At 37.0% G+C, this 72,089-nt stretch overlaps 1 protein-coding gene across 1 annotated transcript; it reads right to left on the reverse strand.

Annotated features, from left to right (window-relative positions):
* Window positions 1–27,509: 27,509 nt before the first annotated feature.
* Window positions 27,510–33,251, reverse strand: LOC145957974 (uncharacterized). The gene is made up of 7 exons (XM_083074418.1): window positions 33,146–33,251; window positions 30,385–31,844; window positions 29,890–30,102; window positions 28,904–29,481; window positions 28,180–28,291; window positions 27,577–27,855; window positions 27,510–27,530 (listed from the first exon to the last, which is right to left on the reverse strand). The coding sequence occupies exons 1-7, from the start codon at window positions 33,249–33,251 to the stop codon at window positions 27,510–27,512; spliced, it is 2,769 nt and encodes a 922-aa protein (XP_082930544.1).
* Between the last annotated feature and the right edge of the window lie 38,838 nt (window positions 33,252–72,089).

Genomic DNA, 72,089 nt, shown 5'->3' on the forward strand with positions numbered 1-72,089 from the left:
ATGAACCAAATGAAAAGCCTAAAGAGAGTGAATCACATGAGAAATCAAGGGAAACAAGTGAACAATTTCCCAAGGAATGGAAGACTTCTAGAGACCTATCAATGGATAACATAATTGGAAATATTGGTAAGGGAGTTTCAACTAGGAGTGCTATTAAAAATATTTGCAACACTATGGCATTTGTGTCACAAGTTGAACCTAAGAGCATTGATCAAGCACTAAAAGATGAACGTTGGTTAATGGCCATGTAAGAGGAACTAAATCAGTTTGAAAGAAATGAAGTATGGGATTTAGTGCCATTACCAAAAGATCATCCAATTATAGGAACCAAGTGGGTTTTTAGAAATAAGCTTGATGAATCTGGGATAATTCTAAGAAATAAGGCAAGACTAGTGGCTAAGGGGTATAATCAAGAAGAGACTTTTGTCCTTGTAGCAAGGATAGAGGCCATTAGATTACTTCTTGCTTATTCCTCTATAATGAATTTCAAGCTTTATCAAATGGATGTGAAAAGTGCTTTCCCCAATGAGTTGATACAAGAGGAAGTGTATGTGGAACAACCACCAGGCTTTGTGGACTTTAAGAATCCTAATCATGTGTACAAACTCAAAAAGGCACTCTATGGCTTGAAGCAAGCTCCTAGATCATGGTAATGACAGGTTAAGCAAATTTTTTTATTGAAAATGACTATGAAAGAGGGAAGGTGGATAATACATTGTTTGTCAAGAAGTTTAAAAATGACACAATGTATGTACAAATCTATGTGGATGATATTGTATTTGGATCTACAAATACCTCTCTATGCAAAGAATTTGCTAAAACTATGCAAGGAGAATTTGAAATGTCAATGATGGGAGAGCTTACATTCTTTTTGGGGTTGCAAATCAAACAAATGCATGATGGAATATTCATAAGTCAAAGCAAGTATTGCAATGAACTTCTGAAAAAGTTTGGTATGGAAGGGTGTAAGGAGGCTGCCACACCTATATCAAACAATTGCAATCTTGACTTAGATGAGAAATGAATAGTTGTTGATAGTTCAATGTATAGAGGTATAATTGGAGCACTCTTATACTTGACAGCTAGTAGGCCTGATATAATGCTTGTTGTGTGCCTATGTGCAAGATTTCAGGCTAATCCTAAAGAATCTCATATGAAGAGTGTAAAGAGAATTCTGAAGTACTTAAAAGGTACAACCAATATGGGGTTGTGGTATCCAAAGGGAGTCTCACTAAGTCTGATAGGCTACTCAGATTCAGACTATGCTAGGTGTAGACTAGATAGAAAGAGTACAAGTGGAACTTGTCACCTACTAGGTAGTGCGCTTGTTTCATGGCATAGCAAAAAGCAAGCTTGTGTTGCCTTAAGTACAGCTGAGGTTGAGTATATAGCTGTTGGAAGTTGTTGTGCTCAAATTCTTTGGATGAAACAACAATTAAGAGATTATGGAGTTGAGCTGAATAAAATTCCTTTGAGGTGTGACAACACTAGTGCAATAAATTTGACCAAAAACCCAATTTTGCACTCTAGGACAAAGCATATTGAGATAAGACACCACTTTTTGAGAGATCATGTTCAAAGGAATGATTGTGTTGTAGAGTTTGTAGAGACTAGCAAACAATTAGCTGATATTTTTGCAAAACCTCTACCAAGGGAAAGATTCAACCAATTGAGAATTGAATTAGGAATAATCAATGAATCATGTTTGAATTGATTATGCTTTGAGAGTGACAGTTAGAGATGTTTAGAGGAGAGTATTCAAGTGGCAAATTAGACTAGTGATGGAGTCTCTCCTTCTATGGTTGATGATGGTGTGTTGAAGGGAGACACCTTGCCCATGATCTAGGCTCACCAAAGGTTAGACAAAAGGGAGGTTTATGGTGAAAAAGGAAGATAGGCGTGAACAAAGAGTATGGTGGCGGAAGTGTTTTAGGGTGTGGTTGCTCAAGGTTGGCTCACTCCAAGTGTAGGTGGAGGCCACTCTAGGGTTTCACTCTCCAAGAGTGGAGAGTGAAGGGGGTTAGCCGAAGTTAACCTAGTGACTAAGGAAGAGATGTTGAGGCATAAAATGCTCACTCAAAATCTATATAATCCAAAGTATTTACAAGGTGTGGTGCATTGGGTATTTATAGGAGGGGAGGCATCTAGGGTTGCATTTGGAGTAGGCAAATGCACTTCAAATGAAAATGCAAATGAACCCTAGATGCAACTTGGTGGCCAAGGATGAAATCTTTGGGTTTAGATTGGCTATAACTAGGTGTATGGTAAGACCATGCAACCTTTGCCCTCCACTTAGGCCTAAGCCTTTCTAACACCAAAAATAGACCCAATGACACCAAAAACATGCGTCACCCTCTAATTAACACCCTAGCCCAAAATTAAAAAACCTAATCATCTAGAGCACCCCATAATACAAGGGTAAAATGGGAAATACAAAAGAAAATAAATCATGTGACTAAGATACCCCAAAATACAAGGGTAAAATGGGAAATACAAGTAAAATAAATTCTAAGACTAAAATGCCCCAAGATACAAGGGTAAAATTGGAATAAGTCAATAAAATTCTATACTACTCAAAATGGGCCTAGGAGGTGGATCCATACATGGTATCTCTCCATTCTCCTAGTCATGAACCATGTGATGGGTCTCACATTAAGTACCAAGGATGGTCCTCCATCATTCCCTCCCTCTTGAGAAGGATTTGACTTCGAATCTTTAAGCTCTTCCATTCCATTGATCCTTCAAAAGATGTGAAACCACAATTAGGGAAGTAAAAATACTAAAACTTAGCTATGCAATTCGTACACAATTTGTTGAATGAAAGTGCTAGGGAAAGGAGAGAGCCAAAGAGGCATCACAATTAGAGTACGACCCTGAGTCATCACTTCACTTTCCAAAAAGGCTAAAACACAATGATAGCTTTCTTGTAGCAAATACGTTTTGTTTGATAACCCTAAACACCAAAGCCTACCTTGGCCAGCCATTCTTCTAAAAAACTCTTTTTGAAAAAGACCCTTCTAACAACCCCTTTTGAAAAAAAAAACAAAATAATAATAATAACATTCCTTCCTTATTTTCTCTTGATCCTTATGGCATTAAAATGGTACCGAAAAGATACACGGAAAATGCACGGTGAATACTCACAGAGGAAAGATCAAGATGTCCCCAAACAGAGCTGGGAGACGCTTGACTACATATCAACTGGATATTCAATGATCCAGAGGGATGGATTCGTTTTTCGGATCTATCTAGGTTTGAAACCTCATAATTAATAAATTAAAATAAAAAAATATGGATTGAAATTAGATGCTAGAAATGGAGGGAAGGAAACGGTAAAGGAATGGAGGAAGAATCACTCTTCCAAGGAAGGCTTCACACAAAGAATTGTGGATAATCCTTTGATATGCCCAAATTCTTGAATCACTCAAGAACAATTGGAGAATCACTCTCAGTTAATAAAACTCAAATTCTTGTCTATTTTTTATTCATCCCAATGGGCAACTTATATAGCTTACAACCAACACCTTTCACTTACATTAGTGGGCAATTAATGGACTCCACTAAGCCTATCAATTATGACCACTAATGACAAAACATTAAAAAAAATCACTTTAGTGGGCAATTGTTGAACTCCACTAAGCCTAACAATTATGACCACTAATGACAAAACATTAAAAACACATGCTAAATTCGTGCACCCTTTGGTATGCCTCATGGCTGATTCATCCCAAAGGTTTTGGACCTTATTTAACTAAAAACAACTTGCCTAATAACTAGCCCAATAAGTGGTGCAGCCCAAACAAGAGTTGGCAGCCACTTTAACAAGAGTTTTAGGCCTTTATTTACTAATTACAAGTACTAAAAACACCCACTAAGAAAACCCTAGTCATTGGTCCTCCAAGTCCTTTGAGTGCTCCCATCAGATTCACATCAGAATCCCTGCCAGCCATCCACTTCTCTGCCCACCAACACAGGGGTATAACAAACATTCCTACCCATCCACCTAGGGGCAATCTTTCATTCCACAGCCATCCACCAATAATCAAACAATCAATCATCAAAAGGACTCAACATTACTCCTGGAGAGGCATCACAATACTCACATAGCACGGGCAACACTAAATCTTTGTCAACCATCTACTCCTTTGCCCACCAGCACAAGGGCACCACTTACCAACAATCCTCGTCAAGGGGCAATCACATCATCAGCACCAACAGACGACCTGGAGAGGCTATGAAAATACTACGGCCTGGAAAGGCTACGAAAATACTACGGCCTGGAGAGGCTACGAAAATACTACGGCCTGCAAAGGCTACGAAAATACTAGGGCTTGTAGAGGCTACGAAAATACTACGACCTGCAGAGGTTACGAAAATACTACGCTTGGAAAGGCTACGAAAATACTACGGCCTGGAGAGGCTACAAAAATAATACGGCCTGTAGAGGCTATGAAAATACTACAGCCTGTAGAGGCTATGAAAATACTACGGCCTGTAGAGCTTATGAAAATACTATGGCCTGGAGAGGCTATGAAAATACTACGGCCTAGAGAGGCTATGAAAATACTATGGCCTGGAGAGGCTATGAAAATACTACGGCCTGGAGAGGCTATGAAAATACTCCCTCTTAAAGAAGCTACAAATAAAGGAACACATTATCACAAGAGAAACAACGCAGAAGCACCAAAGAGACGAAGAGAAGGCACGGACGAAATGTCTACGTCTTTTCTTGCCTTTGGAAAAGCAACACATTACTATTCCAAAGGACAAGTAAAGAGGGGCAACTGTAGACACCTAATTTCGTCTGGGGGCATACAAACAAGGGAATGGACCTCTGTTACGAAGGGAAGGAGCTCCCGAAGCATGCAAACAACAAGATAGGACTTTAGAAGGCCCAAAAACCCAAATAAGCTAATTTTAGAAGACTGGAACGGGCTGTTCCAAAATCAGAACGTGCCGTTCCCAATTTGGAACGGGCTGTTCCAAGCTCCTAAAAGAGCCAATAACCCAAATTTGAAACGGGTCATTCCAAATTGGAACGGGCCGTTCCAAGATTGGAACGGGCCGTTCCAAGATTGGAACGGGCCGTTCCAACCTCCTCAAAAAAGGGTTAAAATCTTAATTGGAACGGGCCGTTCCAAAACTGGAACGGGCCATTCCAAGTTAATAAAATGGCCTAAAAATCCTCGATTGGAACGCCTGTTCCAGTCCAACAATTTGTGTTAATCTTATCTCTAGAATGGGCCATTCTAGTTTCAGAACGGGTCGTTCCAGTTATGAAATTTCCACATAAAGGCCAGATCCAGAACGGGCCGTTTTGATTTTGGAATAGGCCGTTCTGGACCCTTTCTAGTTATCTAGATCATGAAGTGAGGCTGCTCAAGACTCATCTTGGCATACCGGAAGATGAAGATTGATTTCTATTCTGATGTTTCTATGTTTAGTTTTCAATTAGGAGTTTAAATTCTGTTTTGGAGCAATTATTTTCAATTTGGTTGTAATAGGTTAAGTTTGGAACAATTTTATTTGCTTTATGGTGTTGAACAATTAAATTCTGGTGAAATTTGAGGTTTGTTTTGCTGATATGATGGTCTGATTGTGATTTCAGATTGTGATTTGGATAGATGGTATTTGATACTCTGTTTTTGAGCATATGTGTGAATGTTCTGTTTTGATGCTCATAATACTCTGTTTTGGGTATAGGTATTAATTGTGTTTTTTGTTGATTGGTTTGAATTAAGCTATTCTAAGGTGTGATATATAGCTTGTACTCAGTATGGATTGCTGCACAACCAATTTTGACTTGAATTTTGCTGACATTGAATCTATGCATATGGCTTATATTGGCTTGATTTGTTTTTGATAATGCCAAAGGGGGAGAAAAGGTTGTTGTGTGTACAATCGTTGTTTTGCAGATATTGTGCTTGTGTGTGTGTGCATTGTGCAGGTTTTGTATGTTGAAATTCAAGAATTCAAGGCACAATGGTTGGAAAGGATGGAGCACAATAGCTTGGATTGACATGATTTAAGTCATGGGGTTGTCATCATCAAAAAGGGGGAGATTGTTGAGCTTAGGAGAGCTTGAAGCTTAAAATAGTTTTGATGATCCCAACATGTGTGTACAACAACAACTTGGAAGCACAAAAACAAAGTCAGAGAAAGTCAAGAAAAGACTATGTAATAGAGCTATGCAATAGGGCTTAGAAAATAAATTGTTTTGATTGAGTTTTTATGTTGTGTGTGCTTGGTATGCTTTGTGCATAAGAAAATTCTTTATCTAAGCTATGTAGAGAGTGTATGATGATGAACTAAGAAGGTTAGAAACTTATTTTGAGGTATACAACGAAGTTTTAAAAACTAACTCAAAATAATCGATTATCGTTAAATATAATCGATTATTCCAGCAATAGGCAGAATAGGATGCCTTGCTGTAATAATCGATTATTTGCCAAAATAATCGATTATCCTAGGAGTAACTCTCTGGAATAATCGATTATCTAGGAAAATAATCGATTATATTGTTCTTGGTTGGTTTCCAGAAAACCTGAAGAACAAAATAATCGATTATTCTTTAAAATAATAGATTATCTGGGTATGAGACTTTTATAAATAGTTTAACTTTGAGAAACTTAAAAAAGAGTTAGAACTGATAATCAAATTGAGAAAAATGTTTTTGTAGAGTCTTTGTCACATCTTGGAGAGTTTTCTTTGTGAATCCAAGAAGAGAAACGTTTATGAAAAACTTTGGAAGAAGATCATCATCATCATATCATTCTTAAAAGGGGAAGATTAAGATTTGTGTCAAGAATTCCAGGTGAATTCGTTCCTTTATTCTGTGTGAATACTTGTAAAATCTTGAGAAGGGTTTCTCAAGTGGTAAGGTTTATTGTAGTGGGTTTCTACAAGGGGTGCTTTCTTGGGGTTAAGAAAGTGATTATCTTTAGTGTTGAAGTATATGCATGTGTGTTTGCTTGTAAACCTTCTTACTTAAAGATAGTGGAACAAATCTTAATCAGGTGTTGATTAAGGACTGGATGTAGGTCACATGTGGAGTGGCTGAACCAGTATAAAAGACTTGTGCAATCTTCTTCTAACTTATCTTTTACTTTGAGTAGTTTCTTGGTTGAATATTAAAGAAGATAATTCTTGATTAACAAGTGCGTATGAATATTATTCGTTTAAATCTGACTTAGAGCATTACATTTGAACCTCATTATTTTGTAATCAAGAGAAGCATATTGCATTCATACTTTCATAACAAATCTTTAGAAGAGTTTCATTTGAAAATTTAGTCTTAGAAAAGTTTAAGTGAAATAAAGATCCTAAATACTCTGATAAATTTTTAAAGGGTCATTGAATCCAATTCACCCCCCTCTTGGATTGTGCCATTCTTTTCTAACAATTTTACCCTTGTACTTTGGGGTATTTTAGTCATAGAATTTATTTTACTTGTATTTCCAATTTTACCCTTGTATTTTGGGGTGTTTAGGACTTAGAATATATTTTCTTTTGTATTTCTCATTTTACTCTTGTATTATCGGGTGCTCTAGATGATTATGGTTTTAATTTTGGGCTAGGGTGTTAAATTAGAAGGGTGACGCATTTTTGGTGCTCTTGGATCTATTTTTAGTGTTAGAAAGGCTTAGGCCCAAGTGGAGGGTAAAGGTTGCATGGTCTTATCATGCACCTAGGTATAGCCAATACTAGTGCAATAAATTTGACCAAGAATCCAATTTTGCACTCTAGGACAAAACATATTGAGATAAGACACCACTTTTTGAGAGATCATGTTCAAAGGAATGATTGTGTTGTAGAGTTTGTAGAGACTAGCAAACAATTAGTTGATATTTTTACAAAACCTCTACCAAGGGAAAGATTTAACCATTTAAGAATTGAATTGGGAATAACCAATGAATCATGTTTGAATTGATTATGCTTTGAGAGTGAAAGTTAGAGATGTTTACAAGAGAGTATTCAAAGTGCCAAATTAGACTAAGTGTAATTTGAAGTGCTAAAATTTCTCAGAAGCAAAACTTTACTGAAATAATCGATTATCTTAAAATTCAATCGATTATATTAAGTAAACCCATGAAAATAATCGATTATTTGGGTAATAATCGATTATCTGGAACATGAGGAATTCGAAGAGCCACTGGAATAATCGATTATCTGGTAAGAAGAATTCAAAGAGTCACTGTAATAATCGATTATCGTGGGAAATAATCAATTATCTGAGTAGTGGAATCTGAAAGGCCACTGGAATAATCGATTATTCTGTAAATAATCGATTATCTAGGCTATAATGGGATAAATTGCCTTCTGTAATAATCGATTATTCTGAAAATAATCGATTATCCATATCAGATTGCGTTTTTAAGGGGATTTTGCTGATGCAAATAATCGATTATTTGCATAAATAATCGATTATCTGGGCGGCTTTTGAAATCCTGAAACATTTAAACGGTTAAATACGGGCCAAACCCTTGGAACTTCCTATAACTCCCACTTAGAAGCAGTTAGGGCATAAACTTTCTTCTCTCTCATTTTCTCTCATTCTCTCTCAAACCCACAAACCCTAACTCTCTCAAATCCTCTCAAATCTCTCATTTTCTTCATCTTCTTCGATACCCATCCATGGCATCTTCATCAAAGAGACCAAAGAAGCTTGAAGTGAGGGGGAGAAAACGTCCTCTACCCTCTGGGCAACTGATTACGAAATGGTTTGCTGACGAGAAAGCTCAAGAGTACTATTTTGAGTGCTACGCCGGGCGGAGAATCATTCCTCCGAAGACTCTTAAGCTTGAATGGTTTAAGAATGAGGGCTTTAGTTTTCCAACCCTACTAGAGCACCAAGAACTGGGCAAGTTTTTGGAAATAGAGGGTCCCTACTATCCTGAGTTGATCAGGTTATTTCTCTGTTTCGCCTCGAGCAATGAAGGTATCATGCAATCGGTGGTGAAAGGAAAGCTGATTAGGTTGGACGGGCCAACTTTGAAGGCTGCTGCGGGACTGAGCGACACTGGACGGGAGAAACCCCAACCTTTCAACTTTGGGGATTTTGAAGAAATGATTACCTTTCGGGATTGTCAAAGGAACCCGGTGAACACCAACTATGACAAATTCCTAGCGGGAGGTATGAAAAAGAATTCCCGTTTAATTTCCTTTATTATTTCCTGGATGTTGAAACCTAGGTTGCATAATCATGCTTAAATGTCAAGGGATGACATTCTGTTGATGCATGTTATTAAAAAGAAAATCAAGATTGATTGGGTATCGGTTGTAAATGACTGTATATGGAAAGCAAGGCGGAAGGAAGATGGTCCGATTCCGTATGCTTTGTTATTGTCCAAGATTTTTGAGAATGCTGGGGTTGATTTATCTGGGGAAAGAAAAATAATTTTGCATGCTTCGAACAAAATAGAGAAGTCTTCTTTGCATCACGTGGGGATGCTTAAACAAGAAGACAAATGGGTGTTCAAAGGAGATGTACCTCCTACCCCAGAGCCGGCAACTGATGAAGATGGTGTTCCATCCCATGATGAGGATCAGCCACCACAGGTGGAAGCTGAACCTGGAAGGGAGCTTGAAGTGGAGCCAAAACCGTTTTCACCTTTTGAGCAAATTATGATAAACAAGCTGGATGCGGTAATGGAAATGTCAAGGAGACATGAATCTTTGTTTTCTGGTATTCTTGACAGGTTTGATGATCTGGATCATGAAGTGAGGCTGCTCAAGACTCATCTTGGCATACCGGAGGATGAAGATTGATTTCTATTATGATGTTTCTATGTTTAGTTTTCAATTAGGAGTTTAAATTCTGTTTTGGAACAATTATTTTCAATTTGGTTGTAATAGGTTAAGTTTGGAACAATTTTATTTGCTTTATGGTGTTGAACAATTAAATTCTGGTGAAATTTGAGGTTTGTTTTGCTGATATGATGGTCTGATTTTGATTTCAGATTGTGATTTGGATAGATGGTGCATTGATACTCTATTTTTGAGCATATGTGTGAATGTTCTATTTTGATGCTCATAATACTCTGTTTTGGGTATAGGTATTAATTGTGTTTTTTGTTGATTGGTTTGAATTAAGCTATTCTAAGGTGTGATATATAGCTTGTACTCAGTATGGATTGCTGCACAACCAATTTTGACTTGAATTTTGCTGACATTGAATCTATGCATATGGCTTATATTGTCTTGATTTGTTTTTGATAATGCCAAAGGGGGAGAAAAGGTTGTTGTGTGTACAATCATTGTTTTGCAGATATTGTGCTTGTGTGTGTGTGCATTGTGCAGGTTTTGTATGTTGAAATTCAAGAATTAAAGGCACAATGGTTGGAAAGGATGGAGCACAATAGCTTGGATTGACATGATTTAAGTCATGGGGTTGTCATCATAAAAAATGGGGAGATTGTTAAGCTTAGGAGAGCTTGAAGCTTAAAAGAGTTTTGATGATCCCAACAAGTGTGTACAACAACAACTTGGAAGCACAAAAACAAAGTCAGAGAAAAGTCAAGAAAAGACTATGTAATAGAGCTATGCAATAGGGCTTAGAAAATAAATTGTTTTGATTGAGTTTTTATGTTGTGTGTGCTTGGTATGCTTTGTGCATAAGAAAATTCTTTATCTAAGCTAAGTAGAGAGTGTATGATGATGAACTAAGAAGATTAAAAACTTATTTTGAGGTATAAAACGAAGTTTTAAAAACTAACTCAAAATAATCGATTATCGTTAAATATAATCAATTATTCCAGCAATAGGCAGAATAGGATGCCTTGCTGTAATAATCGATTATTTGCCAAAATAATCGATTATCCCAGGAGTAACTCTCTGGAATAATCGATTATCCAGGAAAATAATCGATTATATTGTTGTTGGTTGGTTTCCAGAAAACCTGAAGAACAAAATAATCGATTATTCTTTAAAATAATCGATTATCTGGGTATGAGACATTTATAAATAGTTTGAACTTTGAGAAACTTAAAAAAGAGTGAGAACTGATAATCAAATTGAGAAAAACGTTTTTGTAGAGTCTTTGTGACATCTTCGAGAGTTTTCTTTGTGAATCCAAGAAGAGAAATGTTTATGAAAAACTTTGGAAGAAGATCATCATCATCATATCATTCTTGAAAGGGGGAGATTAAGATTTGTGTCAAGAATTCCAGGTGAATTCGTTCCTTTATTCTGTGTGAGTACTTGTAAAATCTTGAGAAGGGTTTCTCAAGTGGTAAGGTTTCTTGTAGTGGGTTACTACAAGGGGTGCTTTCTTGGGGTCAAGAAAGTGATTATCTTTAGTGTTGAAGTATATGCATGTGTGTTTGCTTGCAAACCTTCTTACTTAAAGATAGTGGAACAAATCTTAATCAGGTGTTGATTAAGGACTGGATGTAGGTCACATGTGGAGTGACTGAACCAGTATAAAAGACTTGTGCAATCTTCTTTAACAAGTGCGTATGAATATTGTTGGTTTAAATCTGACTTAGAGCATTACATTTGAACCTCATTATTTTGTAATCAAGAGAGCATATTGCATTCATGCTTTCATAACAAGTCTTTAGAAGAGTTTCATTTGAAAATTCAGTCTTAGAAAAGTTTAAGTGAAATAAAGATCCTAAATACTCTGATAAATTTTTAAAGGGTCATTGAATCCAATTCACCCCCCCTCTTGGATTGTGCCATTCTTTTCTAACAATTTTACCCTTGTACTTTGTGGTATTTTAGTCATAGAATTTATTTTAATTGTATTTCCAATTTTACCCTTGTATTTTGGGGTGTTTAGGACTTAGAATATATTTTCTTTTGTATTTCCCATTTTACCCTTGTATTATGGGGTGCTCTAGATGATTAGGGTTTTAATTTTGGGCTAGGGTGTTAAATTAGAAGGGTGACACATTTTTTGTGCTCTTGGATCTATTTTTGGTGTTAGAAAGGCTTAGGCCCAAGTGGAGGGCAAAGGTTGCATGGTCTTATCATGCACCTAGATATAGCCAATCTAAACCCAAAGATTCCATCCTTGGCCACCAAGTTGCATCTAGGGTTCATTTGCATTTCATTTGGATTGCATTTGCCTTATGAAATGCAACCCTAGATGCCTCCCCTCCTATAAATACCCAATGCACCACACCTTGTAAATACTTTGGATTATATGAATTTGAGAGAGCATTTCTTTGCCTCAAATCCCATCCTTAGTCCCTAGGTTAGTTCGGCTAGCCCCCTTCATTCTCCACCCTTGGAGAGTGAAACCCTAGAGTGGCCTCCACCTTCACTTGGAGTGAGCCAACCATGAGCATTCATACACCATCCTCCACCCTTCATGATCTTGATGTCCCAAAACCATCTTCCCCTAAACCTCCACATCATCTCTTTCCTTTGGTGAGCCTAAGATCTTTGGGCAAGGATTCCCTCTTCATGAGTCAAAATCATCCATGGAAGGGAGGATCCTATCAAGTGGTATCTAGAGCCAAGGTTCATCAAGGGTAACTTTTTTTCATTTTCTTTCCATTCGGTCATTGTCTCCTTTAGTGTCTTTCTTTGTATGGCCGAATGTTTTGAGTTCATATTCTTGTTCCTTGTGAAGCTTCCTTGAACATTTTAGGTTTCCTTTGCTAGGTGATATCAATGCTTTTCCATTTTTAGGTTGAGTCTCATATGAACGTGAAAAACATGCTATGGACATGCTTTTTGATTTTTGAATCTTTTGAAGTTTTGTCAATTCTTGTTTCCTATAATTTGTCTACAAAAAGAATTCCATGTATGTGCCAAACACCTTTGCATGAACACATGAACAAAAATACCATGATGCATCATTCTAAGTGGGCGTTACATATAGGAGCCATCTAGGAGTCATTCATGCATGCTACTTAGTCCTAGCATGTTCTATGTGATTTTTGATATCCATGTGTAAATGCTTCCTTGCACATGCATTGCCGCCCCACTTCCTTGCATTTTCACTTGATTTAGTCTAATTTTGGTTGTATGAAAAACCCTAAAAGAATCTAAGAGGTGTGCTGAAAATTTGTGCAAAACAACTTGTACTAGATAGTACAAATCCATCTCCACTAAAAAGATACCCTAAAGCACCTCTAAGGAACCGCCACTTGTCCTCATCTCTTTCTCCGAAACTTGACCTAATTTTCACCACCCACAAGTGCAAAACCTAAGCAACAATGGGCTGAACATTAAAGAAAATAAATTGGACCAAGGAACATCAAAAAAAAAATTAATTGACGTGAAAATAGAAAAAAAAAATATCAAAAAAATTTTTGGACCAAAAAGGACTTGTTGCTAGACTTGTGGACTTGGACCTTTACCTATGCATTTGGGAGTTGGACTTGTGACATTTTGAACCTATTTATGAGACCTTAAAAGTTGCTGGACCAAATTCATAAAAGACTTAATCAAGTGGGCTTAAACACTAATCCATTCTATTGCCTTTCTAGGAATACTCTTTTGTGTGCTTCCTTTTTAATTGTCTTAATTTTAGTTTGTCTTTTCTTTGGCCTCTTTTGTTTTGTCTCAATCAATTCTCTCTGAGTTTAGCCTTTCCTAATTGTGCCTTTTTAGTTTTTATTTCTTGGACTCTTGCTCTTTGGGTTGGTTTCATTTTGAATGTAGGTGAAGAACCTATCTAGCAAACTAGCAAACTTTTGGTGGATTTGAGTGGAGGAGTGAACTGAATCCAAACCTAGCCTTTGGAGGGATTTACACCACACGAAAGGAGTGTTTAAACACTTGGAGAGGACTAACAAGTTTGCTCTTTGTGAAGGAACCCAAGTGGAGGAGTTGAAGACCTGAAATTTTGTCTTTTCATATTTTTGCATGATTTCTTTTGGGCCACTTGTGTTTAGGCCTTCTTTCCTTATTTTGTTTTGTAATTGGCCATTCTTAAACCTCTTCATTTTGGTTTAGTTTCGTGTAGTTGAAGGTCATTTGAAAACCTTCACCTAGGACTTCGACTAGACTATGCTTTAAGTGCTTTCCTTTTGCATGTTTTAAAGTTTTTGGTAGTATAATTGTTTAGGATTTTATCTTTGTCTCCAAATCCGTTTAGAAGGCTTGCTTTTGCCTACTAGGGGGAACGTGCACACACACACTTTATTGTTGTGCCAAATTATTTTGTGAGAAAAGTGGAAAAGGCTTAGTGATTATTACTTGATAAGGCTTGGTTATTAAGTGATTCCTAGTAGTCCACCTCCCTTTGATAGTTCACTTTGTACACTTAGGCCTTTTTCTACCTATCTTGCACCTTGAAAACCTTTTTGTGAAAACCTTTTTATCACTCACTCTTTGTGAAAACCTTTTTCAAACCTTTTTGAAAACAACTTTGTGAAAACCTTTTGGATCAAAGATGAGTGATCATTCTAGTGTACATGGTCATAACTCTTGTAGTACTAGGTCTAGTGTTAGGGATGAACTTAGGCAACTAAAAGAATACCTAAGAAAAAAAGAAGAGGATGTTGGTCCCTACGGTTAGAATCTAGAAGGGGGGGTTGAATAGATTCTATGTTATTTTTCCTTTTCTTCTTCGCTTTCTAAATCTTTACCAAACAAATCTTGATTTAAAACAAACCTTTAAACAAAAAAAGGTAATTCAGAGTTATAAATGCACAGCTTATCCAACAAGATTTGAATAACAAGATATGTAAAGATTGAATTTATCAATTACCAAGAATCTTTAAAGTTCAGTTTCTGCAGATAATGTTTTTCTTCATACAACATTAATCATGAAACTTATACAGAATGTAAAGAGTGTAAGAGTTAAGAAAATCATGCACCAAGATATATACTGGTTCAGCCATCCAAAGGCCTACATCCAGTTTCAGATTTAGATACACCTCTAAATCCAGTCAAATCCACTATTGATATTCTTTACATGCACCCTGCACAAGCAATATCCAATCAATGAATTTAACAAGCAAATCTTGACACCTACAAGATTAACAAACCATTTCTTGACTCCACAAGAAACATATAACCCAAGAATATTGATCCCACAATATCCTACTTGAGAAAAACCTATCTCAAGATTTCTCTTTACACAACTCTTCCAGAGATTCTCTAATCTCAAGAGTTAAAACCATTCAAACAATAACAAAAGATCAGAAACGAGTACACCTGTTCGTGTAGATATGATCTTCAACAATGTAAACCAGTTTAGAATGAATTTTCTATATGAACTTCATCTTCTTGAATTGATCTTGCACACTTCTTTTTCCAAAAGTTGATTTTCAGCAGATATGTTCTTTCTTTCTTTTTCAGAAAATCTTTTTCTCTTTTGCAGTAATGTGTATTCTAAAAAAAAGTCTCTCATGTTCGTGTAAGTATTTCTCTTCTTTCCGTGTGTGAAAATTCTCTTTTTTCTCTTCTTTTTTCTTGTTAAAAAAACTTCAGTTTTAATCTTATTTAAAGACAATTTTTATGTGCAAGGAAACAGTTATTTCAGTTATATTCATAACGGAGATAATCTATTACCTGTGATGGTAATCTATTACCACGAGTTAGAATAACTGAACTAATTGTTTCAGCTCCTGTTTTAATCTATTACCTAACATGGTAATCGATTAACACGATGCCAAAATAACACAAAACTCACATTTGGAACAGAGGTAATCGATTACTTTAAAGAGATAATCGATTAACACGATCCTTTTTCCTCTTGAAATCATCAGAATCAGTTTGGTAATCTATTACCACACATGGTAATCGATTAATCCAGTATCAATCAGTTTTTCAACATGAGTCAGGTAATCTATTACCAGTTCAGGTAATCTATTCCTTAACTCAGAAAATTTCTGATGTTTTCAAGTTTTCATTTAAAGTCTCAAACACTCAGTAAATTAATACTTCATGTTCTCAACAATGAATGAAATAAGAAAAATGAGTATTATGATATTTTCACCTTCATGTTAATTACTAATTTTTAACACATAACAAACAAACACATACAAGCCTAATCTTTTAAACAATCAATACATTATCCTTTTGACATAGGCTTAAAATAAAAAGCAACATGAGCAAAACATCAAAACTAAAACTTCTAGGGAACATCTTCCAGATGTAGATTCTTCAATCTTCAACAATCTCCCCCTTTTTGGTTTTGATGAGCCAAACTCTTCATGTTGACTTTCACGATCATCATGTTGTTTTGTTTCACTTGTTTGTTTGAAATTTGAACTTGAATTTGAACCTGCATATGTCTAGAACAAAAACTTCCATACAAAGCATTATGCAGTTCTATTTCCATTTCTTTCTTATACAATACATAAACAACCATATAAACATTTAATCAGTTTCTCATGAATTTCTCCCCCTGTTTGGCTTAACCAAACCAAAAAAAAACAGAGTAAACAGAGAAATAACATGATACTTATGCAACAAAAACAACAAGCACTTAATAAGACTTTCATCATATAAGCATTAAAAATGTTCAGAAGCATGCAAATACTACAACTATTACAAACTTTAAGTCTGAAATATAAATCAAAGTATTTATGCAGAACAAATTAAAATGCAGTGCCTAAAATGTAATGCATAACTAAAGTTCTTCAGGGTAGGGTATGTTCATCGCATCCAGTCGTTCAGATATAGATTCAAAACAAGCCTTCAACTCTTGATAATCTCTTCTCTGAGTTTCTCTGATGTCATCTAGCTTTGCCAGAACAGATAGCTCAAAAGTAGAAAGAGGCTTGGGCTCTTCAGCACCTTCCTCTTCTTCAGTTTGAACTTCAGGTTGAGACGGCTCTGTAGTCTCAGCAGTAGGAACATCTTCCTTTGCTATCCAACCAGCATCTGTTTTCACTAGCTTCATCATTTTCAGAGCTCTATCCTTGATATCATGAACATCTCTGGTGACCTCTCTTGCTTCACCAGTTAAGGGAACTTTATAGAACACCAATACCTTGCTTATGAACACAGCATATGGACACTTGCAGTCCATTAACCTCCTTGTCTTTAGCATTATGTCTTCTACCACATATACCCAATCAACTTGAATGTTGTTCTTAAAAGCTGCGAGCAGTGCCATATCTTCTTCACTGATTTGTGCGTGATTGCTCCCCCTTGCTGCCAGAATCCAGACAATTACATAATGTAGGAGTCTATCTTCCATTCGTAGACCTCCAGCATTATATGTAATTTTCCTCTTTTCTTTTCTTTTGTATTCTTTATTAGCCTCCCAGGCTGAAACATCCCTCAGCATACTCATAAAAAACGTATCTTTATCTATTAAGAAATTTTTCATCTTTAATTCATTGAAGGTAGGTTTAATACCATTTCTGGTTAATCCACCAATCTTCAAAAATACATCAGCAGATAGAGTAACTTTTATTCCTTTAACTTCTGAAACCAAAGCACCATTTTCATCTTTTCCCAAATTTGAGTAAAAGACCCTAACAAGATCAGGGTAGTACAGTCCACTTAACCCAACAAATTTGCTAACTCCTTGACTAGATAACAGAGTAGGAAATGTAAAACCTTGCTCTATAAGCCAAGACGAGTAGAGTACCTTTGGAGCCACAATGTCTTTGCAAGCAAAAGACTCATTGAAAGTTTCCTCTTGAGACTTCCTTGTGAACCACGAATGAGAATATTCTTCTTCAGGTTCTGGACGAGAGGACTCTTGTTTCTTCTTTTTAGATGTACCTTGACCTTGAGTAGTAGGACGAGGGTAATCTCTGTTGGCTTTGTGCTTTACACGCTTTCCTTTGCCAAGACTTTCCATGAATGGGGCTTAGGGTTAGGTTTTGAAATAGATTTTGAGATAGAAAAGGGAACCAGGGGTTTCGTTCGTTTTAGTTTGAAGTAAAAATGGAGAGAGTTTTGAATTAATTTGAATTCGAAACAGATTTAAAGAGGGTTTTTGAGTACAAAAAAAAAAAAAAAACAGGGGTTCGCGTCAGGTAATCGATTAACCCAGTTGGTAATCGATTATCTCGCAACTGAAACAGGGTAATTATGCAAGTGAGTGAGTGGTAATCGATTAACCCGATAGGTAATCGATTATCACAGTGAAATGTGTGCAGATACAGGGCATACTGTGTTTTGTGTGATTTCCTATTATGAGTGCACATACATCAAGTTTAAACCTATAAGTGCTTAGCAATTTCATGCATATTCACACAATCATACTTTAATTATGAGATTTAGGATAGATTGGACTCACTAATGATACCAAGATTGGTTCTTAGCTTGAAAAATCTTTCCTTTGGTAGAGGCTTTGTAAAGATGTCAGCAAGTTGATCTTCTGACATTATGAATTTGATGTCACAGTCTCCTTTCTCTACATGATCTCTGATAAAGTGATGTCTAACTTCAATGTGCTTAGTTCTTGAGTGTAGAATAGGATTCCTTGAAATGTTAATTGCACTTGTGTTGTCACACTTCAGTGGTATGTGATCAATCTTCAAACCAAAGTCTTGAAGCTGATGTTTAAACCAAATTGACTGAGCACAGCAGCTTCCAGCAGCTATATACTCAGCTTCAGCAGTTGAGAGTGCTACACAAGCTTGTTTCTTGCTCTGCCACGATATGAGACATTCTCCAAACGTGTGGCACGTTCCACTTGTACTTTTCCTATCCAATTTACAACCAGCAAAATCGGAGTCAGAGTAACCAGTTAAAGATGGAGAAGTACCTTTAGGATACCACAATCCAACATTGATTGTGCCTTTCAAATACTTCAGTATTTTCTTTACAGCCTTCAGATGTGATTCCTTTGGTTTTGATTGGAATCTAGCACATACACATACACTGTACATGATGTCAGGTCTGCTAGCTGTTAGATACAGAAGAGATCCAATGATCCCTCTATACATTGATTCTTCAACATCTTTTCCTGCAATATCACTATCTAGATAACAATTAGTAGACATAGGAATATTTGATATCTTACAATTCTCCATATCAAATTTCTTTAACAGTTCTTTGCTATATTTAGTTTGATGTAGAAAAATTCCATTTTCCATTTGTTTGACTTGTAGTCCTAGGAAGAAGCTTAATTCTCCCATCATAGACATATCAAACTCCTTCTGCATATTGGAAACAAATTCTTCACAAAGAGATTGGTTAGTTGATCCAAATATTATATCATCAACATAAATCTGAATCAGCAGAATATCTTTTGATTTGATTCAGTTCATCATGCATGGCCATTATCCAGAATTCATCTTTTAATGCATGTTCCACACATAATGGTTCAATTTGAGAAACAAATGCCATATCATCACTTAGAAGATTGAAAGAGTGTCTAGTAGAAACTCCCTTATTTATATCTCCAAGAATGTTATCCAGAGATAGATCTTTGGGTTTCCTCCATTCTTTGGGTAGTGATGTGTCTTCAGATGGTGTTTTCTGCTGTAGTTCCAGTTTTTCTTCTTCTTGTGTAATACTGTCACCTATCTCATCTTCATCATTAAGAGATTTTCCTTTTTCAAGGATGTTAGTTTCATCAAAGGTAACATGTATAGATTCTTCAACAGATAAGGTACTTTTGTTAAAGACTCTATATGCTTTGCTAATTGCAGAATATCCAATAAAAACTCCTTCATCAGCCTTAGCATCAAATTTTCCAAGAGTGTCTTTTCCATTATTCAGAACAAAACACTTACTGCCAAACACTTTAAAATGTGAAATGTCAGGCTTTCTTCCTTTGTAAAGCTCATATGGTGTTTTCTTTAAAATAGGTCTAATCAAGATTCTATTTAGAACATAGCATGCAGTGTTTACTGCATCAGCCCAAAAGTATTTTGGTAAACCATTTTCATTTAACATGGCTCTTGCTAGCTCTATTAGAGATCTATTTTTCCTCTCTACAACTCCATTTTGTTGAGGAGTTCTAGGGACAGAAAAATTGTGATTAATACCATTTTCTTCACAAAAAGTTTGAAAAGATTCATTTTGAAATTCACCACCATGATCACTTCGCAAAGATTTAATTTTCAAGTCCTTTTCATTCTGAATTCTTTTTGAAATGATTCTAAAGGCTTTAAAAGCATTGTCTTTATGGGATATAAATGCAACCCATGTGAATCTGGAGTAGTCATCAATGAGAACTAAAGCATAAGTGTTTCCACCTAGACTTTTGGTTCTTGATGGTCCAAAGAGATCCATGTGCAAAAGTTCCAGCGGTCTAGAGGTTGACATAACTTTCTTTGATTTAAAATAAGCTCTAGTCTGCTTTCCCTTTTGACATGCATCACAAAGTCCTTGTTTAGAGAACTTGATCTTTGGAAGACCACTAACAAGATCTTTAGATGCAAGTCTATTTAACTGATCTGCATTTATATGTGCAATGCGTCTATGCCATAACCATGTTACATTATCATGTGATGTGAGACAAGAATTGGATGATGAATGCTCTAAGTCTAAGATGTATATGTTATTGACTCTTTTTCCTATAAGCAGGACTTCATTTGATTCCTTATCACAAACCATACAGCATTGATTATTAAAAGAGATATTGTAATTTTTGTCACAAAGCTGGCTAATACTAAGCAGGTTATATTTGAGACCTTCTACATACAGGACATTTTCAATGAGAGTATTGGAATTATTACCAACACTGCCTGAGCCTAGTATTCTGCCTTTGTTGTTATCTCCATATGTTACAGATCCTCCTTCTTTTTCCTGTAATGAGATAAATTTGCTTTTATCTCCTGTCATGTGTCTTGAGCAGCCGCTGTCTAAGTACCACATTGATTGCTTTGCTCTCAAGCACACCTGCAACACAAGTTATTCAATTTGATTTTGGTACCCAATGGATCTTGGGTCCTGGAGAATCAGTGAGTACATAATCTAATTTCTTAATCCATTTATATTTTCCACTAGGAATGCCAAATTTCCTTATCATGCATCTGTAGTAGTTATGACCAGATTTCATACAATAGTTACATGAGTGGGAATTAATGGATTTCATAACATTAATATTCTGTTTTTCTTTATCCTTTGCTTTTAATGCAGCATACAATGTTTCACAGTTCTCACATGGTGACTTTAGTTTAGAGATATCTGAAAGTAGTTTCCTGTTATCATTCTCTAAATCAGAAATTTTATCTCTCATGTGTGTCATTTTCTTTTTGTAAACATTATTTGATTTTTCTAATTTCTTTGCTTCAGCATACAGTTCAGCAAATGCATTTTGCAATTCATCATACGAGTCAATAGATGAGTCAGAATCATATACCTCATAATCTGAATTATGTTTGGTCATGAGACAGAGATTTGCTTCCTGATCCTCATCACTATCACTTGAAGTTGTTGAGGCATTCTCTTCCCATGCTATGTATGCTTTCTTTTTCTTTGATCTGAACTTTTGTTTCGTCTCCTCATTCTTTTTCAGGCTTGGACAGTCAGCTCTCATGTGTCCAGCTTTTCCACATTCAAAACATTTGAACTTTGGAGATGAGTTTTCATTCTTCTTGAAGGATTTCTTCTGACTGGAGAATCTCTTATTGTTGTTCTTCCTTCTCATGAATTTTCTGAAATTCTTCACCATTAGATTTAATTCTTCTTGTTCAGAACTTTCATTGCTGCTATCCTCTTCATCACTTGAGGATTCTTTTACCTTTAAGGCCAGACCTTTTGCCTTTTTATCTTTTTGTTCTTCATCAGCAATCCTTGACAGATCCATCTCATATTCTCTTAGCTTTCCAAATAACTCAGCACTTGTCATCTGAGCTAAGTTCTTTGACTCTGTAATTGCTGTGACAGTTGGTTGCCATCTTCTGTTTAGTGACTTCAGGATTTTGACATTTACTTCTTCTTCCACGAAGTCTTTCCCTAATCCTTTTAGGTGATTTATTATGTGAATGAACCTCTTTTGCATATCCATGACAGTTTCACCTTGATTCATTCTGAAGGTTTCATATTCCTGAATGAGTGTGTTCTTTCTAGCTCTTCTCACTTCTGGAGTTCCTTCATGTGTTACTTGGATTAAATCCCAAGCTTCCTTTGCTGTAGAACAAGCTGAAATTCTAAAAAATTCATCAGAATTTAGTGCAGAATGTATGATATTTAAAGCTTTTGCATCATTCTCTGCTCTTCTAATTTCACTTTGATCCCAGCTATCATATGGTTTCTCAATTTCTTTTCCTCCCTCTATCTTAGTGGGTATTTTGTAATCTGTGATTACAGCCTGCCAAATATTTCTATGAACAGATTCCATGAAAATTTTCATTCTAACTTTCCAAAAGGGATAGTTATCTCCACAAAACAATGGGGGTCTGTTTATAGAAGCACCTTCAGCAAACGGTAATTGATTACCAGCCATCTAACCTTTCTAAAGATCTAGTCTTGAATGTTTTACAAGATACAGCTCTGGTACCAATTGTTGGTCCCTACGGTTAGAATCTAGAAGGGGGGGTTGAATAGATTCTATGTTATTTTTCCTTTTCTTCTTCGCTTTCTAAATCTTTACCAAACAAATCTTGATTTAAAACAAACCTTTAAACAAAAAAAGGTAATTCAGAGTTATAAATGCACAGCTTATCCAACAAGATTTGAATAACAAGATATGTAAAGATTGAATTTATCAATTACCAAGAATCTTTAAAGTTCAGTTTCTGCAGATAATGTTTTTCTTCATACAACATTAATCATGAAACTTATACAGAATGTAAAGAGTGTAAGAGTTAAGAAAATCATGCACCAAGATATATACTGGTTCAGCCATCCAAAGGCCTACATCCAGTTTCAGATTTAGATACACCTCTAAATCCAGTCAAATCCACTATTGATATTCTTTACATGCACCCTGCACAAGCAATATCCAATCAATGAATTTAACAAGCAAATCTTGACACCTACAAGATTAACAAACCATTTCTTGACTCCACAAGAAACATATAACCCAAGAATATTGATCCCACAATATCCTACTTGAGAAAAACCTATCTCAAGATTTCTCTTTACACAACTCTTCCAGAGATTCTCTAATCTCAAGAGTTAAAACCATTCAAACAATAACAAAAGATCAGAAACGAGTACACCTGTTCGTGTAGATATGATCTTCAACAATGTAAACCAGTTTAGAATGAATTTTCTATATGAACTTCATCTTCTTGAATTGATCTTGCACACTTCTTTTTCCAAAAGTTGATTTTCAGCAGATATGTTCTTTCTTTCTTTTTCAGAAAATCTTTTTCTCTTTTGCAGTAATGTGTATTCTAAAAAAAAGTCTCTCATGTTCGTGTAAGTATTTCTCTTCTTTCCGTGTGTGAAAATTCTCTTTTTTCTCTTCTTTTTTCTTGTTAAAAAAACTTCAGTTTTAATCTTATTTAAAGACAATTTTTATGTGCAAGGAAACAGTTATTTCAGTTATATTCATAACGGAGATAATCTATTACCTGTGATGGTAATCTATTACCACGAGTTAGAATAACTGAACTAATTGTTTCAGCTCCTGTTTTAATCTATTACCTAACATGGTAATCGATTAACACGATGCCAAAATAACACAAAACTCACATTTGGAACAGAGGTAATCGATTACTTTAAAGAGATAATCGATTAACACGATCCTTTTTCCTCTTGAAATCATCAGAATCAGTTTGGTAATCTATTACCACACATGGTAATCGATTAATCCAGTATCAATCAGTTTTTCAACATGAGTCAGGTAATCTATTACCAGTTCAGGTAATCTATTCCTTAACTCAGAAAATTTCTGATGTTTTCAAGTTTTCATTTAAAGTCTCAAACACTCAGTAAATTAATACTTCATGTTCTCAACAATGAATGAAATAAGAAAAATGAGTATTATGATATTTTCACCTTCATGTTAATTACTAATTTTTAACACATAACAAACAAACACATACAAGCCTAATCTTTTAAACAATCAATACATTATCCTTTTGACATAGGCTTAAAATAAAAAGCAACATGAGCAAAACATCAAAACTAAAACTTCTAGGGAACATCTTCCAGATGTAGATTCTTCAATCTTCAACAGAGGAAAATATAAAAAGAGAGGAAGAATTGAGAAGAAAAGAAAAAGAATTTGAGAAAAATAACGAAGAAATAAAAAGGTTGCTTAATAGGCTAGTTGTGGGAGGAGAGACTAGTGGTTCAAAACCAAGAGTCACTTCTCTTAAGTCCTCAAAGGGCAAGGGGCATATGGTACCCTCAACTATTCATGAGGAGGAGGGGCATCATACCCCAACTCCAAGTGATATCTTCTATAGTAGTCATCACAATGATGATTACTATCAAAGACCCCCAAGGCAACCTAGACATAGGGAGTCTTCCAATAGGGAACCCAACATCACTCTTCCCCTATTCCATGGCAAAGACATTGTTGAAAATTATTTGGATTGGGAAATGAAAGTTGAATAACTTTTCTCTTTCCATGGAGTGAGTGAAGATAAGAAGGTTTCTTTAGCAACCCTTAGCTTCCAAGGGCATGCTATGTATTGGTAGACCTCCTTAGAAAAAGATAGAAGAATAAACTATGAGCCTCCAATTCAATATTGGAATGAGCTCCGTAGTGCCTTGAGAAGGAGGCATATTCCTCCATACTATGACCGTGAGCTTATGGACAAGTTACAAAGATTGAAATAAGGGTCATCTAGTGTGGAAGAATATAGGCAATCTATGGAGTTACTCATGATGAGGGCTGGGATAAGGGAAGAAGAGAGGACCACAATCTCAAGATTTCAAAGTGGTTTAAACCTTGAAATAAGAGACAAAGTTTAACTTTTACCTTATAGAGATTTAAATGAACTTGTTCAACTTTGTTCAAGGGTGGAGCATCAACTTAAAAGAAAAAGAAGAAAAAGAAAAAGAAAAATCATCTTTTAAAGCACCTTCCAAAGAGTCTAAGTCAAGTGAAATCAAGTGCTTCAAGTTTCTTGGAAGAGGACATATTGCTTCCCAATGTCCTACAAAGAAAACTGTTTTAAAAGCCCAATACCACTATAGTAGCCTTGATGAAGCTACTTCTTCTTCCTCTAGTAGTGAAGAAGAAGCCATAGATTCCGAGGAAGAAATCTTACCTTGTGAAGGAGACCTATTGTTGGTTAGAAGGCTCCGTAATAATCAATCTAGTGAAATTCACCAATCACAAAGAAAGAACTTGTTTCAAACAAAATGCAAGGTCTTAGAAAGCACTTGTTCTCTCATTGTCGATAGTGGGTCTACTTCTAATTGTTGTAGTACTAGATTGGTTGATAAGCTAGCCTTAACTACAAAACCTCATCCTAAACCTTACAAAATGCAATGGATCAATGAGGAAAGAAGTGTTGTAGTTAACCAACAAGAAAGAATACCAATCTCTATTGGCAACTATAAAGAAGATGTTTTGTGTGACATAGTGCCATTAGAGGTTAGTCATGTCTTGCTTGGGAGGCCATGGTAATTTGACAAACAAACAATCCATGATGGCTTCACCAATAAAATAAGTTTCCAACACTTAGGTAAGAAGTTTGTGTGGTGTCCTCTATCACCCCCTCAAGTGAATGAGGACCAACTCAAACTAAAAGCTAAGAAAGATGAAGAGGAGAAAAACAAAAACAAAAACAAAAACAAAAGAAAAGAAAAAAAGAATTTTTCCTTTGAAGAAAAAGGGCTAGGTTCAAGAGAACCTTAACCCTTGTGCCATCCTCATTCTTTTGGTGCCAAAGAAAGATGGCAATAGAGGATGTTCACCATTTTAGAAAGCCATCAATAAAGTCTAGGCACCCAATCCCTAAGATAGACGAATTGATGAATGAATTACATGGGGTCACCACAACTTTTGAAAATTTTCTTATATGGTTATGCCTCTTGACCCTAACACTTTCATTCAACAAATTGTGTACTTAAGGATTGCATAGCTAAGTTTTAGTATTTTACTTCCCTAATTATGATTTCACACCTTTTTGAAGGATCAATGGAATGGAAGAGCTTAAATATTTGAAGTCAAATCCTTCTGAAGAAGGAGGGGATGATGGAGGACCATCCTTGGTACTTCATGTGAGACCCATCACATGGTTCATGGCTAGGAGAATGGAGAGATACCATGTGTAGATCCATCTCCTAGGCCCAATTTGAGTAGTATAGAATTTTATTGCTTTATTCCAATTTTACCTTGTACTTTGGGGTATTTTAGTCATAGAATTTATTTTAATTGTATTTCCAATTTTACCCTTGTATTTTGGGGTGTTTAGGACTTAGAATATATTTTCTTTTGTATTTCCCATTTTACCCTTGTATTATGGGGTGCTCTAGATGATTAGGGTTTTAATTTTGGGCTAGGGTGTTAAATTAGAAGGGTGACACATTTTTTGTGCTCTTGGATCTATTTTTGGTGTTTGAAAGGCTTAGGCCCAAGTGGAGGGCAAAGGTTGCATGGTCTTATCATGCACCTAGATGTAGCCAATCTAAACCCAAAGATTCCATCCTTGGCCACCAAGTTGCATCTAGGGTTCATTTGCATTTCATTTGGAGTGCATTTGCCTTATGAAATGCAACCCTAGATGCCTCCCCTCCTATAAATACCCAATGCACCACACCTTGTAAATACTTTGGATTATATGAATTTGAGAGAGCATTTCTTTGCCTCAAATCCTATCCTTAGTCCCTAGGTTAGTTCGGCTAGCCCCCTTCATTCTCCACCTTTGGAGAGTGAAACCCTAGAGTGGCCTCCACCTTCACTTGTGATATGATTCCTAATTGCACCAGAGTTGAAAAAGGATCTTTTGGGTTCAAAATCTTAGACTTAATTTCTGGAATGTAGGGAAGGATCTTTTGGGTTAAAATCTTGGACTTAATTTCTGGAATGTAGGTAAGGAAATTAGATGCAAGAAATGGAGGCAAGAAAACGGTAAAGGAATGGAGGAAGAATCACTCTTCCAAGGAAGGCTTCACACAAAGAATTGTGGATGATCCTTTGATATGCCCAAATTCTTGAATCACTCAAGAACAATTGGAGAATCACTCTCAGTTAATAAAACTCAAATTCTGATCTGTTCTTATTCATCCCAATGGGCAGCTTATATAGCTTACAACCAAGACCTTTCACTTACATTAGTGGGCAATTAATGAACTCCATTAGTGGGCAATTAATGAACTCCACTAAGCCTAACAATTATGACCACTAATGCAAAACAAACACATGCTAAATTCGTGCACCCTTTGGTATGCCTCATGGCTGATTCATCCCAAAGGTTTTGGACCTTATTTAACTAAAAACAACTTGCCTAATAACTAGCCCAATAAGTGGTGCAGCCCAAACAAGAGTTGGCAGCCACTTTAACAAGAGTTTTAGGCCTTTATTTACTAATTACAAGTACTAAAAAAACACCCACTAAGAAAATGGCGTAATTAGTCTTCATAATCCTTGATACAATTCACCATCTTGGCCTTGTCTTCATCATTGGGCATTTCTTCAAGAATAAGGGCCGCAACTTGTTGCAAAGCATCCTTGGCCCTTTTAGTCCTTGCCCTAGTCATTGGTCCTCCAAGTCCCTTGAGTGCTCCTAAATCCTTGCCCATGTCCTCATCATTCCCTCCCTCTTGAGAAGAATTTGTCCTCAAATCAAAGTCTCCATCATCTACATCAAAGAGAGATAAATCAGAAACATTGAAAGTGGAACTAACATTGTACTCACCGGGCAATTCAATCTTGTAAGCATTGTCATTTATTCTTTCTAGTACTTGAAATGGACCATCCCCTCTTGGCAAAAGCTTTGATTTCCTTTGTTCCGGAAATCTTTCCTTCCTCATGTGTACCCAAACCCAATCACCAGGTTGGAACACAACTTTCTTTCGCCCTTTGTTAGCATGTTTCGCGTAGCTCTCATTTTTCTTCTCAATTTGAGCCTTCACACGTTCGTGTAACTTCTTCACACAGTCCGCTTTGGCCTGCCCTTCTTTATGCTTAAAAACAGAAATGTTAGGCATAGGCAATAAATCAAGAGGAGTCAAAGGGTTAAAACCATACACAACCTCAAAAGGTGAACAATTTGTTGTGCTATGGACAGCCCTATTATATGCAAATTCAACATGAGGCAAACTTGCTTCCCAGGACTTAATATTCTTTTTTAAAACAGTCCTAAGCAAGGTCCCCAAAGTTCTATTGACTACCTCAGTTTGTCCATCGGTTTGTGGGTGACAAGTTGTTGAAAATAATAATTTAGTACCTAACTTGCCCCACAAAGTCCTCCAAAAATGACTAAGGAATTTAGCATCCCTATCACTTACAATACTCCTTGGCACACCATGAAGCCTCACAACTTCTTTGAAAAACAAATCAGCCACATGACACGCATCATCTACCTTTTTGCAAGGTATGAAATGTGCCATTTTTGAAAACCTGTCAACAACCACAAAAATAGAATCTTTGCCATTCTTTGTTCTAGGCAGTCCCAAAACAAAGTCCATAGATATGTCAATCCAAGGATATTCAGGAGTAGGCAAAGGAGTATACAATCCATGTGGCAATGATTTAGATTTAGCCATTTTGCACACAACACAATGTTCACAAAATTTTTGCACATCACGTTTCATATGAGGCCAAAAGAAATGTTCTTGTAAAATTTCCAAAGTCTTTTTAATCCCAAAGTGCCCCATCAAACCACCACCATGTGATTCACTAACAAGCAATTCTCTAATGGAACATGTAGGCACACACAATTTGTTTTCTTTAAATAAAAACCCATTGTGCTTAAAATACCCATATTGAGATAGTTTCTCACATGCAGCATATATTTCACCAAAAGTTTCATCAGAATCATACATTTCTTTCAAAGATTCAAATCCAAGCAATTTAGTTTCAAGAGTGGAAAGCAATATATGTCTCCTTGATAAAGCATCAGCCACAATGTTCCCTTTTCCCCTTTTATGTTTTATGACATAGGGAAATTGTTCCAAAAACTCCACCCACTTGGCATGCCTCTTGTTAAGCTTGCCTTGTCCCTTCAAATACCTTAGGGACTCATGGTCACTATGTATTACAAACTCTTTGGGAAAAAGGTAGTGTTGCCATGTTTTCAAAGCTCTTACCAAGGCATACAATTCCTTATCATAAGTGGAAAAATTAAGGGCAGCTCCACTTAACTTCTCACTAAAATAAGCAATTGGATGTCCTTCTTGTAACAACACAGCCCCAATCCCAACATTGGAAGCATCACATTCAATTTCAAAAGATTTAGCAAAGTTTGGTAAGGCAAGAATGGGAGCATTGGTTAGCCTTTGCTTAAGAGCAACAAAGGCTTCCTCTTGTTTCCCTCCCCACTTAAAAACCACATGTTTCTTTACTACTTCATTAAGAGGTGCTGCCAAGGTGCTAAAGTCCTTAACAAACCTCCTATAAAAACTTGCCAAACCATGGAAACTTCTCACTTCACTCACGGATTTAGGTGTGGGCCATTCTTGGATGGCCTTAACCTTTTCCTCATCTACTTGTACTCCTTTAGAACTTACAACAAAACCAAGGAATACAACATGATCAGTACAAAACACACATTTTTCAAGATTGGCAAACAATTGTTCTTCCTTAAGCACCTTCAGAACAGATTTCAAATGTTCCACATTCAATTCAAGAGAAGTGCTATAGACAAGAATATCATCAAAATATACCACAACAAATTTGCCAATAAATTCCCTCAAAACATGGTTCATCAATCTCATAAAAGTACTTGGTGCATTAGTTAAGCCAAAAGGCATAACCAACCACTCATACAAACCATATTTTGTTTTAAAAGCAGTTTTCCATTCATCACCCTCTCTAATTCTAATTTGATTATATCCACTTTTCAAATCAATTTTAGAGAAAATACTTGCACCATGCAATTCATCAAGCAAATCATCAAGTCTAGGAATTGGGTGCCTATATTTTATGGTGATGTTATTTAGAGCCCTACAATCAGAACACATTCTCCATGTCCCATCTTTTTTAGGGACCAAAATTACCGGAACAGCACAAGGACTCATGCTATCTCTTACCCATCCTTTGGTCATGAGTTCATCCACTTGCTTTTGAATTTCTTGCGTTTCTTGTGGATTGCTCCTATAAGCTGGCCTATTGGGTAAGGAAGCTCCTGGAATGAGATCAATTTGGTGTTCAATTCCCCTCAAAGGTGGTAATCCACTTGGTACACTTGATGGAAAAACGTCATGAAATTCCTGCAAAAGAGATTTAACACTAGAAGGTATTTCCAATTCATCAAAAGTGTTAGTGTTTAAAATCTGATTTTTGCAATACATTAGATAAAGGGGCTGTTTAGCAAGGAACAACCTCTTCACCTCACCCTTTGTTGCCAAAAGACTCTCTTTTCTCTCAAGTGTTTCGCTCCTTTTCTTTCCACTTTTTTTTTTCTCAAGTTTTTGTTCACTCTTTTTCTCAAGATCACTTTCTTTTCTCTCCAAAGAAATCTTTTCTCTCATCCTCATTTGATCCTCACACACCTCTTTAGGACTCAAAGGCTTGAGGACAATCTTTTTATTTTGGTGCACAAAAGAGATCTTATTGGAATAGCCATCATGGACGGCTTTAGTGTCAAATTGCCAAGGCCTTCCCAAAAGTATGTGGCTGGCCTCCATTGGAACTACATCACATAGCACCTTATCTTTGTATTTTCCAATGGAAATATCCACTTCTACTTGCTGCCTCACTTGCACCTCTCCATCCTCACTAAGCCACTGAAGTTTATATGGCCTAGGATGTGGTTTAGTGTCTAAATTTAGCTTTGACACTAATCTAGCACTAGCCACATTAGCGCAACTCCCTCCATCAATAATCACCATGCAAACCTTTCCATTGATGGAACATCTTGTGTGGAAAATATTCTCCCTTTGGCTTCTTTCTAAAGGACTCATTTGACTACCCATCATTCTCCTAATCATCAATAAATCTCCCTCAAGGGCCTCCTCTTCCTCCTCAATGTCACCTTCTTCTTCCTCACTAACATCAGATTGGCTAGTGTAATCTCCATTCTCCTTGAGAACCATGGTCCTTTTGGTAGGACACTCATAGGCATAATGACCCATGCCTTGACACTTAAAGCATTTTATGTCTTTACTCTTCTTTTGAGGCTGTTCTAAGGACTTAGAGGATGATTTTCCATGAGAAGTAGATGCTAGATTGCTTGGAGTGGCAGCCACCTCCTTCTTATTTTTGTCCTTCCAACTATAGGAATTATAATTAGAAGAACTCTTCTTGGTCACACTTTTTCTTTTGAGTTGTTGTTCCACTTGAATGGATTTGTGCAGCAAGTCTTCTATCTCAACAAATTCCTGCAATTCAACAACATCACGAATATCGTTATTCAAGCCATTAATAAAACGAGCCATGGTTAGTTCTGGATCTTCTTCAATATTGGCTTGCATTATGAGCAAGTCCAATTCCTTGTAATACTCTTCAACTCCTTTGGTGCCTTGTGACAATTTTTGAAGTTTAAATTTCACATCTCTAGCATAGCTAGCCGGCACATAACGTTTCCTCATGAGCCTTTTCATTTCAGCCCATGTTTCCACCAAAGGCTCTTCATTTCTCAACCTTTCTCTTTTCAACTTATTCCACCACACAAGTGCATAGTCCGAGAACTCCGCTGCTGCAAGTTTCACCTTTTGCTCTTCATCATAATTGTTACAAGTGAAAATATGTTCTATTTTGAGTTCCCATTCCACATAGGCTTCCGGATCACTCTTCCCCTTAAATGGAGGAACATTAAGTTTAACACCTTCAATTCTGTTTTGCCTAGGAGCACCACCATTTCTTCCTCTCCTTTCTTCTTCATGATGATCACGATTCTCTAATCGCTCAATTCTTCCATACAACTCTTCATTGTTTTCTCTCAATAATCTTTGCATTTGAGCATTAATAGCGTCGAACAAGAGTCTTTGTGTTCCATCCAAATGATTTCCATCTGCCATACTTCAAAAACAAGAGTAATAACAAACACAAAGAAAATAGGACCTCACCACTCTTCTCACTTGTTTACACTCGTAAAATGAACACTCGTGTATGTCACTCTTAATGGCTTTTTTTTTTTATTATTATTTTTTTTTTAAAGCAATTCAAAAAAAGTAGACAACACAAAGAACAAACCACAATTTTTTGTGTTAAAAGCAAGGTTTAGGGTAGGCTTAAAAAGGAATACAAAACAGCCACCAAAAATTAAAAAAAAACAAGGAAATTTAGGAATCAAAAACTGGAATTTAGATAAGTTAGTAACAACCTTCAACCAAACCAAAATATTACCTTAAAGATTGAGTTTCAAGTGTTCTAAACGCATGAACCATTCAGCCACAACTCTTTCTTCTTTTTTTTTTTTTTTTTTTTTATTATGCACGAATTTTATTTTATTTAATATTTTTTAACACTATTAAGGCCTAATTTTTGCAATGGTTCAACAAATAAAGAAAGAACACTAAGGTAATATCAATGGTAATGAGAAATAACAAGGAAGGATGTTACCCAAAGAAATTCCAGCAAATGATGTGGATGAACCCAAAAAACCGGAGCTCTTGATACCAAATGATATGATTCCTAATTGCACCAGAGTTGAAAAAGGATCTTTTGGGTTCAAAATCTTAGACTTAATTTCTGGAATGTAGGGAAGGATCTTTTGGGTTAAAATCTTGGACTTAATTTCTGGAATGTAGGTAAGGAAATTAGATGCAAGAAATGGAGGGAAGGAAACGGTAAAGGAATGGAGGAAGAATCACTCTTCCAAGGAAGGCTTCACACAAAGAATTGTGGATGATCCTTTGATATGCCCAAATTCTTGAATCACTCAAGAACAATTGGAGAATCACTCTCAGTTAATAAAACTCAAATTCTGATCTGTTCTTATTCATCCCAATGGGCAGCTTATATAGCTTACAACCAAGACCTTTCACTTACATTAGTGGGCAATTAATGAACTCCATTAGTGGGCAATTAATGAACTCCACTAAGCCTAACAATTATGACCACTAATGCAAAACAAACACATGCTAAATTCGTGCACCCTTTGGTATGCCTCATGGCTGATTCATCCCAAAGGTTTTGGACCTTATTTAACTAAAAACAACTTGCCTAATAACTAGCCCAATAAGTGGTGCAGCCCAAACAAGAGTTGGCAGCCACTTTAACAAGAGTTTTAGGCCTTTATTTACTAATTACAAGTACTAAAAAAACACCCACTAAGAAAATGGCGTAATTAGTCTTCATAATCCTTGATACAATTCACCATCTTGACCTTGTCTTCATCATTGGGCATTTCTTCAAGAATAAGGGCCGCAACTTGTTGCAAAGCATCCTTGGCCCTTTTAGTCCTTGCCCTAGTCATTGGTCCTCCAAGTCCCTTGAGTGCTCCTAAATCCTTGCCCATGTCCTCATCAACTTGGAGTGAGCCAACTGTGAGCATTCATACACCATCCTCCACCCTTCATCATCTTGAAGTCCCAAAACCATCTTCCCCTAAACCTCCAGATCATCTCTTTCCTTTGGTGAGCCTAAGATCTTTGGGCAAGGATTCCCTCTTCAAGAGTCAAAATCATCCATGGAAGGGAGGATCCTATCAAATCATGTAGACATTTTAGAGTCAATTGTATAATTTAAATGTCAAGCATGTAAATAGTTATTAATAAAAGGGGATTTAATATTTATATTATTATTGTTTATAACATTAACTTCATCATAGGGTACCATTTGAGGGCGTTGTAGGGGTGCTTAATACCTTCCCTACCATAATCGACCCTCGAACCCAATTCTGGTTATCAAGGCCATTATTGGATTTTTAAAAACCTTTTCTTTTTCCAATATTTTGAGTAAAACATTGGTGGCGACTCCATGAACTCATTTTTCAAAACCATTAATTAAGGATTAGTCTAGTGTCCGGGCATTCCTTAATTGATGAGATCAAAAATTTTTGGGTTGCGACATCTCTCTCCTATTGTATTTCTTGAGATTTGTGAGGCATACTGTAGTGTGAAAGGTCACCACAAAGCACCTTCTCTATATTTGAAGATTCAATAAAGCTCGTCCAAGAGGTATTTCATATAGATAATATTTCTTCCTTGTAAATAATAAATAAGAATAAAAAGGGAAACCTAACCTGTGCGTGTTAAACAAATAATGAGATCATTGGTAACTGATGAGTCATTATTTCCCCTTATTTTCTTACCTTTATGTACTTATTTTAATCTCTGATTTGTGCCTAATTGTTGATATTCTGCACTGTTTTCTATTTGGGCTTTAATTGGACTGGTAATTCATATTTTAACTAATTTGAATTTTTTGAATCTAATTATTCCAATTTTTATTTTCTGATGGAATCATGCTTTGGAGTGCAAGAGGTGACATACTCAAAGATCCAAGAGGAGTTGGCTAGACATGAAGGTTTGGGCCAGTCAGGGCCCAATGGGCCTGATGGGCCTGGGAAGGCCCAAGTTGAACTTTTCATGGGCCATATTTTGTTATAGCTAATTTCATATGTTTTGTATACATGATGTTAGTATAGGTATCATATATTTTGGTCTTGTATTTTGGACCACATAGAATAGCATTTTAGGTTTTAGGCTAGTTGGGCCTAGTTTTGGGCTTCATGGGCCTTTGGGCTTTTGGTACCCAATATTGGGCTCATTTTCATTCTTGTAATTTTTCCTTTCCATTGTAATTGTTTGACCAATGTAATTAGGTCATTAGAATAGGAAAATACAAGGAATACTAAAGTATGCTAATTAGGTTAAACTAGGTTTAATTTGGAAGCCATTTAAGTTACATTTGAGTCACATGTTTTGCACCATTGGTGGCTGAACATGTGACACTCAAATTAACCCTAAATGACTCTCAAATCAGACCTAAATGCACCTTGGTACCTAAATTTTCGGACTTACACATGTGCACCAAAGTTTGAATTCAAATTTCAAATTTGAATTCAAACTTTAGGCGCCAATTTGTGTAGCTTTGGTTTAGGTGCCTATATGCTTCATTTCCGTGCATACTTAAGTCCTCCCTTCACATTTTTGTATTCACTTTTGATCATAATTGAAATTTGTGAGCCATTGGCCGAGTTTCCTCTCTCAAAAGTCCCTTAGAGTTCATCTTCAAAACCTTAGGATTTCACCTTAGAATCCTCCTCTTTGAAGTGTGCTCTCCATTGATGCTTGAGCTTGGATGCTTCCCTCCTAGTTCTAGGTTGAGTTCATCCGTGAGTTCTTAAGCTTCTAAGTGTTCTTGAGTTGAAGAATCAAGCCTCCATTGAAGAAGATCCGGCCTAAGCAAATCCGTGGAGAAGATCATCCATCACTTCTCCTAAGTTTGCTATCATTTTTGGTATCAAGAGCAAGGTTCTTCAAGGAGATAAGTGCTTCATCTTTTTGTGTTCGAATTTGTGTTCAATATGTTCTTCTTGTCTTGTTTAAGTTTCGTTGTCGATCTATATGTTTTGAATCCTCTTGTGTTCCATAGATCCATTGGTTGATTGTTTTTGAGTTTCTTTCTCAATCAACTTGTTTAGGACCTATTAGCTTGTGCTTGTTTTTTATTTTAATTTTGAGTCTCTCCATTCCTAATATGTGTCCGTGATTGGACTGCATACATTGCATTTAGATTTTGGTTTTTAATCCATGTTTTGTCTTAGTATGTTTGTGTAGTCTTTATATGTCTTAAAATTCCTTGAATAGCATGTTGACCTAAATTTCTTTGTGTCTTGTTCATCAATTTGTTGCTCTCGGTTTGTTTATTGTTCTTGCCTCCTATATGTGCTTTTTCTTTTACCTTATTGTGTTCATAACTTGCTATTAGTTCTAGTAAGTTTCTTTAGAGTTAGGTTTCCATTGTGTCTTAAGTTTTCAAATCACATTTCCATTGAAAAATCTTATAAAAATTTTTGTGACTCAAAATTTCAAGTGCTTAATCTTGCTTCTAGTGCACTATCTTTTGGATTCAAATTTTAAAAAGTAAATAGGCTGAAAACAGAGACAAAAACAGAGCCTAAATCAAAAGAAAAGTACAAAGATTCAAAGAAGAAAAGTGTACAAAAGAATCCAAGACAAAACCTAAAAACTAGTGCACTAGTTTCCTTGTTTTCATTTGAATTTTTGTCTAACTTGTAGTCACGGTTTCTATAGCTTGGAATCTTAGAAAAATTTGAAACAAAAGGAAAATATACTCTCTGGACTCTTAACTTGAATATAGAAAAAGAAAGAATTAAAAAAAAATTAGAGAAAGCATTTTAAAGTGAAAAAGCCGAGAGGTGTACATTGGTGAAAAATCACTTGATTCCTTGTTATTGTTTTGACTACTACTTGTGCTATACTTATCCAATTGCTTTCAAATTTTTTTTGTTTTGTTCATCTACTCTAGTACCTATCTAGGAACATTCCTAACTGAGTGCTAGCTTTATTTGGAGTCTTATTTTCCAGTTTTACTTGTTGAACCTCTTTGAGTCTTGTCATATATACATATTACTCTTAACTTTTGGTATAAGCTTTCCAAATTGTGCTTTATTGCTTGTCTAGTTTTCTTTCAATAATTTCCTTGTGCTGGAAGTGGCCTCAAATCCTTGCTCAAGGATCAAGCATTGCTCAACAAAGAGTAGGAAAATTTTGGACACTAAGACCTAAAAATTTGACCTAATTTAGTGACCAAAACTTCTCCTAAACTTCCTTCACTTGAGTGACCATTCCTTTCACCTTGTGAGGCAGCCACCATTAACCTCTTTGTTGTGTTTCTTTTGCAGGTCCTGTAGCATCATATTGAAGGATTAGTGGCGGATTAAACACTTGATTAAGTGTTGGAAAATTTGCACAACAATCCGTCACTAAATTGGTCACCAAAACCGCCATTTATTGCTTTCTAGGCTAGTTTAAATTTTGCAATCTCTCTTGTATTTTAAAATCAATTTGTAAAGCTTGGAGGGAGTATTAAGAAGCTGGTCAGGTATATCTAAATCCTTGTTAGCATCCTCACGTGTAGTGCTAGTGGAAGTGGCTTGGAAATTTCATATGTTTCAAGCTTCCACTTAGGGAACCCGACTAGTTACTTATCTTGATTCCTTTAAGTTCTTTGTCTTTTAATTGCTTTATTTTGCTGCCTTGAAACGTCTAGACTTGTGTAGATTTACTTGCTCACGTTTAGTTTAGTCTCAAAAACAAACAAATTGTGAAAAAGCATTCAAAATTTTTGTGAAAAGTTTTGGGGAATTGGAAGTACCACAAAGGAGTTTAGTGATTTCCACTTGAAAAGGCTTGGTTATTAAGTGGCTCTTTGTAGCTCACCTCCCTTGATAGTGCAACTTGTACACTTAGACTTCCAAGTGCTATTTTCATTCCTAGAAAATACCAAAAACATTTTATAACTTTTTGCATAGCATATAAAATCTTATTGCTTAATCATGAGTCAACATTCTCAAAGTAGTAGTGACTTTGAATCTCCTAAAAGTTTTAAAACAATTGTCAAGGAGGTTGAGGCACTAAAACTTTGGAAGCATGATGAAATACTTCAAAAGCAAAAAGAAAAACTTGAAAAGGAAGTACAAATCATGGCTTTAGAACAAGAGATTCAAAAGATTAAGCAACGAGAAGAAAAACTTTTGAAAAGATTGAATAAAAATAAAAGTCCAAAAGGTTCTTCTAGGAGCTCAACCAAGAGCTCCAATGATTCTCAAAGCCAAGAATATGATGGTAGTTTGAACATGGATGCATACTATCAACCTCATCCTAGGAGAGTCATTAAAGAACACAAAGTGAGGGAATCAAGGGTTGATCTCCCTTACTTTCATGGAAAAGAAGATGTGGATGCCTACTTGGATTGGGAAATGAAAGTGGAGCAAATCTTCACTTGTCACCAAGTAGGTGAAGAAAGAAAAGTTCCCTTGGCCACCTTAGCTTTCCAAGGACAAGCTATGTATTGGTGGACATCCTTAGAGAGAGAGAGAAGACTTCACAATGACCCTCCAATCACTTATTGGAATGAGTTGAGGAGTGCTATGAGAAGAAGGCACATACCTTCTTATTATAGTAGGGAGCTTATGGATAAGCTCCAAAGACTCCAACAAAAGAATATGAGTGTTGAGGAGTATAGACAAAAGATGGAGTTGTATCTCATGAGGGCTGGCATAAGGGAAGAGGAAAGATTGACCATTGCTAGGTTTTTGAGTGGTCTAAATTTTGACATAAGAGATAGAGTTGAGTTACTCCCTTATAGGGACCTTGATGATTTGGTCCAACTTTGTATAAGGGTGGAACAACAAAATTTAAGGAAAAATTCTTTAAAAGGAAAAACTCAAGCTAACTCTTATATCAAGAATGACTACAAGAGGGAGGGTCAATATGACTCTTCTAAAAGCTCTAGTAAAAGTCAAGAAAAAGAAAAAGAAAATGATAAAAATGTTGTCACTTCTAGTAGTAAAACTAGTGACATCAAATGCTTTAAATGTCTTGGGAGAGGCCATATAGCTTCTCAATGTCCAACTAAAAAGGTCATGATTTTGAGAGGACAAGACATTTATAGTAGTCTTGATGAATCTAGTTCTACCACTTCAAGTGGTAGTGAGACTAGTGAGGAAGATCCTAAAATTGAAAAGTTATATCCTGTGGATGGTGATCTTCTTATGATCAAAAGGCTTCTTGGAAGCCAACCTTGTCCCACTTCACTATCTCAAAGAGAGAACATCTTTCATACAAGATGTTTGGTTTCTAAAAGAACTTGTTCTCTCATTGTTGATAGTGGATCATGTTCTAATTGTTGTAGTACAAGGATGGTTAACAAGTTAGCCCTTACCACCATTCCTCACCCTCACCCTTATAAACTTCATTGGCTCAATGAAGGTGAGGAATTGGAGGTGAATCAACAAGTGAAGGTCAAGTTTTCTATAGGGGATTATAAAGACAAAGTTTTATGTGATGTGATCCCTATGGAAGCTTGTCATATTTTGCTTGGTAGGCCATGGCAATTTGATAAACAAACTATACATGATGGCCTCACTAACAAATTATCCTTCACTCATAAAAATAAGGAAATTGTTTTTAATCCTTTAACACCATCCCAAGTGTTTGAGGATCAAAAGCAAATGAAAAAGAAAAGAAACAAAGAAAAGAAAGAAGGAAAGAGTGTGGATAAATGGGACTCCACTAAGACCTTTATGACAAAAGAGAGTTATTTTATGACCAAACAAGACTTAAAAAGAACTCTCTTTATTCACAAAAGTCTTGACTCTTATCCTAATACTGCCACTTATCTTAAAGTTGAGAATGAGGAACAAAATGAATTTCAAGTAAAGAATTCTTCTCAACTTCGAGATATAGTGAAGAAGGAGTGGACTATACCTAGTGTTACTCCTTATACTACTTCCTTGAAGGTGCACAAGGAAGGAAGTATTTCTTTAGATTTCATAAAGCACCCAATTTTCGGTTTACATTGTTTAGTAGATATAACTTGTAGTAATATATATTCTATGTTTGATCTTATGGGAAGTTCTTATTTTTTTGAACTTAATATGTTTCCTTCCCTACAAGACAAAAATAGATTATATGACTATGAGTATCTAATAAACAATCAAATCCAAAATTGTTTAGGACGTTTTTTAGTAGTATTTTCTTTATATTTTAGGAAAAGCCTAGGATACCATTTAGGGTACTTTAGGCAAGATATTGTAGTGTTTAAAAATCAGTCTTTTCATTGTCTTAGTCATAGTGTTCTTACATTTTTAGGTTTTACTTCTAGGTTATGCTTAGAAGAGGAGCCTATTTCTAGAGAGTCTAATATTTTATCTTTCTTTGTTAGGTTAGATACTAGGACTCCTCTTAGGATCCATGATCTTTTATCTTATCATGTTACTTCTTATTCCTTGCATGTTTTATATGTAGGAGTTAATTTTTCTTCTTCCATTCATCCTCGAGATTTGAGGACGAATCCTTTTCAAGAGGGAGGGGATGATGGAATCATGCTTTGGAGTGCAAGAGGTGACATACTCAAAGATCCAAGAGGAGTTGGCTAGACATGAAGGTTTGGGCCAGTCAGGGCCCAATGGGCCTGATGGGCCTGGGAAGGCCCAAGTTGAACTTTTCATGGGCCATATTTTGTTATAGCTAATTTCATATGTTTTGTATACATGATGTTAGTATAGGTATCATATATTTTGGTCTTGTATTTTGGACCACATAGAATAGCATTTTAGGTTTTAGGCTAGTTGGGCCTAGTTTTGGGCTTCATGGGCCTTTGGGCTTTTGGTACCCAATATTGGGCTCATTTTCATTCTTGTAATTTTTCCTTTCCATTGTAATTGTTTGACCAATGTAATTAGGTCATTAGAATAGGAAAATACAAGGAATACTAAAGTATGCTAATTAGGTTAAACTAGGTTTAATTTGGAAGCCATTTAAGTTACATTTGAGTCACATGTTTTGCACCATTGGTGGCTGAACATGTGACACTCAAATTAACCCTAAATGACTCTCAAATCAGACCTAAATGCACCTTGGTACCTAAATTTTCGGACTTACACATGTGCACCAAAGTTTGAATTCAAATTTCAAATTTGAATTCAAACTTTAGGCGCCAATTTGTGTAGCTTTGGTTTAGGTGCCTATGTGCTTCATTTCCGTGCATACTTAAGTCCTCCCTTCACATTTTTGTATTCACTTTTGATCATAATTGAAATTTGTGAGCCATTGGCCGAGTTTCCTCTCTCAAAAGTCCCTTAGAGTTCATCTTCAAAACCTTAGGATTTCACCTTAGAATCCTCCTCTTTGAAGTGTGCTCTCCATTGATGCTTGAGCTTGGATGCTTCCCTCCTAGTTCTAGGTTGAGTTCATCCGTGAGTTCTTAAGCTTCTAAGTGTTCTTGAGTTGAAGAATCAAGCCTCCATTGAAGAAGATCCGGCCTAAGCAAATCCGTGGAGAAGATCATCCATCACTTCTCCTAAGTTTGCTATCATTTTCAGGGCAGTTTAATAATTATCTGGGCTTGGAATTAATTTCTGGACTTCAAGAGGAGCTGCCATGTCATCTGCCATGTCAGCACCACATCAGCAACCTACTTACATTTTTGTTAACCTTGTATTGTTCATTTTCGGGCCAGACACATCCAGATGGGGGCCCAATTTCATTTTAGGTCATAGGAGTCTAGGGCTGACTTGGCAGCCACTAGATGAATAATCTGATGTGACTACGTAGTGGTGCTGTCTTCTCTTTGTTTTTCTGTACATTTTCCTCTCCTGACATTAACGTTTTGGCTATCCTTCTCTTTAGTTTTTTTTCGCTTTGCTCTCTGTAGCTACAGTTCACGTTTTACTCTCCTCTCCTTTTGTAAGCATTTTTGTTTTGAATCTGAACCCTTGCATTAAAGAATACATATTATCCATTTTCGTTCTGCTCTCCTCTCCTTCCCTTGCACTTTTGTTTTTGTTTATGTTCTATTTTAATGGAAGGCTAAAATCCCTTGGGTTGGCTTCTTGTTATGGATTGTAATCTTTGTTTGAGGTTAGGTATGTTTGTATATCTCTGTTCTGCTTTATTCTTCTTCTTTTAACCTTTGTATGAATGTGTCCATGCTTAATGGGTTGTGCTCAATGCCATAGTTGCTTAATTTGTGAAGAGGTTGATGTTGTATACGTTTGCTTAATTCGTGTAGGGAAATCTTAAGTTAATCTTTGCTTAGTTGGTTAACTCGGATGGAACAAGGATTAAGTGGTTAATAGAGTAATCTTATTGTGAACCAAGGATAAGAGAGTTACAATCCGAACAAAGAGCCAACCTATTTTACTTGTTGTGTTATCTGCGTTTTATTGTGTTATAAGCTAAAAAAATATGAACAACCAAACCCCCCCTTCGTGTTTAATTTAAGCCTTTGACAGAGAAAAATGGTCATTGGGAGACGACCTAGGACAACTTCCTAGTATTGCATTTGAATCGTTTTATTTGACCGGATATGGCTTCGATCAGTAATCAAGTGCAAACTTGATACATCAAATTGAAAGCACTTAAAAACCAGTAATTGTGCAAGAAGACTGGGGGGCATAACACGCCTAAATTGACGATTCAAACACCGAGAGTTCCCCATGCGGAAATGACAACTGTTGGGATAGGAGGAATGATCAAGAACGAATGAATCCTTGCTTCTAGGGAATTACAACAAAACCCAATTGAAGAATAAAGGCATTGCATGACAAAAACCCACTAAGACGAAAACCCGTAAACGACGTCCTAGGCAAAAATTAGGGTAAAGGAATCAAAATCCCGATAGGATACATCCTATGCAAAAGTTAGGGATATACATATATATATGTAAAAAAGCAATGCATGCTCAAGTTGAAAATCGAAAGGCAGCTTGAGTATTCCTTTTAGAAAGCAAGAATTCATAAAGGTTTCACTCCAAAGTCGAAACACCCACACTCAAGCAAGTGGGAATGCGTTCCTAACATAGTTCAACCAATCATCAACCATGCCTCTCTAGGGGGCAACCTTGGTTAATCTCTCTATGTACGAATCACGAACTTGGGGCATGCCCGGGCCTCCGAGCTTTGCTAAAGGGGCACGTGTAAATTGAAAGTACTGTTTTAAATGCCATATCACTCTTTCGTTTCTCTTCTCCCTTTAAATATTCACTATAGGCCTCATCCATCAACCCTTAACAAACAAAATGTATTCGTGACAAAGATGTTACTCAATAATAGCATGGAAAGGACAACAAAGGAACAATTAGGAATTCAAACATGACTAGGGTTTAATAAAAATAAAGATATCCCACCTCACGAGCGCTATAAAAAATGAAGGCCTGGCAAGAAACCCACTAAGGGGGCTGCGCAAAAATTAGGCCAAGGTCCGCTAGGAGACCTATAAAAATAAAGGGTAGCCTAGGCAAAAGTGAGGATCAAAGAAAAAAGAAAATGTCCGCTAGGGAACACATCTCAAGTAACCTAAGCAAAAGTTAGGACAAAGCAGCATCTCGAGCTGAAAATCAAAAGGCGGCTCGAGAAGATCATTTAATCAATATGCAATCCCAAGTTATCGCTTAACTTTGAAGGAAATAATAAGCTAACGCGGAAAATGATTTCATCACTTAGAATGTGCTTTTTCATTAGCCTAAACCACTAGCCTACCTCGGCCAGCCGTTCTTCTATAAACCATTTTTGAAAAAAAAAATCATTTCTAGCAAAACTTTTACAAAAAAATATATATGTATATATCCCCTTCCTCTTATTCCTCTTGACCTACATTGCATTAAAATAAATTTGAGAGATACACGGAATATGCATAGTGAACACTCACAAGGAAAAGATGGAGGTGTCCTAGAACAGAGTCTAGGTACACCTGATCTAAGGGCTAACATATCATATCCGGTACAAGCGAGAGGGCTGAACTACACAAACCTCATGTTCAAAAAGAAACACTAAATTCGACACGGCTAAAGGCTAACAATCCATGTCATTGATCAATGCGCATAGATTAATTTCTTGAAAGTAAAATCAATTTGCATTTAAGCATTAGCATAGAGGCATCATTGCATAGCATGCATATGGCACAAGTGTGCACAAAGGGGTATAACTTCACTTAAAAAAAATTAAAAAAAAAAATCCAATCCATTCCTGCTTTGCATTTTCTTTTGCATTCTTGCATTCTTTGTGTGTGTCTATCCATCACTTGTTGGAGGAATCAAGAGGCCGAAGCACTCATAAAAAAGATCAACAACTAGACAGTGCCTTAAGAGCCAAGATCATGTCAAAAAGCATAGCCCCAACAAGGGCATTCCATACAAGTGCTTTCATATAGCCACCAAGAAAAAAGACACATCAACAACAAGACGGGATAGAACCAGAGTCGATCGAATAAGCAAGCCCATAAGCATGAAGAGGCCATCACGCCTTACTCCTCAACCAAATGAACGATGATCTAAGAGAATGTCAAGACCAGGAATGACTTCCTAACCAAAGCCAGGAGTGGCTTCCAAAATAATACCCATCAATAAAGATTCAGCAAATAACATCATGGGAATAAATCCCTCCACCAATGATGATAACAAAAGACAAAACAGAAAAAGGCAAGCTTCGTACATGATGAAAAAGCCGAAGCATTTAGAAAAATAAAACAGGAAAAAAGGCAAGCTTCGTACATGTTGAAAAAAAGCCGAAGCTAAGAATCTCTATCACCCATCAACTCCTTTGCCCACCATCATAAGGGCACCACCTACTAGCAATCCTTGTCTTCATCAGACGTCCTCCCAAAGAAAAGGGGCAATCACATCATCATCAGCAGGCATCCTGGAGAGGCCAGACATAATAATACTCAGTATTTACTCCTTTGCCCACCATCACAAGGGCACCACGTACCAGCAATCCTCGTCTTCATCAGACATCTTCCCAAAGAAAAGGGTTAATCACATCATCATAATTAGCAAGAAGCCTAGAGAGGCCAGGCATAATAATACTCAACATTTACTCCTTTGCCCACCATCACAAGGGCACCACATACCAACAATCCACGTCTTCATCAGACATCCTCCCAAAGAAAAGGGACAATCACATCATCAGCATCAACAGGCAGCCTGGAGAGGCCAGGCATAACAATACCCACCATTCAGCAGGCAACCTGGAAAGGCCAGGCATAATAATACTCATCATTCAGCAAGCAGCCTGGAGAGGCCAGGCATAACAATACTCACCATTCAACAGGCATCTTGGAGAGGCCAGGCATAATAATACTCCCTCTTAAACAAGCTATAAATAAAGGGACACATCATCATAAGAGAAACAATGGAGCTTTTACTCGAAGACTTGAAGATCAGCTGTACAGTTTGTCAACCTTATTACCTAATAGAGTACGTAATCAATGCTCAACTGCTTTGAAGAGTGAGGATACGAGCAAATACACCTATCCAAGGGAAGCAACGTAGAAGCATCAACATAGAGATGAGAAGAAGACCCGGACGAAATGTCTACGTCTTTAATTGACTTTGGAAAAGCAACACAGGTATTCCAAAGGACAAGTAAAGAGGGGCAGCTGTAGACACCCATTTTTGTCCGGGGGCACCTTCTCTATATTTGAAGATTCAATAAAGCTCGTTCAAGAGGTATTTCAATCAATCTTCTTCTCTTCCTTTTATTTCTCATCTTTATCTGTTTTTTTTGTTATAATAAACGTCATAATGTAGATATTTTAGGGTTAATCGCTTAATTTACATTTTAAGCATGTAAATAAATATTAATGATGAAGTCTTCCTGGGAGAAAACTTCATAGATGCTTCAAGAACTTCTTCTCGGATCCTTGGAATGGAGGTAAGGATTTGGAGCAAAGAGAAGAAGCAAGTGTGACCAAGGTTCACCTTACTATTTCGGATAGAAAAGTGATGAATCCTAACTCTACAAAGAGAGGAGCTCGAGTAGGGTAAAAGAAAGGATTCTAGGGAGAGACTTTCGGAGGGGAGAATTCGTGTAAGAACAAATTCTCATTCAATATCCAAAAGTAGTACAATATCCGGCCATGAGTGAATATATAGGGAAGCTAGGGTGGTGAACATGTTTGGCTTAACCCAAGGTTAAGTTAAACCATACCATGGTTTAACTAACCTTAGGCGCCAAAATTTGAATGTTTAAATTCAAATTTTGGTGCCAAGCCGGTCACTCCCATGTGCACCTTTCATTTGAATGTAATTTGGTACTCATTTAAGCATCATTTCGGTCACACCTTGTGCAAGTGTGCACATGGCTGAAATGCATGCTAAATGAACTACTAATTACATGTAAATGAACATGCACATGCTAACCTAAATTAACCCTAAATTCACATTGCCATGAAATGTAAATCCTAATCTAGGTGGCCGAAATACAAGGCCCAAAATGCAATACAAGCCCAAAGGTCAAAACCTATACTACCTCCTAATCTGCTTGGGCTTGAGTCAAAGCCCAACTAAAGTGTACTATGGGCTTCTTTTGAGCATGGGCCCATTCTTCCTGTACCCTCTTAGCCATAGCCCTAGTAGTTGGGCCTTTGGCCCATGGGCCTCTTCCATTATCCCCTCCCTCTTGAAGAGGATTTGTCATCAAATCCAAGGAGTCCTCCTCTTGGTCAGCAAGTCCTGTAAAAAGAGATAAATCTGATATGTTGAAACTAGGACTAACCCCATACTTAGAGGGGAGATCTAAGACATAGGCATTATTATTTATTCTTTCGAGGATTTGAAAGGGTCCATCCCCTCTAGGACTAAGTTTATGGTGTGTCTGGATGAGAAATTTTACAAATTCAAGGAATTTTAAATTCTTGGTATTTGAATTACTTTGATTTCAATTTCTATCATTCTTAAAATATTTTGTTTGGATAAGTCAATTCAAATTTCTCAAATTTTGAATTGTTAGGTTGGTTATAATAATTTGATCCACTATGATAAAATTGATTTTCAAAATATATTTATATGTTGATATTTTTAAATTAAATTTTTTAAAAATAAATATTAGCTAATTTTTAAATATTTAATAATTTTAAAAATTAATATTAGATAATACTTAATAATTTTAAATATATTTTTGAATATTCAATAATTAAAAACATGAAGAGATAAGAGATAAGATAAAATATATAAGTGAAATAAGAAGAAAAAAGTATGAAGAATTTCAAATTCTTACTCTTTTGGGAGAATTTGAAATTCTACTATTTCATGGAATTTCACAAATGCTTGAATTTTAAATTCCTTATAAATTCCTCCTCCAAACAAGGTATTTCACCTCAAAGAATTTGAAATTCTTCAAATAAATGAATTACTCCATTTAAATTCTTCATCCAAACACACTATTAGACTTTCTTTTGGAAGGAAATCTATCCTTCCTAAGGTGGAGCCAAACCTAGACACCTTCATTAAAGACAACTTCCTTTCTACCCTTGTTATTATATTTTGTATATTTTTCAGTTTGGGATTGAATATGATTTATAACCCTCTCATGCAAGTTCTTAACAAATTCAGCCCTAGATGTTTCTTCTTTATGAATAAAAGAAGCAACATCCAGTAGGGGTAATAAGTCTAAAGGGGTTAGAGGATTGAAACCATAAACAATCTCAAAAGGAGACATCTTGGTGGTTTTATGAACCACCCTATTGTAGGAAAAATCCACATGAGGAAGGAAGTCATCCCATGACTTTTTATTACCCTTGAGGATTGCCCTCAACATAGTTCCAAGAGACCTATTAACTACCTCAATTTGCCCATCATTTTATGGGTGACATGTGGTAGAAAATAGAAGTTTAGATCCTAGCGTTGCCCACAAAAATTTCCAAAAGTGGCTAAGAAACTTAACATCTCTATCCGAAAGTATAGTCTTAGGTAACCCATGGAGTCTCACTACTTCTTGAAAGAATAATTTAGCAATGTTGCTTGCATCATCCACTTTGTGGCACGGAATAAAGTGTGCCATTTTACTAAAATGGTCCACTACCACAAAGATGGAATCCTTTCCTCTTTGGGTTCTAGGAAAACCAAGGATAAAATCCATGGAAATGTCTACCCAAGGAGCATTGGATATTGGCAAGGGGGTGTATAGTCCATGAGGTTTTGTAGTAGATTTAGCTTGAAGACAAGCTATGCATCTAGTGCAAAACCTTTGAACATCTCTTTTCATGTGAGGCCAAAAGAATTTCTCTTTTAGGAGTAAAAGAGTCTTCTCAATCCCAAAATGCCCCATGAGCCCAACCTCATGGCTCTCCTTTACCAAGAGTTTCCTAATAAATCCTTGGGGAATACAAAGTTTATTTTCTTTAAAAAGAGACACCTCTAAAATATAGTAACCTTGATAAGGCTTTTGAATACATAAGGAATAAAAGTTAGCAAAATCAGGATCTTTCTCATACAATTCCTTTATGTCATCAAACCCTAGTATTTGAGAACCTAGGATGTTTAACAATACGTGTCTTCTTGATAAAGCATCAGCTACTACATTTGTAGAACCTTTCTTGTATTTGATGACATAAGGAAATTTCTCAAGGTACTCAACCCATTTTGCATGCCTATTATTTAATTTACCTTGACCCTTCAAGTATTTAAGTGATTCATGATCACTATGAATTACAAATTCCTTGGTCACAAGGTAATGTTCCCAAGTTTGAAGGGCTCAAACTAAAGCATACAACTCCTTGTCATAGGTAGGGTAGTTCAAGGAAACCCCATGAAGTTTTTCACTGAAATAGGCTATGGGATGGCCACCTTGTAACAACACATCTCCTATGCCAAGACCTGAAGCATCACATTCTAGCTCAAAGGTTTTGCTAAAATCAGGGAGAGCTAGAACAGGTGCTTGAGTGAGTTTTTGCTTAAGTTCTTGGAGTGCTAAGTTATGGTTTTCTTGCCAAAGAAAGACCACATCCTTCTTCACCAACTCATTGAGAGGTAAAGCTAATGTAGAGAAGTTAGGAACAAAACGTCTATAAAAGCTTGCCAATCCATGGAAGCTCCTAACTTCACTCACATTAGTAGGAATAGGCCATTCTTGAATGGCTTTGATTTTCTCGGGGTCCACGTGAACCCCTTGTTTACTCACCACAAATCCTAAAAGTATAACATTATCCACACAAAAAGTGCACTCGTCTACATTGGCAAACAAGTGATTGTCTCTAAGCACAAGTAAGACTTGTCTTAGGTGATCCACATGATCACTTAGACTTTTGCTATAGATTAAGATGTCATCAAAAGAAACAACTACAAATCTACCAACACAATCCCTAAGGAAATGATTCATCAGCCTCATGAATGTGCTTGGTGCATTAGTAAGCCCAAATGGCATTACTAACCATTAATATAATCCAAACTTAGTCTTAAAAGCAGTTTTCAACTTATCACCTTCCTTAATTCGAATTTGGTGATATCCACTTTTAAGATCTATTTTGGAAAACATGGATGACCCATGCAACTCATCAAGCATGTCATCGAGCCTAGGAATTGATTGCCTATATTTTATGGTGATGTTGTTGATGGCCCTACAGTCACAACACATCCTCCATTTTCCATCTTTTTTTGGAACCAATAAAACAGGCACAACACAAGGGCTTATACTTTATTTGAATCCAACCCTTGTCCAACAAATCTTGTACTTGTTTCTCTATCTCTTTTGTTTTTTGAGGATTTGTCCTATAGGCTAGTCTATTGGGTAGACTAGCCCCAGGCACAAAATCTATTTGATGCTCTATTCCCCTTAGAAAACAAGAGGTCAAGTTAAAGCAAGGTGATCAAGAAACAAAAATCTCAAAGTATTTTAGATAAGTCTTGTCAACCTAGCTTTATATGTAAAAAGAAATCTTTAGAAATATTGCATAAGATTCTTGGCCATTTAAAATAAAGAATTTTAAGAAAACCCAAATATAATCTTTTATATTAATAAGGTTTTGAAAATAAAGGTTTTCTATATTTTAAGTTTTAATAAGGTAATTTATGTTTTTAACAGTCTGGTAATCGATTACCAGTACATGTAATCGATTACCAGAGAATGAAACTCATATGATTCAAAATTTACTTATTAAAACGTGCTCTGGTAATCGATTACCAATTCCATGTAAACGATTACCAGAAGATAAAATTTTTAAAATTTAAATTTAAATTTTACAACGTTCTAAACATTTTGAAATTAAACCATTGTAATCGATTACCAGGTCTTCTAATCGATTACCAAAGGCTATTTTCTAAAAAATTTTAGAAAGTCATAACTCTTCATGAAAAGTCATGACCTATGAAACAATCATCTATAAATACCAATAATTTTTCAGAAAAAGGGTACGAACTCAATTGTGAAAAATTATCTTTACAATCACTTGGCCAAAATCATTTGCAAATATTATCTAAAGAGTTCTACTAGATCAAAAAAAGTGTAAAATCTACTCTTCAAAGAGAGTTGTTCTGCTTCATTCATCTCATCTATTGATCTGTAAAGGAGAAACTGTTGTTCTCCTTGGTGGTTTGTGATTCTCAACACAAGGAAAGAGAATTCCTAGGTGTTGGAGAATTTGAGTCTTGTAAAAGGTTACAAGCATAGTGAAAAACTTTCCCTATACTTTTAAGTTTGTTTTGTGAAGTATTTGCATCATTACATTCAATTTGTTTATAATATTGATTTTATAAGAAAGAAGTTAGAAAAACTTATAAAGAGAAGAAAAATTAGATAACTTAATTCACCCCCCCCCTCTTAAGTTACACGACGCTACTTGACTAACAATTATGGTTTATACCATGCTCCTCACAGAATTTTTGGAACAAAATGTTTTGAAATTCACCTCCATGGTCACTTCTTATAGAGGTAATGTTTAAATTCTTTTCATTTTGAACAAGCTTGGCAAATTTTCTAAAGGCATTAAAAGCATCATTTTTATTTGCAAGAAACATAACCCATATGAATCTTGAGTAGTTATCTACAATTACCAACCCATAGTAGTTTCGACCTAGACTCATGGTTCTTGAAGGACTAAACAAGTCCATGCGATTTAATTGCAAAGGTCTAGTTGTGGAAATCTGATTTTTGCTTTTAAAGCTAGCCTTCACTTGCTTGCCCTTTTGACAAGCATCACATAGTTTGTCCTTACTAAACTTGAGTTTAGGTAATCCTACCACTAATTCCTTCCTACTCAGTTTATTTAAATGATCCATATGAATATGTGCAGCTCTCCTATGCCAAAGCCAAATATTGTCTTCTTGGGTTATTAAGCACTTAGTATTAGAAATTGCTATTGAGTGTTCTAAGTCAAGCATATATATGTTATCAATTCTTTTTCCAATGAATCTGATTTCCTTTGTCTTTTTATCACATATCAAGAAACATGTATTATCAAATTCAATTTTAAAACCTCTATCACTTAGTTGACTTATACTCAACAAATTATGTTTCAGCCCATCAACAAGCAATACATTCTCAATCAATGTTTGAGAGGAGGAGTTACCAATATTACCATGACCAAAAATTCTCCCTTTGTTGTTGTCACCATAGGTAACATACCCTTCATTCTTCAATTTCAGACTTGAGAATTTTGAAGGATCTCCAATCATATGCCTTGAGCAGCCATTATCAAGATACCATAGTAAGTTCTTGGCCCTCAAGCATTCCTACAACAAAGATTCAGAGAAAAAATTTAGGTACCCATGTTAAGGGTCCTTGTAGGTTAGTTCTCAGCCTTTGGCTCTTTTCAATCCAAACTATTTCTCCATTTGGAACTCCATATTTCCTAGAGTAGCAGTTTCTTATTGTTTGTCTAGAGAAATTGCTTTTAAATTTTCTGAAATCTTGGTTTGTCTTAAAAACTCCTTTCTTTGACTTGAATGGCATACTCATGCTTTGATTAAAACCAACTCCACTCCTATCAAAATTGTTTCTTTGTTTTCCCAAAAGAATATTTAAATTTGCATTTCCATTTGTGAACTTTGCAAGAGTGGATTTTAAATCAACATTTTCTTTTTCAAAAGTCTTGAAATTTTCACAAATATCTTTTTAGGAGGAGGAGGTTTCACAATGTGCTTCACTAAAGTTGAAAATAGTTTGAATATTTTCATGCTCATGTTTCAAATCCTCAAGCTCTTATTCAGCTTTAATTAAAGCATTTTCACACCATTTCAGCTTGTTTTTAAGCTTTGAATTCAAGGCATCTAATTTCACAACCTCTTTATGAATTTGTATAAAAGCTTCTTGGAGTTGATCATAGTCCGGACTAGATTCAAGGTCAGAATCACTTACAATTGTGTCTTAGTCAGCTCCATCCATCAAACACAAGTTGTTCTCCTCAGATTTAGATTCATCACTTGTTGTGCTTGAGTCATTATCTTCCCATGAAATGTAGGCTCTTTTCCCTTTGCCATTTTTCTTCATTTTCTTCTCCTCTTGTTGCTTCTTCAAGAGGTTTGGACACTAAGCTTTTATATGTCCTGGTTTTCCACACTCAAAGCAATTATAGGAGGATGTACTTGCTTCCTCTTTCTTGTTAGTCTTTTTATGGAACTTGTAGGGGGAATTCTTCTTTTTCCTTAATAATTTTCTGAACTTCTTTACCAGCAAGTTTAAGTTCTCAGTTTCGGAGTCATCGGAGCTTGACACTTCACACACCTCTTTGCCTTTGGCAGATTTCAAGGCCTTTAATGACACTCCTTTGCTCTTCTTGTCTTGCTATTCATTTTCTTCAAATATGTGCAGCTTTTGCTCATGTTCTCTTAGCTTCCCAAAGAGAGTAGCAAGGGTCAAAGAGGTCAAATCCTTTGATTCTTCTATGGCTGTCACCTTTTCTTGCCATGATCTGTCCAAGCATTGTAGCACTTTCAAATTCAGCTCTTTTTTTTCAAATTTCCTGCCAAGGTCAACAAGGTGATTTATCAAGTGTGTAAATCTCTTTTGAAAGTCAGAAATAGATTCACCATTGTTCATTCTAAACAATTCATATTCTCTTATGAGAGTGTGCTTTCTAGATCTCTTTACACCACTTGTTCCTTCATGAGTGACTTGCAAAATATCCCATATTTCTTTAGTAGATTTGCATTGTGATATTCTAAAAAACTCATCAATAGACAATGCAGATGTAATAATTTTTTTGGCTCTATAGTCATATTGGGCTATTTTCTTTTCATCATCACTCCACTCACTCCAATGTTTTTCTCTCTTCTCATCATCATCTTTTTTCATAGGGATATAGGGTCCATTTTCAATTGCATCCCACACAGCAATGTCAATTGCTTCAATGAAAATTCTCATCCTAATTTTCCAGTAGACATAGTTTTCACCATTGAAAACAGGAGGTCTATGTATAGACACACCCTCACCATAGGGTAGGTTGGTATCGGCCATTTTTGAAATCTTGAATAACTCTCAAGAACCTTGCTCTAGATACCAATTGTTAGAAAAGAATGGCACAATCCAAGAGGGGGGTGAATTGGATTTTATGACACTTCAAATTTTTTTAGAGTATTTAGGATCTTTATTTCAATTAAACTTTTCTAAAAATGAATTTTGAATGAAGTTCCTTAAAGACTTGTTGATGAAGAATGAATCTTATATGCTTTCTTGATTAACCAATAATGAGATTCAAAGTTAATACCAATATGTAATGCTTTGATTCAGTTCAAACTAATGTTACTCATGCACACATGTTAATCAAGACCAATCTTCTTTAATGCACAATCAAGATATTACAAAAAGTAAAAGATAAGGGTAAGAAAAGCTTGCACAAGTCTTTTATCCTGGTTCAGCCACTCCACATGTGACCTACATTCGGTCCTTAATCATAACCTGATCAAGATTTGTTCCACTATCTTAATGAAGAAGGTTTACAAGCACACCACACATGCATATACTCCTATATTCAAGATAACCACTTTCTTGACCTCAAGAAAGAACCCCTTGTAGAAACCCACTACAAGAATTCCTTACCACTTGAGAAACCTACTCAAGATTTACAAGTATTCATAAAGAATTAAGGAACGAATTCACCTAGAATTCAGAAGAAAATCTTAATCTCTTTCCTTTCAAGAATGTGATGATGATGATCTTTTCTCAAAGCTTTTCACAAACGTTTTTCTTCTTGGATTTCACAAAGAAAACTCTTCAAGATTGTCACAAAGACTTCACAAAAACGCTTTTCTGATTTTGATTCTCAATTCTAATTCTGTTATGAAGTTTCAAACTCTTTCACCGATTGGATTATGGACTTTAGGTGTTTAGACTTGTCATATCTTGAGTTTCTTTTTTGGATCCATTTGTTCTAAAAAAATTCTTGAAAGATCCAAAGGTTTGATTGCTTTTCACTTCAATTCCGCAATCAATTTGTGTTAGGATTCAACTTGTGCTAATTTTCATTTGTTTGAGTCATTGCTCATTTCTTTTGTTTGATTCGGTCATCTTATTTTCAATGCATGTGTTTGTTTTTCATTTTTGAATCTTAAGTTTGTCAAGTCATGTGTAGTTCTTAAAAATGTCAAAATAATTCAAGGTATACTTGTAATCTTGTGATGAAATTTTGAGTCATTTTTTTTAGTCTTTGGCCGAGACTAGTTTTGATCACATATGCTTTGCTTGTATGCTTTTCTCTTTACATAATTAAGTTCATATTCATCATTAGATCATTGATGAATTCTTAGAGTTAGGTTTCCTTTGTGTTCAAAAAAGTTTTCAAAATTCAAATTCCCTTGCAACCATTTTTATTCATCAATTTTTGGATTACTAAGTGATACATCTAATTCTAGTGCATTGTTTTCATTTGGATTGAAATTCTGGAAAATTGTTTGTTGGAAAACAGAGAAAATACAGAGAAAAAAAAGTGAATTAAAAGATTTAATGATGGACTCCTTCCACCATGGGGTTGATCAATGACGTCCAACGTGGGGAGAAGCTCCTTGCCAAGGCCAAGATGATGACCTTATGGGTGGATGTTCCTTCATGGGTGGAGAATTTAAGGAAGGTGGGCGTGACAGGGGAAGGTTGGGCGAATAATGAAAATTTATGGAAATCTAATCTCCAAGGATCCCTTTGGAAGAGGTAAGACCAACAAGGGTGAAGGTCGATCCAAGGAGACTCACCCTTGAAGACCATTAGGCCTTTAACTAGGTCCATGGTTAGGAGGCTAGAAGAGGCTTCTACAGAGGAGTTGCTTTTTAGACCTATGCTCAATATGAGTACTGAGTATGATTCCTCTTTTTAGTCTCATAGTCTATATTGTAAATACATTGTATAGTTTGATTTCTTATTTTAGGTGTATTTTTTCCTTTGTATTTGAGAGGTGTAACCCCTTTTCCAGATTACATATGCTAATTATAACTAATTATTTATATTATTATGAATAATATGTAGAAGATACTTAAATAAATGAATTAAATTTATTCAATTAAAGTTTTATTCAATAAAAGTCACTAGATATTACAAACCATCTTATAACAACTCACTAAAATAAAACCCCCCATCCTATGCTCTAGATTTTTGCATCTGACCTTCTTACTGCACATCCAACTTTTCTACATTATGAGATCTCCAATATTTGGGTTTAAAAGTATTTATGGGGTTAGACATTTAATTTCATTCATATCTCACACAAACAAATCAAACAAGTGCATAATAAACTCATACAATTATCAACGCACACAACAATTTGATAATATTTTTCATTAATAATAGCCCAAACAATGCAATATGCTTATGAGAATGAGATGCAGTTTTTGACTGAAAATATACTTTTAAAAATCATTTTGACTCAATACTCCATGGAGATTTTCCCTTTTGAGTGTTTAGTGAAGCTAGAGCTTAACATCACTCTGTCCAGTGATTCGGCAATACCCCACTAAACGCGAACAAGTAGATAGTAGTCAGAGTGTTAATGCACCCGGCAGGCTACCACGACACAGAATCAATAAAGACTGGCCATCTATGGGATTTCCCATGCCCAAACACTCCCAAGACCAAAGGTCTATCCCCCAGACCAGAGGTCCCGTCTTACCCATTCTGCTCAAACCTCATTTACTATCTTCTGACATTGGTAGCATAAAACAAATACCTCAGTCAAACTACTTTCACAACCATATCAAGCTCTCTCTCACTTTATTCTTTTCTTTATCCATCTCGTACTACCAACTGTCCTTGACAGTACCCACTATCACAATTCTCAATCAATCTCTTGCCACTAATGTCTCGGATAGTAAACATAAAGAAAAGAATTCGCGTAAAAAGTATCATTTCAAAATTACAAAACTTGTTCTTTTTCTATCAAATATCCTTGGTACAGAATTCATTTTTCAAATATTTTTTTTTTGAAATTCTTCTCTTTACCCCCCCAAAACTCTTTTGACTCAAAAATGACATTATGCAATATGCAATATGCAATGTGCATCACTATTAATCTATCACTTCAAAAATTATTCCCAATCAAACTCTTCAAATACAATTCAAATAATTTCAATAGAAACGTTCAATCATACACAATCAACCACTTCAAGATTCAACCTTAAAACATCAAATTCTCCTACTTCTTTTTCTTCCTCTTATCTTCTTCCTTTCTTCCCCTTTTTCTTGAAATTTTAGTTGTTTACTCCTTGTTTTACTCCTTGGTTGTGGAAAAGATAGAGTATTTTTGGGTGTTTCTTTGGCATTGGTTTATGTCTAGTTGTTAAGGGTTGTTGGTGAGCTTTTTGGTGTGTGGTTTCTCCTATTTATACTAGTCTCCACCTCCATTCTCCAATCTTTTAGATTTGTAGATATTTCTTGATATTTCCTAAGATATTTTACTAACATAGTGATTAGGTGTCCATTTTGTAGATATTTATAGGACTTTCTAGAATTTCCTTGAATTATTTAAGTATCTTAATGATTAAGTTTCCAATTTATTTAATAATTTGGTGATGAGATGTCCTCTTTCTAGAATTTTGTAGAGTTATTTAGTTATCTTAATGATTAAGTTTTCAATTCATTTTAATCACATGGTGATTATGTGCCCCTTTTTTTTCGTAGAAATTTATAGAACATCCTAAAATTTTGTAGAATTATTTAAATATCTTAATGGTTAAGCATCTAAACCATTCTAGATTTCTATTATGTAGAATTTTATAGAACTTTCTTGAGTTATTTGAATATCTTAATATTTAAGCTTCCAATCCATTTAATTATTTGGTAATTAGATATCTACTTTGAAGAGTTTTGTAGAACTTTCTAGAACATTGTAGAATTATTAAAGTATCTTAAAAATTAATTGTAATTTTGATAAACTAATATCATAATTAGAATCTTGACCATTAAAAATGTAAACTTTTGTCTCTTGAGCCTCTCCTAATTATGTTAATTAATATTAATTAAATAAATTAGGATTTGCTTGTGTCATAATTTCATTGGTTGAGACTTGTTTTTTAATTTCAACTAACTATGCATTTTTATTAATTATTCCAAGCATACTATATCGATGATAAAATTATTATATCCTTTTGAACATTTTTCCACAATTTTCTAGCTTATGGTTTTAGCTGAATAATTTTTTTTTGTTAAATCCTTAAAGAATTTCTATAAATTTTAATTTAAAGATTTTCTCTCTTAACTGTATTTATTCTTAATCTACACTCAATAAATTATTTAAGTTATAGATTATTTAAATTTTCTTAAATTTTGTTTCTCATATTTTATAGCGTGCTCTCAACGTTGTCCGAGAATCAGTCAAATTAGATAATAAAATACATGTTATTGAATTTAGAAAATCTGGTTAAATAATGCTACATAATTTCATTCACAGTAACTTATGTAATATTTAATATATATATATATATATAATAATTTGTAGAAACTTATAGATAAATAGTTATAAAATTTAGGATGTTACAATTCTTCCCCGCTAAATAAATTTTGTCATCGAAATTTCTACCACATTCTATAGAAATAGGTGAGAGTACTCTACTTTCATTTTCTCCTTGAGTTTTCAAATGTTGTTATCTCTTGTGTCATTCTAGATAACTTTAACTAGTGATATATATATATCTTTCCATTCTTAGACGCCTAATCCTTCTACCCTCAATCTTAATAGGGTTTGGTTCAATTGTTGGGTTTTCTTTATCTACATATGATTAGGTTCTATGAAATGTGTCAGATATAAGATATATTGTCTTAATTATGAGTCATGGAACATCTTATGAAAGGTGATAAGACTGCCTGATAGGTGATATTTCCAACTTGACGCAGAATTTGGTAGGGTCTAGTATTTTAGGGGCAAATTTCTTAGATTTTATAGAAATTCCAACTCTAATGATAGGTGACTTTGAAAAATACATGAACTCCTTCCTGAAATTCTAAAGGTTTTCTCCTTTTATCAACATAAGTTTTCTATCGAGTCTATGCAAATTTTCATTTTCTCCTAAATTATTCTTACCTTATTTGTCGTTTGTTGGATCATGGCCTTATAAATTATCACTACCCTAATACCAAACTAAAGGTGTTCTACATTTACATCCATGGAATGTTTCATAAGGATCTTAAACCTATACTACCATGTTAACATTATTATATGTAATTTCTACTAAAGGTAAATTTTCTTCCCATGCAACTGAATTTTTCTTTTAATACTCAAGCTCTCAAAAGATCTTTGGATGATTGAATAGTCCTTTCTGTTTGTCCATCCATTTAAGGCTGATAGATTGAACTATTATGTAATTTACTTCTTAGAGCTTTCTAGAATTCCCTCCAAAATTTGGATACAAACCTAGGATCCTTATTCGATACAATGGTAGTAGGTATTTCATGTAACATCACAATTTCTTTTATGTAAAATTGTGCTGATCTTTCTAGGTAATGCCTAATATATACCATTATACAATGTGCAATCTCATTTAATTTATCCATAATTTCCCAAATAGAGTCACAACTCCTAGAGGATTTAGATAAACCTACTACAAAATCCATAAATACAATATCTTACTTCCATATTAGGATCTTCAATGGTTGCAACATGTTAGATGGTTTCTTATGCTCAATCTTAGATTTCTAACATATTAATCAATGTTCCAGATATTCTACAATGCCCCTCTTCATTCTAAGACTCCAAAACCTCTCTTTTAAGTCTGTATGGACTCTAATAGCTTTTAGATAAATAATTTACTTATACGTCTTACCTCCAAAAATAAATCTTTCAATTCAATATTATTAGGGATTCAAATTCTATTACTAGGTCGTATGATAGATGAACCACTCCTTAACTTCACCAATGCATGGATCTCTTCTTTGGAGATTGATAACCGAATGGATGAACACTTAAATGGAGGATATCTTCAGATTGGAATAGCCTAAACCAAGGATGGAAGCATCCAAGCTTAAGCAACAAGAGATTGCTCACTTCAAAAGGTAAGAAACTAGGTGAGTTTCTAGGGTTTTGAAGGCACTCTCTCTCACGGTGACTCTTGAAGAATTTTGCTGAATAATGGTTTAGAAATTCAATATATCAAAAGTGTTTACAAAGAGTGAAGGAACAAGCACTTATAGGTCCTAGAAGCAAGCTAGGTGGTACCAAATTCTCTAGCCAATATTGGAGCCAAAAATTCAAATTTCAAATGGAAATTTGAATTCAAATTCAAGGCTCCATGTGCTTAGTCCGTGAATATGGGGATGCCATGCATCTAAATGTCATTTAGGGGACATTTGAAGTGTATTTGGAGCTGCACATGTTCAGCCATGCTTGGCAAGAAACATGTGATCCAAATGCATCTCAAATGAGTACTAAATGAAACCTAGATTTTAGCCTCTTGGTCTATTTTAGTATTCCTTCAATATTCCTATGCTAATTGCCTAAATACAATGGCAAAACATATACAAACATTAGGAAATAATAAAAGAAACAAAATGAGCCCAATATTGGGTACCAAAAGCCCAAATGCCCATGAAGCCCAAAACTAGGCCCAATAAGCCTATGGCCCAAAAATGCTACTCTATGTGGTCCAAAATACAAGACCAAAATATGTGAAACCTATACTAATATAATATGTACAAAATATAATAAAAAATGGATTTATCAAAAGATGGCCCATGTGAAGCTCAAATTGGGCCTTCCAGGCCCATCGGGCCCATTGGGTCATGATTGGCCCAAACCTTCATGTCTAGCCAACTCCTCTTGGCTCCTTCAATGTGTCACCCCTTGCCTTCCTAGGCATGATTCCATCATCCCCTCCCTCTTGAAAAGGATTTGTCCTCAAATCACGAGGATCCATGGGAGAAAAATCATCACCTACATGGACAACATACCATGTATAAGAGGTGACATGTTCATGGGAAGAAAATGGAATGTGGATCCTAAGAGGAATCCTTCTATCTAGCCTAGCAAAGAAAACTAAACTATTGAAATTGAACTTCCTAAAAGTAGAAATAGTATATTGCTGGATATGGACCTAAGTGTTTCCTGACTTTTGGATGGATTGAGGCTCAATAAATCCATATATTTCTGCTTATGCTTGTTCCACACTCAATTTGTCCATGTACCTAACACAAATAATTATTATAAGTTAAATGTAGTTATTGTAAATTTAGACTCATAAAAGAAAATATGACTTACATGGCCCACAGCTGTATGATAGATATATTTAGCATGGAGTTTCCCCCAACAATCTCTAATGCATCAGGCAGGGATATGTATAGTGGAACATGAGAGCTATCAACTCCAAAAACTCTAATGTCCCACTGCAATTGAATTGGTTTCTTCTTTAATCATGGTAATATGGATAGAAGCCTAGATATGGGATCATCCTCAGCTTCTTCGATATTAGCATGATCAACAAGAGGTTCTCTCATGACCTCCTTACCACGATTGATAAAATCCTAAAGAAATAATCAAAATTAGTTAAACAATAATAGAATTATAATAATATAAAATAGTAATAATAGTATTACCTTTTCTCGTGCTGAAAGCGGCATGACCAAATGCTTTGGCCAAGCTAAGAATGTGCCGGTTGCCTGCCCCACTAGTTGAACCTCTGTATTGGGCAAAGGCACTAGAGCAGCAACATCTTGAACTTGGTCATCCACAACCCGTGTCCAGTCTGGCTGTAGAGGGACACCATGAATGGTTAAGCCACCCTCAAATACTCGGCCAATAGCCACTAACCGTGGGGGGTCATCCTCAACATATAACTCACACTGGTTTGGTACATCAGTGTGAGTGTGTTTCGCTAAGGGATATGGAGAAGCACAACTCCCTTTAGTGCTGACTCGAAGACCATCATGAGCAACTATAGTCTATTGTTGAGAACGAGCCAAAAGTTTAAATTTCTATTCAAACTCTTCTCGAATATTCTTCAATTTCTCTTCAAACTGCATCTCCATTCTCTGCATAGCCTCTTGACTGCAAGAGTCAACAGTGCTCCTCGATGATCGTGCACCAAAAAAATCTTGGTGGCTTCAAGAACCACCAACACCACGCACACGGCCTCCGTGCTCTGGCCTTCCTATGGCCGTTGTGAGGATATCATCCCGACCATGGGAAACAAATGAGCCCTGGGTGGACTGCTCAACTAAACCTCCTGCAACATATTAACAATAAGCATACCCTAAACTACACTTATGAATTAAATGAGTTGAAATGAAGTCTTAGTTTGTATATTTTTACTTACTATTTGTCGCCACCCGCCGAAACGGACATTGGCATTCGCGACGATGGTCGGACTCTTTTTAGTTTTGAAAAATGATGGATTGTTAGAACGACTTATTCTCAAACTGAGACCTCATCGAACTAACAATTTTGTTAAATGATTCTCACCAATCCATGTTAATCCCAAACGGGACCCTCCATGGATTAGTGGTTTTCGCAAAAAAAGGGGTTCTTGGAGTCGCCACCAATGTTTTACTCAAAACATTGGAAAAAGACATAAGGCAATTGATTTTCACAAATCAACTTCAGCCATTACAACCAGAGTTAGGTAAGGGAGTCGATTACGAGTGGGGAAGGTGTTAGCACCCCACAACGCCCCTTTCGGGTTCCCTATGACGGATTATTTCATAAATAATAGCGTAAAATTACTAAACTACCCCTATTTATTGGAACGATTATAAGTAAACTATCTACATGATGAAAGCTTTAAACGTGCAATGCAACAATCAAAAAAAGCGGTAAAAGAAAGGATTTGGAAAGAAACCTTCGAAGCGTGCTTTTATATATTCAAAAAGGAATCTAGGAGGCTTTTTGGCGCTCCTTCCCACTACACGTTCGCTCGCTCCTTTCCCTAAAAATAATGTTTACTATGGAAATCAAAGAGATTTCCCTTCGACTTGTTCGAGTCTCAAGCTAATGGCTCGTGAACTCAAGAACTTAGTCGGATCGGCTCCCGGAGATATTTCTAGGGCAGAGAATAGCTCAAAAACCCAAGAATACTCAGCCAGAGGGTGGAGGAATGCTCCAAAAGTGTGGAAGGACGAGCCAATGACGTCCTATTTATAGGATTGAGGCGCAGTACGGCCTAGGGGGTCAATACGGCCCGTACTGAGTTTTGAACTACAGTACGGCCGTATTGAATTTGGTACGGCCGTACTGAAGTTCAAAAACTTCAGTACGGCCGTATTGATTTCACTACGGCCGTATTGTAGTTCAAATGGCTCAGTACGGCCGTACTGAACCTCTAGGAGGGTGTATTGAGCTCCAATCCTCGCACACCCTTATTCTAAGCTACTCTAAGACTTCTAGACCTACAAAGAATCATCCTAGGGTCTTCCAGGAGTCTTTCTGGCTGACTTTCCTTCGGTCTTCGAGAGTCTTTGAGTCTTATTTCCGACCCGGACAATTTTAGGGGTCTACAGCTGCCCCCCCTTTACTTAGTCGAACGGCTTTTTTGGTGTACCGGTTGACAAGTAAAGGAGTTGACCCAATTGTCCGGGGAGTAGGCCATCCTTCCGACTTGTAGTGTCTTCAGGTGGGAAAATTGTTGAGTAGCCTCTCCAGGGTGAGTATTAGTCGTCGCCTCTCCAGGCTCGTGCATACCTCGGTGTTTCTGACGACCTCGGTAGCGTGAGTTTGCCCTCTCCAGGGTCTGCATGCCTCCGTGTTTCTGACGACGTTGGCAGCTGCATACCTCCGTGTTTCTGACGACGTCGGTAGCTGAGTATTAGTCGTCGCCTCTCCAGGCTCGTGCATACCTCGGTGTTTCTGACAACCTCGGTAGCGTGAGTTTGCCCTCTCTAGGGTCTGCATGCCTCCGTGTTTCTGACGACGTTGGCAGCTTCATACCTCCGTGTTTCTGACGACGTCGGTAGCTGAGTATTAGTCGTCGCCTCTCCAGGCTCGTGCATACCTCGGTGTTTCTGACGACCTCGGTAGCGTGAGTTTGCCCTCTCCAGGGTCTGCATGCCTCCGTGTTTCTGACGACGTTGGCAGCTGCATACCTCCGTGTTTCTGTCGACGTCGGTAGCTGAGTATTAGTCGTCGCCTCTCCAGGCTCGTGCATACCTCGGTATTTCTGACGACCTCGGTAGCGTGAGTTTGCCCTCTCCAGGGTCTGCATGCCTCCGTGTTTCTGACGACGTTGGCAGCTGCATACCTCCGTGTTTCTAACGACGTCGGTAGCTGAGTATTAGTCGTCGCCTCTCCAGGCTCGTGCATACCTCGGTGTTTCTGACGACCTCGGTAGCGTGAGTTTGCCCTCTCCAGGGTCTGCATGCCTCCGTGTTTCTGACGACGTTGGCAGCTGCATACCTCCGTGTTTCTGACGACGTCGGTAGCTGAGTATTAGTCGTCGCCTCTCCAGGCTCGTGCATACCTCGGTGTTTCTGACGACCTCGGTAGCGTGAGTTTGCCCTCTCCAGGGTCTGCGGTTTGCCCTCCCCAGGGTTGCATACCTCCGTGCTTCTGGTCACTTTGGTAGCGTGAGTTTGCCCTCTCCAGGGTCTGCGGTTTGCCCTCCCCAGGGTTGCATACCTCCGTGCTTCTGGTCACTTTGGTAGCGTGAGTTTGCCCTCTCCAGGGATTTGTGATGATTTTGTCTCCACAGTCCACGATGCTGCTTCGACGGTTGTTTTTGATTTTGGTGCCGCTGAGGGCTGGATAACGCAGGGATCCGTCTAGGGGATGTGCAGTTACTCATAGGTTCTTGTGTCCCAACTTTCCATTGCGTAGTTGGTGCCCACTGGGGAAATTCTGATTCCTTGGGGATGCAGACACAAAGATGCTCTTTCTGAGGTGAGCGATGCCTTATGATTGGCTGACGTCATTTTGACGTTGGTGGAGTATCCCGGTTATCCTTATTCGGGTGACTTTTTTGATTTTCTGGTTTTGTTGCCTCTGCGTAGGCTGTTATCCACTGGGGGATTCTGTTGTATTGATCTTGATTGGCCTCTTCTGTTAGGCGGATTATCTTGACGTTCGGTGTTTGGCTGAATACCGAATTCCGCTTGGGGAATGGTTATTGATCTTTTCGGATTTTCTCTTTTTGAAGGAGTGCTTCTGAGTAGGCGAAGGGGGATTGAGGATCTTATGTATCCCAGAGTATTATTTAGAAAGCCTCTTCAGGCTTAGCTTCACTCGTCGCTCGAGTTGGAAAGCTATCTTCCACTGAGGAAGTCTAAGTCCTTTGACTCGGATATTTTGTTTGGATGATCATGCTTCCATTGGGGAATCTTGCTGATCTTGCTCTGATAGCTTTCACTGGGAATTCGGCCCAAGAGTGCAAGCTGAGATGTCTCTGGGGAGTATTATTTCGGCAAGCCTCTCCAGGCTCAGTTATTCTGTACGATTGTTGGATTTTCTGAATTTTTTGCCTTTTTTGTCGATTTCGGCTTTTTCGGAATCGGAGGGATCTCAAACACACTCACAGATAAAGTATGCAGAGGAATGAAGATGTTGTGATGAATGAGAGGAGGAGGGACGTATTTATAGAAAAATTTAGGTCAGTACGGCCCGTACTGAATTCAGTACGGCCGTACTGATCTTACAGTTGATGTACAAAAGAATGGGCCAATATGGGCCGTATTGAATTCAATACGCCCGTATTGGTGTGAACGTTATGGCCAATACGGCCGTATTCATTTCAGTACGCCCGTATTGAGTTGAAAATTTGTTCATAACCCTAATTTTAGTACGGGTGTACTGAACATGGTACGGGCGCATTGTTTTTTCTGAAGTTTATATGTTTTTTGTTTTTTGTTTTTTTTTGTTTTTTTGTTTTTTTGTTTTTTTTTTTGTTTTTTTTTTTTGGAATAAACAGAGAATAAGTGATCTTCCAGTACACCTATCATCTGTATGCATGTATGCGGTATGATGCACCTAATTCTATTTGATTTATATTTCAAAAGAATTAACCGATGCGTTTCTTTGCTTGGATTTTTGCCATTCCTCTAGACGGGCTGTGCGCTGCCGATTTCTGTAACCGAGGAATGATGCGTGTTATATCGAGATTGGTGTCATCAACCCAGTGATCTTTCCCTTCCTTTAGAAGACGTATCAACCTTCCTATTGACCACTATATCTCAATGTTTCCACTAGATTATTCTAAAATCGTTTGGGACAAGAGAAAAGAAAGGAAAGATATTTTTGTTCAAAAGTTTGTGTTTTAGAGGGGATTATTATTGTTTTGAAAACGGTTTTTGTAAGAATGGCCGGCCAAGGTAGGCTCATGTGTTTAGGCTTGTTTGATTAAACACTTATGAAGTTAAGAAAGTCTTGTTATTGACGTTGTGATTCGACAACTTAGATAGTTTCCCTTGAACCTTTCTTTTTGAATTCAGCTCATGGTACCATCATGGATTTCTTTTGCTTTTTGATTGTCCTTATTTTTTGCCTAAAACACCCCTTTGTGGCGTCTCAGCGAACCTTTGTTTTTGTTCATTTTTGCAACCCTAACTTTTGCCTAGGTCACCCTTTCGTGGGATTCCTAGCGGGTTCTTTGCTCTTATTTTTGCGCAGCCCCCTTTTTGGGTTTCCTGCCGAGCTTTTTTTTTGTTTTTAGGATTTTGTCCTTAAAGGATTTCTTTTTTATCCATGATGGCACTTGTCGAGGCCAAGGAAAGGTGCTCCAAGTTGTCACACACACTTCCACATAAAAATGATGCGGGTTTATTGTTATTAAGACGATTTTAACCTCATTCATGCTTATTCAAATAGGGTTAAAAATAATGTGGTCTAGAAATTTATTGCAAGCAAGAAAAGAAGCAATAAGAACTAATAAAGAACGATTTTATTATAATTCTAGCGGAAACATGTGCCCTATCGAGGCTCGGGGGTCGGGCTGTCCCCGAGGAGTGATCTCTAACAGTCATCAGGTCTATACATCCCTATCGGAAGAAGAAGAGCACTTGATGACGACGACCGACCTTGACGCTTGTGAACCGACCTTCCTAAAGATCTGGCTTAAAGAACGTCGAGAAGGATCTTGGTTCCTCTTCGTCCTTTGATCTTTATTAGGGTTGTATCCTAACCCTTGTTTCCCCGGATTATCCTTAATAATGGGTAGCTCGGGAATTCCTTGGGAATCCTTGCCAAGTCCTTGTCCAGGCAAGTATCCGTTCTTGGTGAGCATGTAGGCTACCTTCTTCATTTCTCGGGGAAATGTTTCGACATTGGCAATCTCCAATGCTTGGAAGGCGGTCTCTAGAGCTTCCTCTGCTGCATCCACATAAGGTATGGCAGATGGCTTGCTGATGAGTATGTCATCTTCGGCTTGTACGGTCACCAGCTTGTCACCCACTATGAATTTGACTTTCTGGTGGAGCGTAGAGGGAACAACTTTCGCATCATGAATCCAAGGTCGGCCGAGGAGACAGCTGTACGCGGGAGTAATGTCCATCACTTGAAATTCGACATTAAAGATGGTGGGTCCAATTTGGATTGGAAGATTGATTTCTCCCACCACTTCTCTTTAGAACCGTCGAAAGCTCGGACGATCATGTTGCTCGGGCGCATTTGGATTCCCTTGATTGCCACTTGATCGAACGTTCTTTTTGGCATCACATTCAAGGAAGATCCATTATCCACCAAGACTTTAGCGATGTGATATTCCTTGCACTTTACAGAGATGTGCAAGGGCTTGTTGTGGTTCGGTCCCTCAGCGGGGATTTCTTCATCGGTGAAAGTGAGGTGATCATTAGCCGTGATGTGACTAACAATCCCCTCAAACTTGTCTTGGGAGATAGTGTGCGACACGTATGCCTCGTTCAAGACTTTCAACAGAGCTTGCCGATGCGGTTCGGAGCATAGGATCAACGACAATAGAGTAATCTTTGCTGGCGTCCTATGAAGTTGATCCACGATGGAGTACTCGCTCTGTCGGATATATTTTAACAGCTCGTCGGTCTCCTCCTCGGATTCTTTATTTTCCTCGGTTTTCTCCTTTTCTTTTTCCTTTCCTTTATTCTTGGGAGCTTTATCATGAAGATCTTCGGGAGTGTAGATCCTGCCACTCCTAGTCATGCCCCCAAGTCCAGCGATGTTAGAGATATCGCTGTCGGCAGAAGAATGGATGTCGTATATCCATGGCACAGCCTTATTCGATTCGTAGGGAAAAGGTCTTGGAGCAGTGATCTTCAACGGTATCGGACCTTCCCCTTTATTCGTCTTGATTACCAACAACGGAGTTGATGTGTGTTCGCTTGGCGCGGTTGTTGGCTTACACTTAATAACAAACGGCGTGCGATCCATTCTGAACATACGCATCGATTAATCCTTTCTTTTTATTAATGTTATTAATAAATTACTAGGAGAGATGTATGCGAATGAATGACTATGAAATGCAAAGGCAATTGAAAGATTTCATAGATCTCAAAAATTCAATTTATTAATCAAAGAAAGTGTACAACTCATTATACAATGCTTCGAAGCAAATTTTTACAAAATGAGAAAAGCCGATAGAAACCCACAGGCGGGTTCATGTTTCTTTTCCATTCAACTTCGGCTTCCTCTACATGACGGGCCATTGCTTCGGCTTGCGTATGGACCGCTTGGCTCATATTATCACTAATCTTTTGAGCGTCCTTCGCCTTTTGAATATAATAGTTGATCATGGCTTGCAGCTCATTAAGCTCGTCTTCGGCTCGATCCTTCTCCTCTCGGAGCTTAGCCATATGTGCTAATCCTTCCCTTTCCTTCTTGCGAAAATCGGAAAGGCTTGCGGTTTGTTGTTGAGCAACTTCCCGCCATTGCTGCGCACCGGATCGAGTCAAGAGTAGATCATCTTGCATATCCTTGATCAACTGTGCCTGCCTTGCGTACTCGGCTTCAAGGCGTGCTATCTTTGCGTCGACATCTCGGAGTTGACTACTCGGTTCAACCTTTGGCATTTTGGATGCCCGAATAGCCTTCTCATTAAGGTTAGCACACTCGTCCTTGAGCCGCTCTATCTCATGGTCTTTTTTCTTGCACTGCCTTTGTAGACCGTCAATGGCGAAACTGGATTCTTCGTTTTTCTCCTCGAGAACTCTCATCTGAGCTCCCATGATTTCTAGCTTTTTGGTCAAGGCATCGACTTGTTCTTGCAGCAACCTCCTCGTAACTGCGGTTGCGCAAGAGGTGGATGGTTGGGGCACTCCCCTCTCGCTCCTCCAAGTCTCGTAGTCGGTGGAGATGGATACCCGAGGCTTTCCAAGCTCTCGATCTCCCTCGTAGATTGGTCTCTCCCACGCTCTAACGACAGTGTGCATGTCCCTTTGATGCTCGGAATCAAAGGAGAAACACAATCCTCCAAGCTCCTCTTTAGTAGGAACAATCTGAGTCCTCATAAGTTGCCTCATAGCCAATCTAGGTGAATAAGCTATGCAACCTCTGAGGCCCATCAAAGGTACGCTTGGGTAACTACCGCATCTCATCAATACGTTGCTCGGACGGAACCAAGGACAAACCCATGTGAAGTGCTCAATGCTCCACTGTTCCATCTCTTCCTTCCATTCGGAAGCATAACGGCGGCGCACGGGGATCTTCGAAAAGCTCCTCAACGGATCGGGGAAAGTCCCCATGTGACTAGAGGCGTAGAAGTGTGTGATACTCCACACATATAACAAGGAGGTGCAGCATCGGATAATCTTCCCTTGCTTCTGCTGAGATATGTTGACAGAAAGCAAGGTGTCGGCAAGAATGGCAGGCACGAGACTCTTCATGTGCACGTCCCATGCGAAGAAAGCATCCATAGCGGCATGGTCCACTGTATTAGCGTGAAAGGGGAATAGGACTGTCCCAAACACGGCTAACGCTAGAGTCTTGTTGAAAGCTAACCAATCTCCCTCACCAGCTAAGGAAGAAAGGTGATCCTCAATCATAGCGAGCTTCCAACCTTTGATACTGCCGTTCCCCACTAAGGCAGATGATCGTGATGGTAGTTTGACTTGAGTAGCGACCCTCTCCATGGCCACATAATTACCATGAAAAACATAGACTCCTGCTGATTTGGGCCATCGTAGCATGAGCTCGTACTCCTCGAGAGTAGGAACTAAGTCAAACTGGGGGAACTCGAAGCAATGCAGATCGAGACTCCAAAAGTGAGCCAATGCTCTCAGAAAGGCCGGATCCACACATATCTTCATCAAATCGAGGACTCGTCCATATGATTTCTCGAACTCAACACGAGCCTCAGGTGGCATCAAAGAACAGAGGTGGTCCAACCTCTCGGCACGGTATAACAAGAAGTCCACTTTCTTTAACTGCCCTTGCACTCCCCTAGATCCCTCCATGATCTTCAATAAGAATGCATGATATGAGATGATGGCGTTGAATATGCATGCATTGTGTTTATTCAACTAAGCATTATCATGTTTTCAGGATGCTCCTAAGATGATGCATGATATTGCTTGGTTTGGATAAATAACTTCTTCTTTTTTTGGGTATTTTTGTTTTTTGTATTTTTTGGGTGAAAAGGGAAACTACCTACATGAATGTGATGAGGGTAGATGTTAACACCATGTAATGGAAGATTCTTATTCCTATTTATTCTTATTTTAAAAAGGGAATGTTGTATGTTTAAAGAATGCAATGTATGCTCAAACAATGTCACATAAACAATGCACAAACAATTCACTCATCCACGAACAGTCACGAGCGAATCACGAGGTAGGGGTATCCTGCAGACAAGTGCATATTCAAGGAGGTTCTAACTGTTCTCACCGGTCTAAGGCCCCCAAGGTGCCCCCATTATAGGGACCCAATCCCTCTCGTCGTAAGTCGATGGAAAGCTCCAACGCACTGTCGGACTTGAGTTCATGGTTTTCACCTTGAGTGATGCTTTCCGACAACAGTCTACGGGCACCTATAGACCCATTCGACAACCGGCCGTACTAACATCCACTCCCTATGACTTTCCACTCATGCCCCCGGGTATAGAGGGAACTGTTGTGTGCAAAGGTTCGTGTGCAGTTTATATTTCAAACAATTGCGAAAATTTAAACACCCAACAGTTATTAAAGCCAATTAGGTAAAACATATTATCATACAAGCGAGGGGTAATGAAGTAATTTTAAACTATCATTTTAGAAATAATCCATCACTAAATGGGACTGACTCTCGAGGCTTCCCCAGTGGAGTCGCCATCTGCCGCCACCCGCCGAAACGGACATTGGCATTCGCGACGATGGTCGGACTCTTTTTAGTTTTGAAAAATGATGGATTGTTAGAACGACTTATTCTCAAACTGAGACCTCATCGAACTAACAATTTTGTTAAATGATTCTCACCAATCCATGTTAATCCCAAACGGGACCCTCCATGGATTAGTGGTTTTCGCAAAAAAAGGGGTTCTTGGAGTCGCCACCAATGTTTTACTCAAAACATTGGAAAAAGACATAAGGCAATTGATTTTCGCCATTCAACTTCGGCCATTACAACCAGAGTTAGGTAAGGGAGTCGATTACGAGTGGGGAAGGTGTTAGCACCCCACAACGCCCCTTTCGGGTTCCCTATGACGGATTATTTCATAAATAATAGCGTAAAATTACTAAACTACCCCTATTTATTGGAACGATTATAAGTAAACTATCTACATGATGAAAGCTTTAAACGTGCAATGCAACAATCAAAAAAAGCGGTAAAAGAAAGGATTTGGAAAGAAACCTTCGAAGCGTGCTTTTATATATTCAAAAAGGAATCTAGGAGGCTTTTTGGCGCTCCTTCCCACTACACGTTCGCTCGCTCCTTTCCCTAAAAATAATGTTTACTATGGAAATCAAAGAGATTTCCCTTCGACTTGTTCGAGTCTCAAGCTAATGGCTCGTGAACTCAAGAACTTAGTCGGATCGGCTCCCGGAGATATTTCTAGGGCAGAGAATAGCTCAAAAACCCAAGAATACTCAGCCAGAGGGTGGAGGAATGCTCCAAAAGTGTGGAAGGACGAGCCAATGACGTCCTATTTATAGGATTGAGGCGCAGTACGGCCTAGGGGGTCAATACGGCCCGTACTGAGTTTTTGAACTACAGTACGGCCGTATTGAATTTGGTACGGCCGTACTGAAGTTCAAAAACTTCAGTACGGCCGTATTGATTTCACTACGGCCGTATTGTAGTTCAAATGGCTCAGTACGGCCGTACTGAACCTCTAGGAGGGTGTATTGAGCTCCAATCCTCGCACACCCTTATTCTAAGCTACTCTAAGACTTCTAGACCTACAAAGAATCATCCTAGGGTCTTCCAGGAGTCCTTCCGGCTGACTTTCCTTCGGTCTTCGAGAGTCTTTGAGTCTTATTTCTGACCCGGACAATTTTAGGGGTCCATGCATGGTTCTTCCTTCGAGGACCACTGACCATTTCTCATTACATGGATCCCTGACATAAAAAATTTGTCTTACTTGATATGCCATAATAAAAGGTTCATCCTTATAACCAACCTTATTCAAATCAACCAAAGTAAATCCTAAATCATATGTCCGCACACCCGTATTGTCATCAACCCATTTACACTTGAACACAGGCACTCTAAACGTAACATAATCAATTTCCCATATGTCTTGTATGACTCCAAAATAACTCATGGATGCTGTAATGGGATTTTTAACTTTAGAACTAGCAAAGTGCACAGCCACAGCCTGAATTGTAACCCCACTGTTTTGTACTCTACTTTTGTCATCTTCTGTCTTTGTATAGAAACAATATTTGTTAATGTCATACCCACCAAATGTAATGACATCGTTGTTAGGCCCACGCGCGAGTCTCAAAAGTGTATTAGAAGAATTAACCTCACCGTAAACCTTTTTCTTAAACCAAGCTAAGAAACTCTTGTTATGTTCATTCAATACCCATTTCTCATTCATTCGGGGGTGTGCTATCTTGATTTCATCTATGTGTTTAGATATGTAAGGAATTACTTCATCAGTGTTGTTCAATATGTACAAATGTGTTTGGTCAACTTCTGTTCGACTCACAGTTCTAATTTTTAAACTTCGAGTACCCTTACCAAATTGTTTCCCATCATGTCGAGTCTTGGGAATTCCTATTGGTTTTGATTTCGACATGTAGCCTGAACAAAACTCAATGGCTTCTTCTGCAATGTACCTCTCCACAATAGAGGCTTCTGGGCGGTATTGATTCTTGACATATCCTTTTAAGATCTTCATGTATCTCTCAACAAGGTACATCTATCTAAGATAAACTGGGCCACACAATCGGATCTCCCTAACCAAATGAACAATCAAATGCACCATGATATCAAAAAATGAAGGTGGAAAATACATTTCCAATTGACACAAGATTGTGATTGCTTCATTTTCTAACTCATCTGACTTTACAAGGTCAATTACTTTGTTGCAAATGGCATTGAAGAATAAACACAATCTAGTAATAGCAACT

Source organism: Cajanus cajan, chromosome 5, assembly GCF_000230855.2.
Source record: "Cajanus cajan strain Asha chromosome 5, NIPB_CcT2T_4, whole genome shotgun sequence".
NCBI lineage: Eukaryota > Viridiplantae > Streptophyta > Magnoliopsida > Fabales > Fabaceae > Cajanus > Cajanus cajan.

What these genes read in the sequence shown, in the direction of transcription:
- LOC145957974 (XM_083074418.1), bottom strand. Translation starts at nt 33,251, where the DNA reads ATGACTAGGGCAAGGACTAAAAGGGCCAAGGATGCTTTGCAACAAGTT. An exon ending in AGCCTTTGAGTCCTAAAGAG is followed by an intron (nt 30,103 to 30,384) that starts GTGTGTGAGGAT and finishes TCTCTTTTGCAG; the next exon opens with GAATTTCATGACGTTTTTCC. An exon ending in AGTGACCATGAGTCCCTAAG is followed by an intron (nt 28,292 to 28,903) that starts GTATTTGAAGGG and finishes GGTTGTTGACAG; the next exon opens with GTTTTCAAAAATGGCACATT.